The sequence below is a fragment of the Anomaloglossus baeobatrachus genome, chromosome 1 (assembly GCF_048569485.1).
Source record: "Anomaloglossus baeobatrachus isolate aAnoBae1 chromosome 1, aAnoBae1.hap1, whole genome shotgun sequence".
In the NCBI taxonomy this organism is placed as follows: domain Eukaryota; kingdom Metazoa; phylum Chordata; class Amphibia; order Anura; family Aromobatidae; genus Anomaloglossus; species Anomaloglossus baeobatrachus.
The window spans coordinates 530,220,909-530,292,997 of record NC_134353.1 but is presented as its reverse complement, the minus strand read 5'-3'; the positions used below and the strand labels follow the sequence as shown (position 1 = coordinate 530,292,997).

Here is a 72,089-nt window from a genome sequence, read left to right as displayed (position 1 = left end):
AACTCACCTGTGCCCGCTCCCACCCTCCATGGTGCTGATCGCTCCCGCGGTGCAGCATCCGGCTGGCGCTGACTCCCGCAGCAGCTGCTTCCGGGTCGGCTGTGTCGCACATCATGAATATGCGCGACAATAATGAGCCGGCTCAGAAGCAGCAGGCAGCACGGGCTGCAGAGGACATCGCTGGACGCCGGGTGAGTTAAAATGATTTTTATTTTAAAAGCACGTTTTTTTCTGGCACGTGTTTCACGGACCACACCACTGCGTGGTCCATGGAACATCAGTGATGCCAGAAAAAAATGGACATGTCTCCGTGCGGCAATCACGCACACGCGGGTACGCCGCACGGAGACACGTGCAGTGAAAAATCACTGACGTGTGAGCAGACCCATTCATTACAATGGGTCTGCGTATGTCAGTGATCCTGGTACGTTTAAAAAAAAGCACAAATGTACCAGAATCACTGACGTGTGAAAGAGGCCTAAGGCTATGTGGCCATGATCCAGCGACACGGCGTCTAGTACACAGTGTCAGCCTTCCTGCAGAGATGTGAGTGTTGTCCACGGGAGAACGCAGCTGCCCATGCCCACGATTTGGGTTCAGGCTGCTGTGGACTTTAGCTCTATGCTACCTGCAGAGAACACTCTCGTCTCCGCAGCATAAATTGACATGCTGAGGCTCGGGAAGCTGCGCCACCGGTCAGTTTATGCTGCGGAGAAAAGAAGCACAGTGGGCATGGGATCTCCAAAAATCCTTCCACTGTGCTTCTACTGCACAACGCAGCGTTATGGACGCAGGGAAAACACTCAGTGCCCATAACGCTGCAAACCCTGATTGTGGGCACACAACCTAAAAAGCGTCAATGGCTGAATGGATATCAAATATATATAACGTCCCACCCCCGCCTGCATATTCTAAGCTGGCACCTTTAGTACCTTTCATGTGGCACTAAAGGGTGCCTAGCTTAGTATTTATCCAATAAAAAAAAAAAAATGAAAAAAATGGCGTTGGGTCCCCCCTATTTTTGATAGCCAGTCAGGGTAAAGCAGACAGCTGTAGCCTGCAAACCACAGCTGGCAGCTTCATCTTGGCTGGTGATCAATTTGGAGGGCTCCCCAGGCTTTTTTTTAAATTTATAAATAAAGTATTAAAAAAAAAATAACGTGGGGTCCCCCCAAATTAGATCACCAGCCAAGGTGAAGCTGACAGCTGGGGTCTGGTATTCTCAGGGTGGGAAGAGCCATGGTTATTGGACTCTTCCCAGCCTAAAAATAGCAGGCCGCAGCCGCCCCAGAAGTGGCGCATCCATTAGATGCGCCAATCCTGGCGCTTCGCCCCAACTCATCCCGCGCCCTGGTGCGTTGGCAAACGAGGTAATACATGGGGTTGATACCAGATGTGTAATGTCACCTGGCATCAAGCCCAGCAATTAGTGATGTCACGGCGTCTATTAGATACCCGACATAACTAATTGACAGTAAACAAAAGCAAAAAAAATGACAAAAAAATTTTTATTAGAAAAAACACTCCCCAAATCATTCCCTTGTTCTCCAATTTAATAAAAAAATTTGAAAAAAATGGGTCCGCAGAAATCCATATGGACGTCCCACGTCGCCTCTGGACCTTCTAGAATATGGGGGCACGTTCAGGGAACGTATCCCCCATTTTCTAGGAGGGCAGATCCTCCATTTGAGGAGAGTGGGTGCCAAAAATCTGCACCCACTCTCCCCGGGTCACAGCTGCAGAGTGCGAGCAGCCAGCACAGCTCTCTGAACACTGTGCTGTCTGTAAGCTGCTCTGCTCATGTGACCGGCCGGCGTCTGCTGTGAAGGAGGAGGGGGCCGCGGGGGATCAGCGCTGCGACCGGACAGGTGAGGGGGAATACCGGGGGAATAGGGGGTGACCGGGCAGGGCCTGGGGGGCATTTTTCTGTCGCATGTGTTATTGCACATGCGACAGAAATCATAGGAGCAGGGCGGCCGGTGCGCTACTGTGCGCGCGGCCATGTTGGATTTTTGGGAGGGGGGGTCGGGGCGGGCACTTCAGCGACACCGGGGGCTTTCCTGGACTTTGCCAGGAAGTGAGGTCAACAGGAAACCTCTTGACCTCACTTCCAGGTAAATGCCTGCGTTCTGGCGTGCCGACAAAGGCCGCGGACCGCAACAAATAAGCAGCTCACTGCGGTGTAGCTGCGTTCTGACCTCACATCATTGATTCAATGGGGGAGAGAACGCAGCCACACCGCACAAAAGAAGTGACATGCTGCTTTTCTTTCCGCACCGATTTTTGGCATCCAAAACGCTGCGTTTAGAAAAGCAGCGTCTGCACTGATTTTTCGGCTTTCTCATACACTTTGCTGGGAAAGCTGAAAGCATGCAATTTGCCACTGAAACGCTGCGGTTCTAAACGCAGCGTTTCCGCAATAAAAAACGCAACGTGTGCACACAGCCTTAAAATAGAAAAGAAACAAAAAAACAGGGGCCCACATAAAAATATGTGAAGTAAACATGTGTAAGTGTTTTGCAAAACAGAGAATTATGTATATATATATATATATATATATATATATATATATATATACAGTTAGGTCCAGAAATATTTGGACAGTGACACAATTTTCGCGAGTTGGGCTCTGCATGCCACCACATTGGATTTGAAATGAAACCTCTACAACAGAATTCAAGTGCAGATTGTAACGTTTAATTTGAACGTTTGAACAAAAAAATCTGATAGAAATTGTAGGAATTGTACACATTTCTTTACAAACACTCCATATTTTAGGAGGTCAAAAGTAATTGGACAAATAAACCAAACCCAAAAAAAAATGTTTATTTTCAATATTTTGTTGCGAATCCTTTGGAGGCAATCACTGCCTTAAGTCTGGAACCCATGGACATCACCAAACGCTGGGTTTCCTCCTTCTTAATGCTTTGCCAGGCCTTTACAGCCGCAGCCACACTTCAGAATTCATCCGGCTACTCTTGTCTGCTGTTATGTCATCAATAAACACAAGTGACCCAGTGCCATTGAAAGCCATGCATGCCCATGCCATCACGTTGCCTCCACCATGTTTTACAGAGCATGTGGTGTGCCTTGGATCATGTGCCGTTCCCTTTCTTCTCCAAACTTTTTTCTTCCCATCATTCTGGTACAGGTTGATCTTGGTCTCATCTGTCCATAGAATACTTTTCCAGAACTGAGCTGGCTTCATGAGGTGTTTTTCAGCAAATTTAACTCTGGCCTTTCTATTTTTGGAATTGATGAATGGTTTGCATATAGATGTGAACCCTTTGTATTTACTTTCATGGAGTCTTCTCTTTACTGTTGACTTAGAGACAGATACACCTACTTCACTGAGAGTGTTCTGGACTTCAGTTGATGTTGTGAACGGGTTCTTCTTCACCAAAGAAAGTATGCGGCGATCATCCACCACTGTTGTCATCCGTGGACGCCCAGGCCTTTTTGAGTTCCCAAGCTCACCAGTCAATTCCTTTTTTCTCAGAATGTACCCGACTGTTGATTTTGCTACTCCAAGCATGTCTGCTATCTCTCTGATGGATTTTTTCTTTTTTTTCAGCCTCAGGATGTTCTGCTTCACCTCAATTGAGAGTTCCGTAGACCGCATGTTGTCTGGTCACAGCAAGAGCTTCCAAATGCAAAACCACACACCTGTAATCAACCCCAGACCTTTTAACTACTTCATTGATTACAGGTTAACGAGGGAGACGCCTTCAGAGTTAATTGCAGCCCTTAGAGTCCCTTGTCCAATTACTTTTGGTCCCTTGAAAAAGAGGAGGCTATGCATTACAGAGCTATGATTCCTAAACCCTTTCTCCGATTTGGATGTGAAAACTCTCATATTGCAGCTGGGAGTGTGCACTTTCAGCCCATATTATCTATATAATTGTATTTCTGAACATGTTTTTGTAAACAGCTAAAATAACAAAACTTGTGTCACTGTCCAAATATTTATGGACCTAACTGTATAGGTGAATGATAAGATAATAATACATATATACACTATATATGAGGAAGTGCAAAAGCATAAAATGTATTGACAAACAATTCAAAATGTGTAAAGTGCGCTTGGCTGAAAAAAGTGTAAAAATATAAAATATAAAAAATATAAGATAATGTGATACATATTAGTCATATAAGTATATGAAAATATGTATATAAATATATACCATATTTTTCGGACTATAAGACGCACTTTTTCTCCCCCAAATGTTGGGGGAAAGTGGGGGGTGCGTCTTATGGTCTGAATATAGGGCTGCGGGGAATGAGGGTTCTGCGGTGGAGCGGGTCATCGGCGGCACAAGCAGGCTGCAGCAGCTGACCACGTGGGCCCGCTCATTCCATATGCACACCCAGTCTCCCGCCCATCTCTCAGCGCTGAAGCCAGCGCCACAGGTCGGCGGGGTGATGGTCGGGGACGCGCGCATAGTAAACAGCCAGCTCGCGTGATCACCCCTGGCAACTACAGCCTGGAGTGATCATGTGCGGCTGTATTCACTGCTCCCCGTGCATCATCATCAGCGTGGGGTGCAGTGAATCATTGTACTCATCCTGTCTGCCGGCCATGGCTGTGTGGAAACTAGCGGTGCTCACAGCGATGACGTCATCGCTGTGCGCACGTGTCCACACAGTCGTGCCGGCAGACAGGAGGACATCGCGATGCTGCAGGGATTGTGGCCGGCTCAACACAGCTCTGCCGGCAGACAGGAGGAGGAGCGACGCTGCGTGGAGCGAGGAAAGGTAAGTGTAAACGTTTATTTTTTTTGTGTGTCACAGGATGCAGGACATAGCAGGATGACGGGGGTATATGAGCATGATGATGGGGTATATGAGCAGGATGATGGGGGTATATGAGCAGGATGATGGGGGTATATGAGCAGGATGATAGGGGTATATGAGCAGGATGATGGGGGTATATGAGCAGGATGATGGGGCTATTTGAGCTGCATGGGGCCATATAGCAGGATGATGGGAGTATTTGAACAGGATGATGGCATATAGCAGGATGATGTGGGTGTTAAGGATGGGATACAAGTGATCCCTTTCGATCTGACCGTTGTTCCCAATTAAAATGTCGTTTGTGCACAGCGAAAAAGAATAATAATTAATTGGAATCAATTATGACTCTTCCTCTCACGACAGGATCTGAGGCAAAACTGAAATCTTTATTCTTGGACAGCTAGACCACGAAGTAAAAGGAGTGTAAACAAAAGTTTTAGTCCAATCAAGTATCGCAGGGCAGGGCTTCATGACGTAGAGAGATCTACACATCCTCCTTGGATTGGTCAGTCCAGGCTCCAGGAATTTCTTTTGTATATCACCTCGGGTGTAGACAGGAAATGGCAGCCATCTTCAAGCTGTATACATACATATATATATATATATATATATATATATATATACACACACCCACCAGTATATACTGCGTCTTAAGGAAAATTCACTGAATATGCAATATACATATATACATGTTAGTAAGAAACAAAAGCATTCACAAATATGTGTGTTAGTTCACATCTACTGAACTATATAACTGAGTCTATGAAATGGCTGAATTAAGTATTTTTGGATACTCAATTCTTTATCCTCAACAGTCCCCCCTAAAGACTTACTTCTGCCATTTCTAAATTCTAAGGGTACTGTGTTCCCTTAGGAAGAGAGGTAGAAAGGTCTGTTGAACAACCTGCCTAACTGAACGTTGAAACATGGGCGGAAAGGGGAAAAGGGTTTTCTTCACCGGTTTGAGACCAAGGACTCCTAAGCGAGTCCTCACCCTTTGTAGTTGGACTTTCCCATGTCTCAAGGTTCTCTAAGTCCTCTCTTCTAACTGTTCTGGCAATGCTGGTCTAAGACTGTACAGGGTTTTCTGAAAAGGATAAGTATGAGCAGAACGCTCAGTGCAGCTCTGGTTGATCAACCCTTCTGCAATGCGAGGTGTGGATCCATAGATTTTTCTGCGGTTGGATCGGCTCCTCTAGTGTTGACTCATGGCTCTTTCTCGCTTGTCGTTTAGGATCAATCAGTCTCCTGACTGAAGACCATATGCTAATAGCTCTGATTTAAGATCTGGAATTGGAGAATACACCTGATTATCACACTATTCAGTCAATTATATAAAAATTGTACATGCCTGTGTTAAACCAAAAACATCTTACATAAAGACCTGTTTATTACGAAAAGAAAACAAAACATATACATTTTATACACGATTTACTAGTTTCCACTTTTCTAAAAAAAAATATACACTTTTTGTAAACACATTTTTTTTTACATACCACCTTCATGTGCTTCTCAACAATAATGTCGTTTTCTGCACTGGAATGCCTCTGACCAAACCTGGAGAGAAATTTACACAACACGCACAGACTTGCATACAACGTGCTCATGATATACATCTATAATCAGTCTGCAGTCTCTAGAAATGGGTAGAGTAGGTGCAGGGTGTTTCTGCGGATTCTTTACAGTTTTTTTTTTCTCACTTCGTTCTAGGCACATATCTTACAAGACTGTGTGAATCTGCCCACCTGGGTACTGAACCCTAGTGTCATCAAAGCACACACTGACAATTGTCTTTCACAGATGTTACCTGGGCCATCATTAAGAAGAGATCTCATGGCAGAGAAAGCTTACCGCCCTTCATCCACAGACCTTCCTTAGTCAGCTGGCTCCCTGCATGTCACACTCCATTCCTTGTTTTTTTGCTTGTTCCTGTAGGGATTTAAGAACACACCGGTGTCACCGAGGCATGGTCTTTATGCATGGTAAAGGACTCCTCAACTCTAGGTCCGTTCACTGCTTTTTGGTCAGCTGCACCTGTGCGGGGATCTCCATCCAATTCCATCAGCTCAGATCTAGACTTTCTCTTCAGCATACCTAATTCATTTGACTACAGGAAAAAATCTACAACCTACAAACACATCTAAAAACTCTTACCCACTCCTGTTCTACCCATCTTTTGAGGCATTTAATACGTCACTGCCGCCTGTATCGATAGGAGGGGAGGGAGTGGTATGAATTTAGACTTCCTCATGTGGTGTAAACAGCAGCATATCCAGTGCAGAATCGACCAACATCTTGTTCCATCTATAAAAACAAAACTAAAAGAAATATAGATTACATCATTCTTATAACATTAACTCTGGCCACAATACAGTTAGTGGTCATCTATACTTCACATGACTGAGAATACTAAATAAATAAACAAACAAATAAACAAATAAATATATAAGACAAGACTTTCCTATTTCAATTAACAGATATACCTCATAGTAATCTAATAAACATAACCTGTGGGAAAAAGGTCAGCTTCAAAACCTGTCTAATATGCCTGCTGCGCCCTCGAAGAAACTGGAGAATATAATTAATACCTTATTCCCCCCTTGTTTAATTGTTTATTTACCAATATGGCAAAATTCAGAGTTTTTATACTGGTATTCCCTAAAAGAAAAATAATACAGCAGGTAATAAATTAGCTACATACTAAAACCTAAAATGAACAAACACTGAAAATAACGTATATCTTACAACAATATACATTGCTGGGGAATTTTAAAACCCACTGTATCCATAAAGAAAAAAAAAAAAACCTTTGATAGTAGAAATAACTGAGACATGACTGACAGCTGTGACTGGGCAACTAACCTGCAAAAATATATAAATTGTTTAGAAATAATCATAAAAACAGAAAAGGTGATAGAGTCACAAAGTAAAAATATATTGTTCAAATAAATCGCCATTAAAAAAACAAAACAACACAGAAATTAAATCGCACATCCCATGAAATCTAATATTCCCTATTCAGGTATAAACAGTAAACTAAAAATGGGAAATCCTGAACTCTAAGGGTTAAACCAAACTTACATCACTATTGGGGAAAGACACATTCCATTCTTATCTCTGACTATTTATCAATTCAGTAAAAATTTCACTTACTTATCTTTGACTTGCATGTATGGGATAGCTGAGTAAACAAATATACTATTTATACTTATTGAAATGTGTTAGTTATATATACCAGAGAACACCTCCCACCGGGGATGGGTGGAGAGCTTTGAACAAAGAGCCATTGCGAGGGGTGTGGCTTATGAGGTGTACTGCCATCAGTGGGTGTAGCAAGACGGCTGCCACAGGAAGTTCCAGGCACCTGACTTCCGGGTGTAGCATCCATGTTGTGACTCCCTGGGTGTACTGGGAGTGGCTGGAACTACGTAGTAAACCAGGGATACTTTTAGTGCCTGTAAGTTTGCATTACAACATAAAAAGAGAGACTTGATTAATACCAGATATAATAACTTCTAGAGAAGAACAATGAGGCACAGCTAGAGAAAAACATTTAGTAATTCTACAAACAGCAACACACAGTGAATAGGGTCTTTGTCCTCCAGTATACCCTCACTGGAGATTAATCTGAACTTCAATACATGGGTTGCAGCCTGCCATCTAGTGGTAGTCCAACGATTTTACACAACTTTTTACAATCTTTTATATATTTTCCCGCTTTTTATTTATTTTATTTTTTTTGTAACTAGGGCGACAGCATTCTCAGCTCCCACTAAAAACAATCTTGAACAGAGTATACAGTGCTCTAATTGGACCGGCCGGTTCCAACTGAACCCTTTTTCCCTCCTCCCTGTTATGCAATAAGGACACACTTAGACGTCCAACGTAGAATACAAACCGTTCCTTGTACGTTCCTTTTTCCGGCATCTCACATAGCAGTGCATGAGTTAATACTCAGGGAAAATACGCTGATTCAAAACACTTATTTACCACCACCGGAATCCCTCCCCCTCTTTCCCGTGTATAGAGGACGCACATTTCGGCGTCCAACACGTGGATACTAATACCGTTCTCCACGTGTTCCTATTACCGGCTATAAACACAAGAATCGATGTGTTAAAAAAAACACTGGGGGAAACGCCGATTCCCTTATCTCTCTGTTCCAAAAACAAACCAACAATTACAAAATGCTGAAAAACGCATAAACCCGTTAGTTTCTGTTCCAATCCAAACCAAAATAGCACTTGTCTTTCTTTCAAATCATTACAACTCCTTCGTTTGCTTTACTACACAAAGGCTGCATCTACCTCCTGTATGTTAGCCCACTGACCCCTCCTTTCTCCCTTTCAATGCAAAGACCACGGCAGTGGGGGATTGCTAACACACACTGACCCCCCTTCTCCTCCACAGAACAAAGACAGCAGCTGCGTCTGTGTGGGCTCCGTTTCCTCTCCCTTTCTGCTGGGCACATGACCCCCCCTTCTTCCTTGCTTCCTGCTCTCTTCTGTTCTCAGTGAAAGAATGTAGGCTGCGTAATTCGATCTCCGCTCTGTCTCTGTCTCAAGCAGCCGGTGGGCAATGGCCAACACACACTGACCCCCCATAATGCTGCCCTCTCAGCTAAAGAATGTTGCTGCGTGAGCGAGTGACCCCCACCTTTTTCTTGCTTTCCTCTTAGTGGAGAAATGCAGGGACGTAGAATTGCAGTCTGTCCCTGCTCAAGTAGCCAGTGGGGGACTGACCCCCCTCCTTTTTGTGTAAGAGACTGCAGGCACGCTGGGCTTCTCTCCACCATCTCTATAGCTAGCAACAGACAATTAACTCTTTGGAAACTAAGTTAGAGCAAAGAATTTACACTTTTACTATGAAGCCAAAACCTCCGTTCACATCTAGCAATAAAAAAAACAAACGGTCAGATCGTATGACCCACGGACCCTATGACGCTATGGGGTCTGGGTCCGTCCCTTTGTTCTTAAACTACCGGCGAAAGATTCAGGCCCGCTAAGGGTCAATAGCGTCAACCCCTTCCTCAGTTCAGAGATCATACCTCTCGCCACAGATCGCCGAAATCACAGGTAGTACTCATATACATTATATATGACACTTACCTGCGATTTTGAGTGATCAGCTCCTGTTTCGGCGGCCTGTGGGTACTAGGAAATGATCCCCTGGATCCGAGATAGAAGTTCGGCCAATCTTTCTTACGGTGGATCTCAGCAGTGCCTCCAAGTGTTAAGGATGGGATACAAGTGATCCCTTTCGATCTGACCGTTGTTCCCAATTAAAATGTCGTTTGTGCACAGCGAAAAAGAATAATAATTAATTGGAATCAATTATGACTCTTCCTCTCACGACAGGAGCTGAGGCAAAACTGAAATCTTTATTCTTGGACAGCTAGACCACGAAGTAAAAGGGGTGTAAACAAAAGTTTTAGTCCAATCAAGTATCGCAGGGCTTCATGATGTAGAGAGATCTACACATCCTCCTTGGATTGGTCAGTCCAGGCTCCAGGAATTTCTTTTGTATATCACCTCGGGTGTAGACAGGAAACGGCAGCCATCTTCAAGCTGTATATATATATATATATATATATATATATATATATACATATATATATACATATATATATATATACATACACACACACACCAGTATATACTGCGTCTTAAGGAAAAATCACTGAATATGCAATATACATATATACATGTTAGTAAGAAACAAAAGCATTCACAAATATGTGTGTTAGTTCACATCTACTGAACTATATAACTGAGTCTATGAAATGGCTGAATTAAGTATTTTTGCATACTCAATTCTTTATCCTCAACATGGGTATATAGCATGATCATGTGAGTATATGAGCAGGATGATGGGGGTATATGAGCAGGATGATGGGGGTATGTAGCAGGATGATGGGGGTATATGAGCAGGATAATGAGGGTATATGAGCAGGATGATGGGGGTATATGAGCATGATAATGGGGGTATATGAGCAGGATAATGGGGGTATATGAGCAGGATAATGGGGGTATGTGAGCAGGATAATGGGGGTATATGAGCAGGATGATGGGGGTATATGAGCAGGATGATAGCGTATATGAGCAGGATGATGGCGTATATAGTAGGATGATGGCGTATATAGCAGGATGGGAGCACATACCAGGATGGCAGTATATAGCAAGATGGGGCTATACCAGGATAAGGAACATATATATATATATACACAAGGCAGGAGGATCATTACCAGAATGAGATACCTTAGAAGAGAATTTGGGGACATTACCCCCATAATAGTGTCAACAGCAGATACTCGCCCCATAACAACATGTCAAGACCACAATTTTTGCTTAAAATTTTATTTTCCTATTTTCCTTCTCTAAAACCAGGGTGTGTCTTATAGTCCCGAAAAATACGGTATATAAAAAAAATGTAAAAAAATGCAAAGTGAGGTGTGAGGAAAGTTGTGTGTAAAAGACTACATAGAAAAATAGATGAATAAATACATATAAAATTCATATAATATAAAATATAACAATATGGAATGAAAATCATCTCAAGTTTGACATCCAGAGATCCTCGTCCAGGATTTCCCGACAATATCAAGATAGCAAAAACGGCCACAACTATACTCCTTGGTTGGCACCGTGTAATTTTATGTATTCTAATGTCCAAAAAAATTTTGTTCAATAAATTTATTATATTTTTGGCCCTATACTTAGCTGAACAATAAATTTGTCATCACTTTTATGGCAATGGCGGAAAAAAAATGTTCTTGAATTGCTGTTTTTTTATGCTTCTGCCTGACAAAAAGTGGATTAAAAAGCGATAATAAAATATTATGTGGCCCAAAATGGTACTAAAAACTGCATCTCATCCTGCAAAAAAACAAGCCCTCACATGACTCTTTCGGCAGAAAAATATAAAATCTATAGTCTTAAAAATTCAGTGATGCAAAAAACCTTTTTTTTGTGAAAAAGTCTTGACAGGAGTCAAACCTAAAAAACGATATAAACCTGGTATCGCTGTAATCATACTAACCAGAGGAAGAAAGCTTCCTAATCATTTATACTGCATGGTAAACAGCGTAAAAATATATGAATAAAGCCAATTCTTCAACTGCTGTTGATTTGTTTATTCTGTCTCCCAAAGCAGTATGGCATGGCTCATATTCTTCCTGCTCTCTACGTTGAGCACTTATACAAGCGATTACGTGTAAAACTCTGATATTTTCACAAACAAATGCACAAGATATCCTCTTAATTTTAGCACTATCATGAAGTACAATATGTCATGAAAAAACAATGTCAGAATCATCAGGATCCGTTGAAGCGTTCCAGAGTTATAACCTGTCAAAGTGACACTGGTCTTTATTCAAAAGTACAACTCTGCCCCCCAAAAATAAACCCTCATATGGCTATGTTGATTGAAAAATAAAAAAGTTTTGGTTCTTGGAGGAAGGGGAGGAAAAAAATGGAAAATCATGTGGTGTTGAAGGGGTTAAGGACCTAGCCACTTTGTACATTAATGACCAAGGGTAATTTTTAAAATCTGACCAGTGTCACTTTATGAGTTAATTGGATTCAGATGAAGAAATCGGGTTTCTCGCCGCGCTATCACCAAACTAGTCGATGTAGATAAATTATTCCATGTCTTTATTCACTAGACCTGTGCAAATTGAATAAAGACATGGAATAATTTATCGACATCGACTGGTTTGGTGATAGTGCGGCAATACACCTGGTTTCTTATTCTGAATCCATTTAGCTTCCTCAGGGCTGCAGCTGTTCACCTGTGTACTACGCTATTATAGGAGTTGTGACTTTCACAACCCCTCTAGGTGAGTTCTCTACGTCTCACTTGCCTGTTGTTTGCCTGGTAAGACCCTCTTGCGCTATTCTCCACAGCTCTATTCTCCTTGGACCTTAAGAGATAATAACTCTGGAACGCTTCAACCTATCCCAGTGATTCTTTTTTTTTATAACTGATTATTTTATTACATTTTTCAAAGCAAACATAGAATAATATGTAGACATGTCCCACAAGCATGTGAGCAGTAACTTTAAACCATTAATCAGGGCACATATCTTATTTTCCACTGATAGATTAGAAACAGGGGATGTGACAAGACAAACAATACAATACTAGACGGGGAAACATAGGGAGGGAACAGAGTAGGGAGGGTGAGTATATCAGACTTCCATCCAAGCCATGCCGAGCTATTGTTCATTATTGGCCCAATGAGTGTCCCAGAGTGACCAAACACCCTCAAAGTGATCCACCGTGTTATTTGACATGGCTGACAAATACTCCATCCTCCTCACATCTTGGATTCGCGAATTGAGATCATTAAGTGAGGGCGGATGGGCTAACCTCCAATTACGGGCAATTAGACACCTGGCTGCTGTGGTTATATGTAGCAGTAACTGCTTCACTCTCCTCCCCAACTGGACAGGTGGGACATTTAATAAATAGAACTTAGGATCCAGGGGTATCTGGAGATCAGTTACTCTGTAAATAAGAGATTGCACCAACTTCCAGAAGCTCTGGATATTGGGGCACACCCAGAATATGTGCGGTATGTCCCCTCCCGCAGCCCCACATCTCCAACAATTATCGGGTAAGGCTGGATTTAGCTTATGTAGTAGTGATGGGGTGTGATACCAATACATGAGTAATTTGTACTGATTTTCCTTATAAACATAACATGAGGAAGTTTTTGAGGCCGTATCCCAGATGCGTCTCCACACACATAGGGGAATGGTCTCACCAAGAAAGTCTTCCCATTTGCTAATATATGTATGAATCGGCTTGTCTTCTGGGTAGGGGGTAGTTAAGATGCGATATATGTCCGAGATAAGGCCCTTGGTAGAGACCCCAGCTCTGCATAATCTTTCAAAAAGTGTAGGAGAAGAGACTTCCAGGGAGGAAAAGAGGGAGCGCATCAGGTGTCGAACTTGTAGGTACCGATACTGGGATCTGCCAGGGAGGTTAAATCTAGCAGATATGGTGGCGTAGGGAAGAAGGGTCCTGGAGTGCGCGTCCACTATGTCCGCGAAACAAAAGAGCTTCCTGTCAAACCATGTCTTAGTCGCTGTACCCTGCATACCGTCTGGCATCCTGGGGTTAAAAAGAAAGGAAGTCAACGGAGAGTGTTCAGATTTAAGTGGAAACTTTTTTATACAGCAATCCCAGATCCTCTTGGTGAAAGCTATGGGGCCTAAAGTATGTGGATCAGGCTTGTTAGATGAGGTACCCCATAGGTAAGAGTTGGGGTGTATTGGGGCTAGCCATAACTTCTCTATTTCCATCCATCTAGAGAAGGCACTGCGGTTAGACCATGCAGGGATGTGACGTACATGTACTGCCCAGTAGTACTTAGTAATATCAGGGACCCCCAAACCTCCTCTCAGTTTACTGTCTAGCAAAGTCATTTTTTTAATTCTATGTTCCTAATTCCCCAAACGAATTGAAGTATAATGGACTGTATATTGCGTAACTCTCTGTATGGTACACACACCGGAAGGGTCTCAAATAAATAAAGTAGCTTTGGCAAAACAGACATTTTGACCGCAGAGATTCTTCCGAATAAAGACAGTGGGAGCTTGTTCCAATTGAGTAGGAGTCTTTTTAGTTCAGTGAATAAGCTAGGATAGTTATGTTGATATAAGAGCTTATACTGAGATGTTAATTTTATCCCCAGATATGTCAAGGATATATTTTTCCATTTATAATTGTAGTTTTCTTGTAAGGAGGAAACCCGCCCCTGTGGAATATTAAGAGGCAAAGCCTCCGTTTTGCTCTGGTTGACCTTATACCCTGATAACCTTCCAAATTGCAGTAATAGGGTATGCAAGTTCGGGAGAGTGATATGTGGCTGGGACAATATCAATAAGACATCGTCCGCATATAAAGATAGCTTAAACTCTTTGTCTCGCACCATTACTCCATGTATATTAGGGTCAATACGAATAGCAGCAGCCAACGGCTCAATGCACATAACAAAGAGAAGGGGGGACAAAGGGCATCCCTGACGAGTGCCATTATGTATCTGAAAAGGTTGAGATGTGGCATAAGGAAGTTTGACCGAGGCTGAGGGGCATGAATATAGACTTTTCAGGGCAGTAATAAATGCACCCGAAATTCCAAAATGACGTAACGTCTCAAACATGAATGGCCACCCCAGGCGGTCAAACGCCTTCTCCGCATCCAAACTAAGGAGGATTGCCTCCTTCTCCGTCTTATTGACAACCTCCACTAAGTCAATAATCTTCCTGGTATTGTCCCCCCCTGTCTACATGGAACAAAACCCACCTGATCTTTGTGTATAAGGTGAGGGAGTAGGACCGAGAGGCGTAGAGCCAATAACTTAGTAAAAAATGTTAAGTCAGCATTAAGGAGTGCTATAGGCCTGTAATTGGCACAATCCATTGCATCCTTCCCTGGTTTGGGTATAAGCGTAATATATGAATGTAACATACTCGTAGGTATAGGGGAGCCCGTGAGGAAGCCATTAAATAATTTGACCAGATAGGGATTGAGTTGATCTGCGAATGTCTTGTAATAGAAATATGTCAGCCCGTCTGGACCCGGTGACTTCCCATTAGGAAGTAATTTAAGCACCTCTCCAATCTCTTCGCCTGTGATTTCTTTGTTTAGAGTATTTACAGCACTCTTAGTAAGAGTGGGCAGCTTACATTGCTCAAGAAAAGAGTGAATCAGTTCCCTCTGTTTTCCTGGGTCTGTGGGAAGAGAGCTAGGTAAGGAATACAATCTTGACAGATAATCCTGAAAGATCTTTGCAACTTTAGTAGGGTCATAGAAGATACTCCCCCCTGCATCTTTCAAGGCATAAACAGATGAGTTCCCCCTATCCTCTCTAAGTTGGCCAGCTAATAGAGAATGGGATTTATTTCCTTTGTCATAGTATTTATGCCTGCTATAAAGCAGTAATTTTTCTGTTGTATTAACCGCTAGGTCCTTCAGTTGGGTACGGGTCTTTACTATTTCTCTGGGGCTACATATTAATGGGTTAAGGGCCATCTTTTTTTTCTAAGTCTCTGAGACTTCGGAGGAGCTGATCCCTCTGATATTGTCTGTCTTTTTTAATGCGGGAACTTAATGCTATACATTGCCCTCTAAAGACGGCCTTATGGGCTTCCCAAATAGTAGAAAAATTAGACACTGACCCCTCGTTATTCTCGAAGTATTCTATCAGCCCCGCTTCCAATTTATCTCTGTAGGGTGCTCTCTTGAGGAGGGACTCATTGAGCCTCCAGTGGCAGACTCTTGTACGCAAAGTTGTCTGATCAAGGGTGAGAGTCATTGTCGCGTGGTCTGACCATGTTATTGCACCAATATCCACATTGCTCGTCAATCTAAGGGCTTGAATGTTGCCAAAAAAAAAATCAATCCTGGTGTGTGTACCATGAGGGGGAGAGTAGAAAGTAAAGGTTTTTTCTAAGGGATGCTTAATACGCCACAAGTCAAATAAAGCAAACCTGCGAATCAGTTTTCGAAAGGAAACTGTCAATTTACGTTGAGACAGGCCTGACAGTTGATTGTTGATGGTTAGTCTGTCGAGAGAGTCAGAAAAAATGGTGTTAAAATCTCCTCCCACAATCCACGCTGAGGGGGGAAGACGTGTTAGTTTGAGGAATACCCGATTTAAGAAGAAGATTTGGGAGATATTAGGGGCGTAAACATTACACAGAGTGACCGGGATGTCCTTATATGTCCCTTGCAGGATGAGGTATCTACCCTGTGGGTCGGCCAGGGAGGTAGTAATTTGAATGGGGCAAGTCCTTGATATCAAAATCGCCACACCTGCTTTTTTCCTTACTTGGGAGGCTAAAAAAATTGTAGGGTATAGGTGTTTAGCAAAGTTGCAGTTACCATTGAGATTCAGGTGTGTTTCTTTCAAAAAAACCACATCAGCTCGCTGGGTCCGCATCTCAGCAAGCGCCATACGCCTCTTAATGTTTGAGTTTAAACCCTTGACATTTAACGTTAAAATTTTAACCATATTTTAAGTTGAAACAGTATAAAGCGGAAATAGCATTACATACGAAGGTTAACCCAACACCCTCCATCTCGATATTGCTCAAAGGCCCATAATCTGTCTCAGAGTTGCGCAAAGGCCCGTGATGGGTCCAAATGCTTTTCTCACCTCGGCTGGGGCAGACACATGAGGAATGAGGGAAAACAATGACGAAACATATAACATATAAAGCATAACATTTACATGTCTCAAATGGTGCCGGAGAGGAGGGAGGGAGGACACCGGCGAAGACCTTCACCCCCGCCGCCCTCCTCTCCGACCAGGGTCAAAGAAGAAAAACGTTGCATAATATCAAACTTTATCAATATCTTCACCCTAACCTCCTATACCGACTCTTCCGTAGGAGGAACCAGGGTAACTCTAACCCTAACAAGGGGTTGGCAGCTATAGACACTGTGTGGCCACAGCAAGGGTCGAAAACTAACTGCAAGGTAACAAAGAGAGGGGAGTAGGCAATCCCCACCGCCCTAGTAGCAAACCAATATAATTATTAAGAGGTGACATAAACCAGATATGTTAGTAACGAAAATGCGGACAGCTACGTATAGAAAAGAGGGCAAACCAGAGTCCCTGCGATAAACTGGGGAGGACACAGAATGTGCACCCCATTACCCCAAAGGGGTTTCAGCTCAAAACCAGAGTTTCAGACAGAGGGCCCTGGTGCCCAGAGGATAGATGTCTCAGGTTGTAGTCGGTCGTGCCTTAGACCGGGATGAAGGAGATCCTCCCCTGGAGTCCACTTGATGCCAGACCAGACGGGGTGGATTGGATGGTAGCTCTAAGTCCCAATCTACCAGGGAAGGAGGAGAAAGTCCCATATCGGAGCAGAAGGTCGGGAGATCCCGGGCAGAACGCAGCACAGCAGTATGCCCATCTTTTGAAGCTATGAGGGCAAATGGAAACCCCCAGCGGTACCGAATGCCCCGGTCTTTTAGGGAGGCAAGGAGGGGCTGCAGATGTCTCCTTTTCTGTAGGGTAATCCATGACAGGTCAGGGAATGATTGAATCCGAGTCCCTTGATATTCAACTTTCTCCAATGTGCGGGCTTTAGCCATAATGGATTCTTTCAATTGGAAGTCGTAGACACAGCATATGATATCACGAGGTTTATTTTGAGGTCCCCTAGGGCTTAATGCTCTATGTGCTCTGTCCAATTTTATCTTTTGAGTTGCAGGGCATTCCAATACAGTATTGAATATTATTTTAAGCATGGCGTGAACATCTTCATTGCCTGTGGTCTCCGGGACACCTCTCACTCGGATATTATTACGGCGTCCTCTGTTGTCTAGGTCTTCCAGATGTTTATTAGTGTCGCTTAAAGCTTGGGAATAAGAAGACACACTTTTCTGTAGTTTGATAATATATTGTCTGGTGACATCATGATCTCTTTCCACAGAGTCCACTCTATCTGCCAGCAGCTTGACATCCTGGCGAATTGAGTTAATTTCTGCCCTACAGGTTTCTTTCACCTCTGATATCAGTGATTTGAAGTCTTCTTTAGTTGGAAGAAGATCCAGATATTTTTTCAATTTTTTTTGGTTGGAGTAGTGTTCCATATCTCCTGATTCAGCCTCTGATGGGACGTCACGTGACTCCCCCCCGTCCTCCTGTTGAGACACTAGAGCGGATATAGAGGGTGTAGAGTCTAAGTCCATGTCCGCTGGGTCTGCCCACGCAGATTTATTTCTCGCCTGATTGCCTTTATGGGATGACTGTCTTTGTGACTTTGGTGGCATAGGGTCTCCCACAGCACAGTCCCTTTTAGTAAGAAACTTGTCCAGAGGAGTCACAAGTGGCTGTCCCTTTCTCAATCTGTATGACCAGCCTGGTCCTCTTCTCCTCCTTAGCCCAGCCAGAGCGTCACCCAGTCAGTGCAGCGTATTATGTCTCTCTCCAATATTGCTAGTTTATGCGAGACTATTAAAGTCGTAGCTGTCTACTTTATGTCACCTATATGGGCAGTAAGGTGAGCCTCTCCTCTACGCAGCCATTATACAGGGACGCATATCACCTTCACAGCTCTCTCCTGTGCACCCTTTATAGCAGGCTATTATCACAATAACCACAAGGTGGCAGCAAAGTACTATACAGAGAAAGAGGAGTTTTGTATATAATAATGGCGGGCCCTGAGTAATGCTTCAGATGCTATGCCCCGAGGTTTTCCTCCCTCTCTTCTCCACCCCCGTGGTAGGGGGAAGAGAACCGAAGCACCTCCACCTCCTGCCGCCCAAAACAATGTCTGAGCTTCTGGGCTAGACCCACATGTGACAGCGTTATCACTCCTATTCGCCTCGCTCAGGGCTGCTGCTGCTGCACTCAGGGCAATTCGCTCATCCCCCTCCCCAGATGCACTGTACCAGTCTCTGCAGGAGCCCCGATCACCGCAGCCACGCTCCAGTACTGTCTCTCTGCCGCACGTGTGTACCAAGAGACCAGGCCTTCCGGGGGTGAGTGATCTCAGCGTTCTCCCTCTCTCTCCTCAGCAGTTAAAGTTCCCGTTCGGTGTCTCCTGTCAGCAGTAGGTCTTCTAGGTGTTGCTGGTTGCTGTTCTCAGGTCCAGGGATATCGCAGAGGCCACTAAACCGGCGGTATCTGCAGGAGCCGAGCCACCATGCGTCTGCTCCACTTGGCGTCCAGGCCACGCCCCTATCCCAGTGATTCTCATATTCTTTTTCGTGAGAGGGTGTACTTCATGATAGTGGTAAATACTGCTCAATATTATTTGTATATTTTTATGAAAATTTCAAACATTTGGCAAAAAATGTGAAAATCTCACAATTTTCAATCTCTGAATTTGTATGCACTTAAATACTGCACAAAACAGTTAACAAATAACATTTGCCACATGTCTACTTTACATCAGCATGATTATTGAAACATAAACTTTAAACTTCTTTCACTTGCTAACAAAAAAATGAGCAGCAAATTTTCCTTTTTCCAACAAAATTAACAAAAATAATTTCTGGAAAACTACTCTGGCTGCAATAGATAGCAGACGCCATGTTACATTTGAAGAGCCCCTGAAGTGCCTAAAGAGGAATCCCGTGCATGCCCAAATATAACGGACAATGTGAGTGGTGCACACATCCCCTGGCACATGCTGCACATGTGCGCGGGAGCAATTGGATTGTATCCAGCTCTAAGTACTCGCGCATGCGCAGGACTATTGATGCGCACATCCGGGCTGTGCAGCTTGTGGGTTCCGTACAATCCAATCGCTCCCGCGCCCATTCACAGCATGTGTCAGGGGATGTGTGCACCACTCATATTGTCCCTTATCTTTGTGCACGCCCGGAACTCTTCTTTACGGGTACACACTTCCCGGCCGTGCAGTGTTTTGTGGATGCGCTGTGGCATTAAGGCTATACTTTCGGTCGTCGCTGCTTGTGGCCTCTCCAAATTTACCCACATCTGGTATTTATTTCATTATGACTCATTGTATAGACCGCATATAAGACACATGTTTTGCCAACTATCACACACACACACCACCTCCCCTAAGGAAGCCACTATTTTGCGTGGTGATACACGTGGGGGTTTTTTTTCCACCTCCTAGATGACTGTTTACCCAAGTTAGTCTAAAGGCCGCTTTACACGCTGCGATATCGTTACCGATATCGCTAGCATGCGTACCCGCCCCCATCGGTTGTGCGTCACAGGCAAATCGCTGCCCGTGGTGCACAACATCACTCAGACCTGTCACACTACTTACCTGCTTAGCGACGTCGCTGTGACCGGCAAACCACCTCCTTTCTAAGGGGGCGGTTCGTTCGGCATCACAGCGACGTCACTAAGCGGCCGCCCAGTAGAAGCGGAGGGGCGGAGATGAGCGTGACATAACATCCTGCCCACCTTCTTCCTTCCTCATTGCCGGTGGCTGCAGGTACGGTGAGGTTCCTCGTTCCTGCGGTGTTACACATAGCGATGTGTGCTGCCGCAGGAACGACGAACAACATCGTACCTGCAGCAGCAACGATAATTGGGAATAGGGGAACATGTCAACGAGCAACGATATGGTGAGTATTATCGCTCGTTAACAGTTGCTCCTTCGTGTCACACGCAACGACGTCACTAACGAGGCCGGATGTGCGTCACGAATTCCGTGACCCCCAATGACATCTCTTTAGCGATGTCGTTGCGTGTAAAGCAAATTTTTCTACTCATTATTTGCATTTAGTTTATTTTGTTATCTGCACTCTGTGATTTATTGATTGGTCATTATTGTTTTTTTCTCCTGTGTTTCCCATGATAGTGTATGGAATATATTTTTAGCCTATTTGTATAGGACTACTCTTGTATAGCTATCATTTTCCATCTTTTCTCTGGAGGTTAGAATACGGGGGACTGCTTTATTGTATGCAACTCCCCTATACTTTTTACACTTGTTATAGTGTTTTTAAATGTTTTAATCTGTGTGTTTGTGTTTTGTTGTCTTTTATTAATAAATAAAATATGTTGTTCTTTGATACTTTATCGGTGATCCCAAAAAATTATTGCACGCCACTTTTCTTTTTGTTTTGTTGAAATTATGTTTCCAATCTTCCACTGTCCACTTTTCGTACATTTTTTGCAAACTTAAGTCAACGCTTCTTATGATGATATTGAATTTAAAGTTATATCACCTGTTTTTGGGCCACCACTCAAGATTTGTGTGACGTGCACCACACAGTGCCTGCATGGACGTCTGTGATCTCACTATTACAAAGCATTTGAACACTTCCACTGTCGTATTTGTCGCGCCAGAACTGATAGAGCTTGTGATAAGCCAACTTGTTGACTCCGATATTTTGCCTGGACGTCCAACTCTTAGCTTTTGAACGGATGGATGGACTTTATTTCTTATTCAACCAACTGTCATAGCTCCCACATGATGCAGTTTAGTATATTTCTTGGTTGAGAGACCGCTATCGATGAGCTGGATGATGCTGTTCCTCTTTTCTTGGGAAATCTTCATGGCTGCTCCTTGATTCGAACCAGTGACTTTCGCTTGGGAATCAACCTAATAACACACTGAGCTATTAGGAAATGTGAATAACTAATCATATGCTAAATAGTAGAAGTCAAATTTATGTATGAGATAGCCAAGATGATTGTCTATAAAATGAAGGTTGTCACACGCTCAAAGTTGATGGTGAAATATTGAGGCTGAAAGTCAAAAGTTCAAAACATTATTACCCTTTTGCTCTTCACTCTATAAAAGTTCACATTGTCATGGTTATTGGGCTCACATGCATTGGTCAATACATAAGCTAAGTATGTCTTTTTTCAAATATTCCTATAGTAGTAAAGCAAACCCAGAGTCCCTGTATTCAATGTTAACATTTTAGAGTGTAAAGGAGTGAAGTGGACCATTTTGGAAGATTGGTCCACTACCACCTATATGACGGAACATCCCGAGGACACTGTGAGAAAGACCATAACAATGTGCTGCCAGGGAGCAAAGGGCACAGGAAGTGTAAGTAACCGACCTGATGGAAGCTGTTTGGGAGTCTTATTTTAAATACACATAGTACATGCAGAAATTCCACAATGTCTTTACGCAGGGATGCGCACCAGTAATGTGAAATGAGAAGAGCAGTCTTCTTCTGCCCAGCCTGGCCATCCAATTTAAACAAGTGACCCCACTTTAAAACTAGCTTCCTGTTGGCTTCTGCAACGAAGGTATTTCCTGATGGAACCCGAGATAAGCTCTCTGGAGCCACAGTAAATATCTTGGTGGGCTCAATTATGTGTTGAGACAGCTCCTCCTGGTTGATTGACAAAAACAACCTTGAAGTGCTTGTCTGCTGGCCGAAAATGGAGTATGAAGTCAAAGTGGGCAAAGAATAGCGACCACCTAGCCTAGTGCGGATTTAATTTCTATGCATACTGTAAGTAGACCAAATTCTTATGGTCAATGACGACAGGATGGACTGCCTATTCAAGTAGATAACGCCACTCCTCCAAAGCTATTCTGGTTCCCAAATCAAGTAGCTGCGCTCTGGGACAGAGAAGGCCTTGGAAAAGATAATAATAATAATCTTTATTTCTATAGCGCCAACATATTCCGCAGCGCTTTACAATTCAGGAGGCTCATATACATAACATATACATAAACATATACAAACAAGTAACAATTATAGAAGATACAATATTTAAAGGGAAAAAGGCAACCCTGCTCGTGAGAGCTTACAATCTACAATGAGATGGGGGGAGGGGCAAGGTACAAGTGCTTATTTACAATAACAATCCAGCCATCTCAAGGAAATGGGGGGATAGATAATCGCTTCCTGGACCAATAGGCCAGAGCCTTGAGATGCATTTGGGATGCCGCAGGTTACCATTTGTTCGGTAAAAGATATCTGTGTTAGAACCGCATTGGCCCCAAAGAAAGAAACATCCACTTCCAAGAAAAACTGTTTATTGATATCAGGTCTATACAGCACCAGAGCTGATGAGAAGGCTTGCTTCTGGGAGACAAAAGTGCTCTCTGCCTCCAGGATCCACATCTTCGGATTTGCCCCCTTGTGAAACATGGCAGTAATGGGAACAGTTCGGGATGAGAAATGTTGAATAAATTGGCAGTACTAATGGGTGAATCCCATAAACCACTGGATTGCCTTCACACCATCAAGACAAGGCCTCTTTATAACTGCCAACACCTTCTATGGATTGATCTTCAATCCAATGTCAAACATTATGTAACCCATGAATGGAAGGAAGATGTGTTCTGAATAAATCCCCTTGTCAGGTTCTTTTTGAAATACTTAGACATCGCTTGGGTTTTTGCCTGTGACGGGGTAATTCAGCCTCGAGGAGGTGAAGAACCCGGTAATTGGTCTATCGGACAGTCATACTGCCTGTGTGGTGGTAACATCTCCGCCTCTTATCGTAGCCATCAGCATACGACCAATAAGCAAAAGGGAGATCCAGAAGAATTGATGGAGTTTCTGGCAGTCGGGCAGGACAGACAGGAACAAGACATGTCTCCTGGCAGGACTGACCCCATCTAAACACATCACCAGATCTGCAGCCCTAGACAGGCTCATGAATTTGAAGCTACGGCAGACCCAGTAGCAGTGGATATGACAGACCTGGTAGCACTTAGAAGGCGATCCTCTCTGAGTACATCGTTCCCACCTGAAGCTACATGTTACGGGGGGGCTGTCTGATAATAACCTAAAGGAGTATTAGACAGTCAGGGTCCACCGTGCAAAGACTTTGCTGCAGACTATGGCAGAGTGCAATACCTCTGTTAACTCACAGAAGGATATAATAAGTAAGTAAAGCAATTCCTCCCTTACTTGGAGGGTGTGTGGAATGATCTCTGTTAATAATCACAGAGACAAAGGCAATGTGTGCGAAATGGCACCTACCTAGGTCCGCTCTTCTAGTGGTGCAAAAGAGACGAACAGCAGCGTAAGCCGCACAAAGCTCCTACCTGCGTTCGCTCCACTAGTGTGCGAGGACACGAACCACTAGATATGGCACCTGCCTAGGTCCGCTCTTCTAGTGGTGCAAAAGAGACGAACAGCAGCGTAAGCCGCACAAAGCTCCTACCTCTGTTTGCTCCCCTAGTGTGCGAGGATACGAACAACTGCCAGACGCAGTATAAGGAATGTTACCCTAGCGGCAACGTCCACGTACGAGTCGAATCACAAGGCCCAGCCAGACCATGTGCCTCAGGCACCTGCCTATGTCCGCTCCCCTAAGAGGTAAGGATACGGACAGCAGCCGAAGCTGTAAGGTATAAGAATGCTACCCTGCCGGTAGCGCTCACCTAGCATAGACAGAGGAATGCCTAGAGGAACGCGCACAGAGCGTCTACTCTTATGCATGAACCAAGAGGACTGAGCGCCATGCGGCGTGTGTCAGGCTCTTATTTAGACTCTGTGCCTCATCCAAGATGGAGGACACCAGAGCCAATCCGCTGCCAGAACGACAGGAGTGACGTCATGCTGGCCTATCACCGAGCAAGGCGTCACAAGCACATGACCAGCGACCAATCGGCATAGAAGGTGTCAGAGACATGTGACCTCGTGTCAGCGATGATGTCACCCGCACATGTGCAATGGCTCCAAGATAGGACTTAGTCTCCGGCGCTCGCACATGTGCAGTAGCAAGAAATCTGGACTTAGTCTCCGGCGCTCGCACATGTGCAGTAGCAAGAAATCTGGACTTAGTCTCCAGCGCTCGCACATGTGCAGTAGCAAGAAATCTGGACATAGTCTCCAGTGCTCGCAGCAACCGTAACACTACATTTGCTCAGTGATGAAAAGGATGGCCTCAGACAGGGCTTTTCCATTAGTGGGCAACACCACCAGGGAAGCTTGAAGTCGATGGATGGAAACCGACACTGATCACTACGGGCTGTTGCACAAAGTTACCTGCGGAACCGGAGCCCACATAGACCGACTCAGTGAATCGGGTGTTTCCACAGGATAGGGATGCTGACAGAATCAAAGGAAGAGAATAGTTGCTCTTGCCCAGAGTGGCCTCTCCAGCCCGACCCTAGGCTTGAGAGTTTCCCAGCTTCCCGGAAAACGTCGCCCTCCTGGCGACGTTCAGCCAGCTTCACTTGGTCTACTTGCATTGGTTCAGTTGGAACAGTGAAAGATGAAGACGGTAGAATAATTGGCCTCTGGAGTGACGGAGGCAGACACATCGACCTCTTCTCTCAGCTCACCTCTCTAAAATATTCCTGAAACCTGAGGTCGATTTGGATAGACACTTAGAAATCTATTTGTGTAGGTAGAAAATCAAATATAGAACCAGTATACTACCTCAATTTAAATCTTATAAAAACACTATTTATTGAAATTCATTTAAAATTCAAAAAAGTTCCACCTGTGAAAAAAATGACACACAGAACACATATATCAGGACCATGGAATGACTCCAAAATATCTGCCCACAGGAACCAAAAACCAATTAATTCATATGTTGATAATAGTCCTGCCCAAGATCAGATCTAAATGACCCTTACTCTTTCTCTCCTCTACCTGCCAATGGAGGTGTGACATAAAGTCACAATTCACCCTAAAGGTAATGAGGTGCCCCCATTCCTCGGCGGCTTTCCCTTCTACAGGTATCCCTAATCTCCCTCAACTTATAATGTAAGCTAGGGGTACTTAATTTTTTAGAGGGGAAGATGGAGAATTAAACTTATCTGAGAGATGAGTCAAAAATTAGTAGTCCCTCAGCAGTCCATTCTTTTCATAATGTGCAGGCATCCGAGCTTTCCATGGTCCTCAACCCAATAACATAGATACACATAGTCTCAGTCTCAACGCGTTTCTCCCCAAATGATTAGTCAGGGTTCATCAGGAGACAAAATGAAAGATAGCTGGCCCAATCGCCTGTGGAACAAACAAATATCAGAACCCCAAATCTAAACCACACAAAAACAGAGTCCCAGAGGCACATGGAAGACATACCTGATAGCTATTTAGGGGGGCTACTCATTTAGCAGCACACACCTCTCCTTGTGGGTATGTATAATGGCCGCTTTACCATGTGCCTCGCCCTCCTTAAATTGCCTCAAATTAGGGGCTGGCCCGTTCAATCACCGCCCCCAGGAACGCCCCATTAGAGTGGGACCTCCTCGATGTATACATCACATGCAGATAATTAGCTGCCATCCTCCTGGGCAACCACCCCCACAGACATCCCGTCCCCTAGGAAACCGGATGTATGCTACACGTGCAATCACCATTTTTTACAACCGGAAGTGACATATAGTCCCGATCATCGCATATCTCAGCTCACGTTGCCCAGGTGGGCATCGCCCACTATCATCTAAGGGCACGGACCATCCCCAGTCAGGATGACGATTACCTTCCATAAATACCCCGTTGCTCAAGGACCCCGGAGGTATACAGCACGTGCATTCGCCATGTGGACGAAACCGGAGCCCAACCGGAAGTAAACAGACCCACGTGACCCGCCCGAGTCACGTGGCTCCAGGATACCACGTGATCGGATCATCAAATCTTCCTCCCGGCACAGGATGGGGAAACCCGGAAATGACGTACGATCTGAGACGTCACACACCCAAAACCGGATGTGAAAAACCTCACATACGGGTCAAGTGACTAAAAATACCACGTCATCCGGTCTTCACGTCCTCCTCCCAGCACGATATGGGGAAACACGGAAGTGACGTACGATCTCGAAATGTCACACATCCCAGCTCACGCCGCCCAAGTGGGCGTCGCCGCCGATAACCTGACAGCGCGGGCCGTCCCCCATACACTCCCCCCACCTGATTCAAAAACCCTCAAATCCTACACATAGTATTGATCAAATTCAAATCCAGACCCCAACCACAGCCTCTAAGTACTATACAGGGGAAATTGAATATAGACGATAGACAGTTCAATCATCCCAATATATCATCAATTCACATAGAGACCTGAGGTCACACCGATAATATACAGACCCACATGTTCCCTCCTGATAATATAACAGGACAAGCCATGATACCGGGCAATATATATCAAAGGCACATATCGACCCTATGTTCGAGGGGAATTGGAGGTAGGGAAGGGGGGGGGGGGGGAAGGCCAAAGAGACCACCAAAGATAATCACTGCAATGATGTTAACATCCATAAAGTTGTTTCCAATACGTTGGTTCCCATAAATCAGCATCCCACATAGGTTCAGAGAATGGGGTAATATAGATGAATACAGATTAATTGAAAATGGGATGGTGAAAAATAATTCCACTCATCCAAACGTGACTTCTTCCTTTACGGAAGGATATTAGCCTGGCGGGTATAGATAGAAATTTATTCTGATGCAGCCTAGGGTATTTTATCTCTTCAGGACAGACGCCACCTATAAAAAACAACCGAACGTCAGCTGTTCATTCAGACCTTTTGGATGTACACAGTCAAAGCGGTATATCCATTTGGTCTCCTTTTGTAGCAAAAGTTTATTCCAGTTGCCTTTCCTAATTGGTTCCGGGACCACTTCAATGATTTTAAAGCTTATGGAGTTCAGATTTCCCCCGTGCACTTGTCTAACATTTCGTGAGATCGAGGTATCCCTTTCATTTCGTATATCCCCCAGATGTTCCCCGATCCGCTTTCTCAGTTCTCTTTTCGTTTTCCCAATGTAGTCCAAGGGGCAAGTGCATTTGGCCACATAAATAACCCCCTCGGTACTACAATTGGCAAAATCACGAATGTCATATTATATTATATTATTAAATAGTGTTTTTATAAGATTTAAATTGAGGTAGTATACTGGTTCTATAGTCGATTTGGATAGCCAAGGAAGCCAGGTTGCCAAGGAGGTTGTAATATTAAGCTCATCCTTAATTCTCCCAGTCAGACCCTCCCAGAAAGCTGCCACCAACGCCTCATTATTCCAACCAAGTTCTGAAGCCAGGGTGCTGAAACGAACATGCAGAAAGGAGTGGAAAAAACAGCACCTACTCAGGAGATCCAAAAAACCTTCTTTATTGCAAAAACCGTGTATATAAACACATAGTGCAATTTTAAAATGTAGACCACGTATACGCGTTTCAGGCCCCAAAAACTTGGCCCTTAATCATGACAAGATTACATTGAAAACGACAGACATTATATACAAGTAAAATACAATAGGCGGAGTCAGTGAAGAACACACATGTTCAATATCATTAACTCGAAGTTGCTCACAGGCACATCATTAAATCTTCACCACCTGCAATAAAAAAATATAAATAAATAAATAATAGGCACAGATTTCTTTACATTTAATACGTACATTTTTCTTAATATTAGTATGCCAAATCATTCTTATAGTTTAATCCAGCAGGTATGCGACAATTCATCTTAAGTATCCATTTAGCCTTAAGGCCCATTTACACACAACGATATCGCTAACGAGATATCGTCAGGGTCACGGTGTTGGTGATGCACATCCGACTTCGTTAGCGCTGTCGTTGCGTGCGACACCTTTTTGCGATCAGTAACAATCGCAAAAAGGTGTCAAATTGTTCGTCGTGTACACGTCGTTCATTTTTTAAAAATCATTCCTCATTTGGAACGCAGGTTGTTTGTCGTTGATGAACAACATCGTACCTGCGGCCGCCGGCAATGAGGGAGGAAAAAGGTGGGAGGGATGTTCCGGCCGCTCATCTCTGCCCCTCCGCTTCTATTGGGTGGCCGCTTAGTGACGCCGCTGTGATGCCGAACGAACCTCCCCCTTAAGCCCGCTGTACACGCTGCAATATATCTTACAATGTGTCGGCGTGGTCACGTCGTAAGTGACGCACATCCGGCATTGTAAGTTACATTGCAGTGTGTGACAGGTATGTGTGATTGCGATTGAACGTTAAAACGTTCATCGCATGCACATCGTTCATTTCTCTAGAATTGAACGTCAGATTGTTCAACGTTCCCGGGGTAGAGCACATCGCAGTGTGTGACACCCCGGGAACGATGAACAGATCTTACCTGCGTCCTGCGGCTCCCGGCCCACAATACGGGAGGAAGGAGGTGGGCGGGATGTTTACGTTCCGCTCAGCTCCGCCCCTCCGCTTCTATTGGCCGGCTGCCGCGTGACGTCGATGTGAGGCCAAATGTCCCTCCCACTCCAGGAAGTGGACTTTCGCCGCCCACATCGAGGTCGTATGGAAGGTAAGTACGTGTGACGGGGGTTAATCGTTTGTGCGGAACGTTCAACAAATTGAACGTGCTGCACATACGATGGGGGCATTGCAAATCGCATACGATATCGTATGCGAAATTGCAACGTGTAAAGAAGGCTTTAAAGGAGAGCTTTTTCGGCGGCCATAGTGACATTGGCGAACAGGTAATTGCGTGTGACGCTGGCGTAGCAATATTGTTCGCTACGGCAGCGATCACCCCGTGACGCGCCACCGACATGGGCGGGTGCTATCGTTCGCGACATCGCTAGCAATATCGCAGCGTGTAAAGCTCGCTTTACATTTCCTAACCAAATACGTCCAGTCACCCCCTCACAGGGGCAAATTAACCCTCTCAATGCCATGCATAATTAGTGTCTCAACATTACCTCCGTGTACATCATGGAAATATCTAGATAAACCAGACATTGATCTTGATATTGCCTTTATTTTTGGTACCGCATCTCTAATATGTTCCGAAAAACGTACCTTTAACTTAAGGATAGTAGATCCCACATAAATTAGATCCCAAGCTATACATTTAGCAAGATACACTATGTGTGTAGAATTACAATTAATGAGGGTCTTAATCTCATACTTCCTAGATGAATTAGAGATAAAAAAAAAATCTAATATTCACCATATGTGTACACAAACCACATCGATGGTAGCCACATTTATAACTTCCAACTGTGGCTAGCCAAGTTGAAACATTAGTATCATTCTCTATAAAGAGACTTGGAGAAAGTATGTTACCTATACTAGTAGCTTTCCTAGTGGAGAATCGTACACCCTTAGATAAAATATCTGATACAATATGGTCTTGATGCAATACAGGTAAATGTTTCCGAACAATGTTCCGAATAGTGGGAAAATCACTTCTTAAAGTAGTAACAAAGGTAACAGAATCCTTATTCCTATCATTTCTACACTTAGATCAATTGCTATCCCCATAGACTAATTCATGTCGGTCTCTAGTAGCAACGATATCCCGAGCTCTATTAAGCAGCGCATTATTATAGCCCCGATTTTTTTAGTTTATTTGTAATGTTTACACTCTCCTGACCATAATCCATACATTGTGAGCACCCTCTTTTAGCCCTTATATATTCGCTCACTGGGATATTTTTATTACATGTGCAGGATGTAAACTCGCTGCATGTAAAAGGGATTTTCCACTCACTGGTTTTTGATACAATTTGGTATTAATTTTACCTGCATTACCATCCCCTCCAAATGAATGTCAAGGAATGGTGTAGCATTTCCATGTGCAACAGAAACAAAATGAATAACAATAACAGTAACAATCTTGAGCGGAACATCCGACTGGGGTTCAAAAGGGGAGTCTACAAGGGCATCAAGAACAAGATTTAAATCCCAGGGAGGCATATGAGGAGAGGGGACAGGGGCAGTTCTAGCACAGGACCTAATGAACCTGCTAATCCACATATTCTTTGTAAGGTTCTGATTATATAGTGCACCCAGGGCCGAAACTTGTACTTTCAAAGTGCTAGTGGAGAGGCCCAATTCCAACCCCTTTTGAAGGAATTCTAGGATAGCCGGGAAGGGAGGAGGGCCCCCTATTTGCGCTCCTGAAACTTCCTCCAGACCCTGCCATAAATACTGGTGGTTACTGGCTTCCTACTCTTATACAGAATCTCTACTAGGTTCCCCGAGAATCCCTGAGCTAAGAGCAGCTGCCTTTCAAATGCCACGCTGTTAAGTGTAGGGCTGGATCCCTGGGGTGACACACTGGTCCCTGGACTAGGAGATCTGTCTCGTCTGGAAGTATCCAGGGGTCTGATGTTGACAGCTTCTAAAGCCAATAAAACCAGGCCCTCTTCGGCCAGATGGGAGCGATGAGGATGATGTGGGTGTTACGCTCACCGAGGAGCGGCGGGCGTCCGGAGCTGGACCCACTGGACCGTGCACCGGACTCCCCTGAGAAGGCGACCAGCAGCGAACCCCTATACAGGGACTGTGAGGCGCCTCCCCAGGAGGCCTAAATGCACGGCAGCCAGGAAACGGTAGTAGGAGTCTCTGTAGGGCCAGGTGTAGCAAGGTTGTGACGTCCACAGCCGGCAGGACACGGAAACCGCACCGGAAATGTTCACAGCAGGTGACGTCCACCGCAGGTACGGCACGGATAATGTCCACGGCAGGTAGGGCACGGTGACGTCCACTGTCGGTATGAGCGGTGACGTCCACAGCAGGTACGGCACAGATAATGTCCACGGTAGGTAGGGCACGGTGACGTCCTCTGTCAGTATGAGCGGTGACGTCCCCAGCCGGAATGGTACGGATGGCACTACGGTGAGACAAGGGATTAGAACCAGGTATCAAAGCACAGAAAACAGATAACAGCACAAGGGGTCTGGACACTGGCAAGGCTCTAATGGAAGCGTTGCTCGGGCGCCTGCTGCTGGGGGAGGTGAACCTAAATACCCATTAGGTAACAGGTGACCTCTGAGGTCACTTCCAGAAAACGGGGCATACCGCTTTAAGAAAGGGGGCGTGGCCTCGCGCACAGCCTAGAGTCACTTACTGCAGCTCTGTGTAAGGAAGGGAGACAGGAAGAGGCTGCAGCATGCCTGGGAGCAGGAGCAAAGTCTGCAGAGCCATGGGACCGGTAAGAGGAAGGCCGTCGCTGCCTGGGGCTATGACTGGGAGTGCTAGTGGGAGCAATGCTGGGACTGGGCACATGTGAGGGAGCGCGCCCCCCACGGGGTCTGGTGGGACCAGGCCCTACAGTGGGCTTTGTCTTCCCGAATCTTACGGAGCACAGCAGAGATGAGGATTAAAGGCGGAAAGGCATACAGAAGACCCTGGTACCAGGGAATCTGCATGGAATCTATTGCCAGGGGACAGTCTCTGGGATTGAGGGAACAGAACTTCTCCACCTTCCTGTTCGCCCTGGTTGCAAACAAGTCCAATACTGGAGTTCCTCATAGTTTCGTGATGAGACGGAACACCCAGGGGCTCAGAGCCCATTCCCCTTAATGTAGATGATGTCTGCTGAAGAAATCGTCTTCCTCGTTGTCTTTTCCTCTGATGTGAAGCGCACTCAGGAAGAGAAGATGAGACTCTACTAATTGAAAAATCTCCATTGTGAGAGAGAGAAGTGTTGGGGATCTGGTTCCCCCTTGGTGAGTTAGGTAAGCCACCATTACCTTGTTGTCGGAGAGAATACATGCTGACCAGTCAGATAAGGTAGAAAGCCTCTGAGTGCCATCTTCACTGCTGTCAGCTCCCTGAAACTGGAGGACTGACTTCACAGATGGCCGTCCCATAATCCTTGTAAAAGGTGATGTCGCAGATGACCTCCCCAACCTAAATGACTGGCGTCCGATGTGATGGTATCCGTGAGTCGGGTTTCCCACAATACCCCTGTGGATAAATGAGTCAAGTCCTGCCACCAGGTTAGGGAATGCAACGTGTCTGGGTGTAAATGGATCTTGTGATCCAAAGAGCCGTCCAACTGCCGCTGCCAGGCTACGACGTCTATCTGACAGGATCGCACATGTAGTTGTGCCCAGAGAACAGCGGGGATGCAGGCTATAAGAGACCCCACTAGTGACATGGCTTGTCTGAGGGTCATGACCGGTTTTCATATTGCCGAGGTGACCAGATCTTTTACCCTGTTCTTTTTCTCCTGTGGGAGAGAAGACAATTGTCTGACCGAATCCAGTATCAGGCCTAGGGAGGATTGACACTGCAGGGGTTGAAGTCTGGACTTCTCCTGATTGATGATCCACCCCAAGTCTTCCAATATGGACAACACCTTTCTGATATGCTGTCTGCAGTGATCCTCTGACCGACTCACCACCAACAGGTTGTCCAGGTAAGGGAAAATAAGGATCTGATGGACCCTGATATGTGCCATCATCTCTGCCATAAGTTTCGTAAAGATCCTGGGTGCCATGGAGAGACCGAATGGTAAGGCCCTGAATTGGTAATGCTGCAGGGTGTCTCCCTTCTGAAGAGGGAATCTCAGGAACTCTTGATACGCCTTGTGGATGGGGACATGGTAATAGGCGTCCTTTAAATCGATTACCGCCGTGAAACACCCTGGATACAACAATCTCACTGTGGATTTGATTGTCTCCATCTTGAAGGGGCGCTGCGCTAGGTGACGATTGAGACTTTTTAGGTTGATAATCGTCCTGAACGAAAAGTCTGGTTTCCTTTTGAGGAATAGTGGGGATTAGAACCCCTGACCTGCGTCGTCCCCTGGGACCTCCTGTATCATTCTCTTTGAAAGGAGGGAGTCGATCTCTGACTCCAACGCTCTCCTTTTCTCTTCCAGGCACATGGATGTTACAATAAAATACCCCTGAGGGAGCGAGTCCAGATGTAATTTCAGACCGTCCGAGATGATCTGTAAAATCCATGGGCTGGAGGAAATCTTTTCCCAGGAGGGAAGGAAGAGAGAGAGTCTTCCCCCTACCAGGATGATGGCGTTCTTGGGGACCCTTTGGCTTGGTAGAAGAGGATGCCCTAAACATAAACCCTGAAGACTTCCTTCTATCCTTGCATGAATCCTGGTTTTTGGGAGGCTTCTTATGAAAAAATTGTCTTTTCCGAAAATGTCGGTTACGAGGGAATTGAGGTTGGATAGCCAGAAATCCTTGTTTCTTATCTGCTGCATTAGACAGATCATCCAGCTGTGAGCCGAATAAGTAGTTTCCCTCACAAGGCATCCCACACAACATGCTCTTGGATTACACATCTCCCTTCCAGGTCTTCAGCCAGAGGACTCTTTTAGCTGAATTAGAAAGAGCTGCTGACCATGCCGACATTTTCAATGTATCTATGGACAGGGCTGTATTTTGCCTTCGTGCTGCCCTAGGCACTTTAAGTGGTCGCGCCCCTTAGTGACAACGTAACACTATGAGTTTTCGCACACGACATCTGTTTAAGGCTACTTTCACACTTGCGTTGTGTTAAATCCGCTTGTTCCGTTGCTGCGTTTTTTTAACGGATCCGTTTTTTTTGAGATGTCAATTGAAGCAACGGATCCGTTATTCCACTGGAATCCGTTAGCGGATTCCAGTGAAATAACGGATCCGTTGCTGCCGTTAAGTCCGTTGTGCGTCCGTTAAACGGAATCCGTCGGATCCGTTTTTTTTTTTTTTTTTTTTTTTTTTTTTTTTTTTTTTTTTGGTTTTTTTTTTTTTTCTCTTGGGACAGCCCAATGGGAGTGCATTTTTGAGACATATATATATAGATGTGTTCCGACCAGCCATCTGTAGAGGCTGTCAAAGAGAAGAGAGATGGATGTTATTAATGGGAGAATCGTCCAAGCGTACCTTGATTATTCTTATCAAGCAAATGTTTTGGCATTTTACATTGCTGAAAAGGAGCGGCAACGTAGGAAGCGTCGTCGACGCCGCTTCTGGGTCCACCCCATCAACGATGTCCGTCTTGCCCATGGAGTTTTTACAACCCTTTATTTAGAGCTAAGGAGCCATCCAGACCATTTTTTCCGATACGTTCGAATGTCAGCGGCAATGTTTGACACCTTGGTGGAGCGTGTGGAGCCTCTCATTTGTCGCCACGACACCTTTTGCCGGCTGGCAATAACTCCTGCAGAGCGTCTCATGATCACTCTCAGGTAAGGCCAAAAAATGTATTGTACTACCTGTCATGTGATGTTAAGCCCATAAAACGTATTGTGCTACCCGTCATGTGATGTTAAGGCCAAAAAATGTATTATGCTACCCGTCATGTGATGGGTAGCACAACATTCATTTTTTGTGCTTTACATCATCTGATGTAATGGTTGTTTTTTTGTGACTGTTAACTAATGTTTTTTTTTTCTAATTTTTCAGATTTTTGGCTACTGGGGAGTCTTACTCTTCACTGCATTATCAGTTCCGGGTAGGAATCTCTACTATTAGCGGCATCGTAAGCAGCACTTGCAGTGCATTATGGAATTCATTAAATGCAGAATACATTCCTCAACCTACGCAAGAACTCTGGATGTCCACAGCAGCACATTTTTATGAAATATGTGACTTCCCCAATTGCTGCGGAGCGGTGGACGGCAAGCATGTGCGGATAGTGAAGCCAGCAAACACTGGATCCGAACACTTTAATTATAAAAAATACTTTTCCGTAGTCCTGATGGCTATTGCCAATGCAAGTTATAAATTCCTGGCAGTGGACATAGGAGCCTATGGAAGAAGCAATGACTCACAGATTTTTAAAACCTCTATCATGGGCCGTAATCTTTATGGAGACAGATTCAGCTTCCCACCACCAAGCCCACTTCCCCAAACGTCTGGTCCACCACTGCCTTTTGTCATCCTTGCTGACGAGGCATTCCAACTGCACACACACCTACTCAAACCTTATTCAAGTCGTGGGTTGACATACGAACAAAAAATATTTAATTATCGTTTGAGTCGCGCACGGCGTATGGTTGAGTGCGCGTTTGGCATCCTTACCGCAAAGTGGAGAGTTCTAACCACTGCCATCAATGTAAAAGTTGACACCGTGGATGACATCATTAAAGCATGCATTGTCTTGCATAACTATCTTTTAAGCAATGGAGTTACCCCTGTAGAAGAGGAACTGTCAGATTGTAATCTGCAAGACTTCAGCAACATTACCTTCCGCAGCGGTAGGGAAGTCCTAGCAATCCGCGACCAATTTGCTGCATATTTTGTTACTGACGCAGGTCGACTGGAGTGGCAGGACCGAATGATTTGATTTTTTTTTTGTCCCTGTTTAATGTGTATACTTAACAGAGATTTTATTATTGCAATATTGTATTTTGTAACCCTTTTTTTTTGCTTCAGTTATGTAATGCAAACCACCTGTTGTGTTTATTAATTGTATCAAAATGTCTTATTTTATTAAAAACCAACAGACAATATATAAGTTAAATAAAAACAGATTTTTATTGAATACACATTCCATTTTTTTTTTTATTTCTTAAAGTAGAAAAATTTGTAAAGTTATAAATTTAAGTATTTATGTGGGGTGGAGATATCGCTGGTGTTGCTCGCAGGACTGACCCCTTCAACATGCGGTGTATTTAGAGAGGATGGGGAGGGAGAAGGTTGGACATTTGAAGAAGGTGAGGGTGTTGAAAAAGAAATGGAAGTTGGTGGAAAAAATTGTGTAGCAACAGGAGATGGCTGAGGGCTGGGAGATTGCTGTGGGCTGGGAGATGGGTGATGTATGGAAGGTGTATAGGTGGGCATTGCAAAAGATGGCTGAGGGCTTGGAGATGACTGAGGGCTGGGAGATGGGTGATGTATGGAAGGTGTATAGGTGGGCATTGCAAAAGATGGGTGAGGGCTTGGAGATGACTGAGGGCTGGGAGATGGGTGTTGTGCGGAAGGTGTATCGGTGGGAATTGAAAAAGATGGATGGGTTTGGATTAAGAGTGGTGAAGAATGAGAATGATGGTATGGGGAATGGAGTGTAGTTGTAGAAGACAGTGATGAAGGACATGGACTTGTGACAGGCATGACATGTGGAGACAGGGAATGAAGGGATGTTTGTACAGGGTAATTATGCTGGGAAGTGATTGTGTGCTGGGTGGGTAGTGAAGAGTGGTAATAATGTTGAGGGGGCTGGTAATGGGCAGGGTGCTGGTAATGGGCAGGGGGCTGCGGAGGGGCAGGGGGCTGCGGAGGGGCAGGGGGCTGCATTGGGGCAGGGGGCTGCATTGGGGCAGGGGGCTGCATTGGGGCAGGGGGCTGCGGAGGGGCAGGGGGCTGAGGAGGGGCAGGGGGCTGAGGAGGGGCAGGGGGCTGAGGAGGGGCAGGGTGCTGAGGAGGGGCAGTGGTGTTAGGGGGTAGTGGATTCAGTAGCATAATAGCATTCTGGAAAGCCCTCATTACATGTATTTGCTGTTCAGACGGTAGGTTTTCCAGCTGACCAATTACTGAATGAAAATAATGCTGGCTAGGTGTTTGTCTTACAGCTGAAAGCACCTGATCCATCTTGCTGGTCAACTCCTGTAAACTATGGTTTATCAGGTTGAAGCCAGCAAGAATTTGGTCAGATAATACTTTAATAAAACTATGGATGGATGCATTCAGATGTAAGAATTCGGCGCTGCCCCGATCCTGTCCCCTCTGTCGCTGTCGCCCAGAACCTAACACGGTTCTAGTGTCGGGAGCGTCAGAGGGGTGGGATAAGGGAACACCTACTCGCTGACCAGCCTCATGTAATGAGGTCTGCCAGTATGCTGATGGGCAGGGTGGGTAAGATGGGAAAGATGGGAGGGTAGATTGTGAGGGATCAGAGGAAGAGGTGGACGGGACGGAGGGATCAGAGGTAGAGGTGGACGGGACGGAGGGAGCAGAGGTAGAGGTGGAAGGGAGGGAGAGAGCAGAAGAGGTATCACCAGACATGTTGGAGGGGGTCACCGGTAACGGTCACTTGTGGGATCGCTCCAGGAGGGTGTTGGCCGGATGCAGGCTCCAATGTGTTCGTGAATGTTCTGTGTGAATGAAAACAAAAAGGAAAAAAACAATTAAAATTTGTTCATGAAATTTTCAATAACATGCTGTTTGAGAAAAAATTATAGACAATTAAAAACATTCCAAAAAACAAATCGTTTCCTTACCGTCTTGGCAGCATAGTGCTTCTAAGGAACGCAAGGGCTCTGGCATATCGGTACTGGGAGCCCTTGCGTCCTGCCGATCCACTTGGAGCCTCCATTTCCAAGTTGTAGTCCCTCCTGAAGCGATCACGTAGTGACCGCCACCGTATTATCAGACGACGCACTGAAAATAAAATAGAAGCACAAGGTTAGCCTTTGAATAGGGAATTTGAGAACATTGATTTTTGAAGTAGATTACTTACCTGTTTTTGATTTTGCCCTTTCATTGAGATTCTCCCATCCATCTTCGACTTCGGAGGCAACCTCTTCCCAGAGCCGTCGGGTGATGACAGAATCAGCATGGCGGTGGTCTTGCATGTCCCACAACGGCTGCCGTTCATGGACGAGGTTGATGAGGAGTTCCACGTCTATACCGCGCCCCCCCCCATCAGATTCCTCGTCCTGCTGCCGTTGTGAAACCTGTGGCAAGGAAAAAAAAAAAAAAAAAAAAATTAAAAATCTGTATTTTAGGTATAATGCATTTGAAAAATTTAATGGAACCAAATATGTTCTAGAAAAAATACTTACATGCCGTCGACCACCGCCGCGCCCTCGACGACCCCGGGAGCCCCTGGGAGGAACTCTATGACGGACAGGCAGTGCAACCTGAAAAAATGAAAAAATACATTACTGATATGTGTAGTTCTACTTTTAAATATGTGGCATGATATGGTAATGATAGCAACTTTTAAGTTTTGTTGTGTAAATTGGTCCTGCGTGTCTGGTGTAATGGTCATGATGTCATTGTTGTGGATACACTTACATCCTGCGAGCCTTCTCCACTATTTTCTCCACCCTGTCCTGCTTCTGGCGCCCCCGCTTCGGCTGCAGCTTCCTCCTATATCCAACATAAAAAACTGTTAGTACTAGTTGATTAATTCAACATATTCCTAAATAAAAAAAAAATAATTTACTTGAACATTTCACCTCCATTCGCTGATGTCTCTCTGGGGGGCTGTCCTCAGAAGACATTCTTGCTGCTGCCTGGCTTGCTGCCGCTGCGAGGTACTGGCTTGCTGCCGCTGCGAGGTGCTGGCTTGCTGCCGCTGCGAGGTGCTGGCTTGCTGCCGCTGCGAGGTGCTGGCTTGCTGCCGCTGGTAGTCAGATCTATTGGAGAAAAAAAAATACACATTAAAAAATTAAACAGCTTTGGAACACTCACCTGTTCAGTTGGGATGAACATATACTTACATAAGTAATGAAGTTGGGCGTCTGCCTGGCTTGCTGCCGCTGCGAGGTGCTGGCTTGCTGCCGCTGCGAGGTGCTGGCTTGCTGCCGCTGCGAGGTGCTGGCTTGCTGCCGCTGCGAGGTGCTGGCTTGCTGCCGCTGCGAGGTGCTGGCTTGCTGCCGCTGCGAGGTGCTGGCTTGCTGCCGCTGGTAGTCAGATCTATTGGAGAAAAAAAAATACACATTAAAAAATTAAACAGCTTTGGAACACTCACCTGTTCAGTTGGGATGAACATATACTTACATAAGTAATGAAGTTGGGCGTCTGCCTGGCTTGCTGCCGCTGCGAGGTACTGGCTTGCTGCCGCTGCGAGGTGCTGGCTTGCTGCCGCTGCGAGGTGCTGGCTTGCTGCCGCTGCGAGGTGCTGGCTTGCTGCCGCTGGTAGTCAGATCTATTGGAGAAAAAAAAATACACATTAAAAAATTAAACAGCTTTGGAACACTCACCTGTTCAGTTGGGATGAACATATACTTACATAAGTAATGAAGTTGGGCGTCTGCCTGGCTTGCTGCCGCTGCGAGGTGCTGGCTTGCTGCCGCTGCGAGGTGCTGGCTTGCTGCCGCTGCGAGGTGCTGGCTTGCTGCCGCTGCGAGGTGCTGGCTTGCTGCCTCTGCGAGGTGCTGGCTTGCTGCCGCTGGTAGTCAGATCTATTGGAGAAAAAAAAATACACATTAAAAAATTAAACAGCTTTGGAACACTCACCTGTTCAGTTGGGATGAACATATACTTACATAAGTAATGAAGTTGGGCGTCTGCCTGGCTTGCTGCCGCTGCGAGGTACTGGCTTGCTGCCGCTGCGAGGTGCTGGCTTGCTGCCGCTGCGAGGTGCTGGCTTGCTGCCGCTGCGAGGTGCTGGCTTGCTGCCGCTGGTAGTCAGATCTATTGGAGAAAAAAAAATACACATTAAAAAATTAAACAGCTTTGGAACACTCACCTGTTCAGTTGGGATGAACATATACTTACATAAGTAATGAAGTTGGGCGTCTGCCTGGCTTGCTGCCGCTGCGAGGTGCTGGCTTGCTGCCGCTGCGAGGTGCTGGCTTGCTGCCGCTGGTAGTCAGATCTATTGGAGAAAAAAAAATACACATTAAAAAATTAAACAGCTTTGGAACACTCACCTGTTCAGTTGGGATGAACATATACTTACATAAGTAATGAAGTTGGGCGTCTGCCTGGCTTGCTGCCGCTGCGAGGTGCTGGCTTGCTGCCGCTGCGAGGTGCTGGCTTGCTGCCGCTGCGAGGTGCTGGCTTGCTGCTGGGAGTTAGATCTATTGGAGAAAAAAAAAAAATTACTACCACACCTTACCCCACCTCCCATGACCAAACAGGCCCCACCCTCCCCCACCTCCCATGACCAAACAGCAACCATGAACAAACAGCCCCCAACCTAACCCACCTCCCATTGCCAAATAATAGCCCCCACCTCCCATAACCAAACAATAGCCCCCACCTCCCACAACCAAACAATAGCCCTCACCTCCCATGACCAAACACCACCCACCCTACAAAACACAACAAATTGAACCAACCATTTCTTACCAAATTATAAAAATAAAAATTATTAGCTAAAGGCGCAAAATAAAACAAGAAAACCAAATTGAAGTACATTTTTATTACATATTTTTTTGGTTTCGATTTTTTGGAAATTATAAATCATAAAAAGGAGCATTATAGCTCTTTATTTAAGATTTAAAAATAGAAAAAGGAAAAAAAAAAAAAAAAAAAAAAAAAAAAATATGGGCACAATGGGGCGATGAGACTCACCAAGGAATTTCCTCCAAGATTCTCCAGCTCCAGCTTCTTGGTTCTTTCTTCAGCTTCTATCTTCTTCTTTTCAGGGATTCAAGGCTTGTCAGCAGGTCAGAAGGCATTGTTTGCTGCTTTAAATTACAGCATTTATATACCTTTGGAGATAAGGGGCATGGACAACAAGATTTGTTGCATTCTGGGCATGCGCAGTTAAAAATAGCGGAATCCTGCAGCGGATTCCGTTGTAAAGCAATTTACAACGGAATCCGCTAACATAGGGACCCATTCTAATTTATAGCGGATCCAACGGAATCCGCTGCTCGGCGTCATTTTGACGCAAGCAATTAACGTGACAATCAGCGTTGCTTCCGCTCGGCGGAAGCAACGGAGCTTCGCCCAGCGGAAGCAACGCAGGTACTTTTGGCACCATCCGTCATCCATTGAAGTCTATGGGAAACAGCGGAATCCGTTAACGGATTCCGCTGTTTTCCAAAAGGGCGGATGGCGCCAAAAGAGAAACAACGCAAGTGTGAAAGTACCCTAAGGCAGATCTACTCTGTAAAACACTTGAAAAAGTATCCATGAGAAATGAAGGGCACTAACCCCCCCCCAATGGGGATCACCACGGGCACATCAAAACATAGCATGAGTGTAAAATATTCCCACCGTCCCCACTTATATACTGTGACTGTGACACTGCCCCTAATAAACTACACACTGCCCTCCCTTATAAATTATACCCACCACACCTTCCTCAATTATGAAATATGATCTGCACATTGACCTCACATCATGCTGCCCCCTCCTCACAGTGTCCCATGCATGCTGTTCCCTCCTCACAATGTCCCATGCATGCTGCCTCCTCCTCACAATGTCCCATGCTTGCTGCCCCCTCCTCACAATGTCCCATGCATGCTTCCCCCTCCTCACAATGTCCCATGCATGCTGCTCCCTCCTCACAATGTCCCATGCATGCTGCCCCCTCCTCACAATGTCCCATGCATGCTGCCCCCTCCTCACAATGTCCCATGCATGCTTCCCCCTCCTCAGTGTCCCATGCATGCTTCCTCCTCCTCACAATGTCCCATGCATGGTGCCCCCTCCTCACAATGTCCCATGTATGCTGCCTCCTCCTCACAATGTCCCATGCATGCTGCCCCGTCCTCACAATGTCCCATGCATGCTTCCCACTCCTCACAATGTCCCATGCATGCTTCCCCCTCCTCAGTGTCCCATGCATGCTGCCCCCTCCTCAGTGTCCCATGCATGCTTCCCCCTCCTCACAATGTCCCATGCATGCTGCCCCGTCCTCACAATGTCCCATGCATACTTCCCCCTCCTCAGTGTCCCATGCATGCTGCCCCCTCCTCACAATGTCCCATGCATGCTGCCCCCTCCTCACAATGTCCCATGCATGCTGCCCCCTCCTCACAATGTCCCATGCATGCTGCCCCCTCCTCACAATGTCCCATGCATGCTTCCCCCTCCTCACAATGTCCCATGCATGCTTCCCCCTCCTCAGTGTCCCATGCATGCTGCCCCCTCCTCAGTGTCCCATGCATGCTGCCCCCTCCTCACAATGTCCCATGCATGCTGCCCCTCTCCATGAGCTCCTAATGCTTCCTTCCTCTTTTCCATAATGACACCTCCATGCTGCCCCACTCATCATACTAAGTCCACCACACTAGCGCTTATGCTGAGACCCACACACACACACACACACACACACTACCCCACTCTTGATATTGACTCCCCTACATTGTTCCACTCCATACTGAGCCCACACATGCTGCCCCTTCTCCATAATGAGCTCCCAATGCTTCCCCCCTCTTATTCTGAGTCCTTACACTCCCCCCCATCGATATTGTCATTGCTCTATCCCTCAACCCTTGTCCTCTGTCTCTAGCATTGGCACCTCTCTTCCATTCCCCCAGCAGCAGCCTCTCTCCCCCCGCCTCCAGCAGCAGCCTCTCCCCCAGCATCAGCCTCTCTCCCCCCAGCCTCCCCCAGCATCAGCCTCTCTCCCCCCAGCCTCCCTCAGCATCAGCCTCCCTGCTCCCAGCTTACCCCAGCATCAGCCTCTCTCCTCCCATCCTCCCCCAGCATGAGCCTCCTCCAGCAACAGCCTTCTCCCAGCCTCCCCCAGCATGAGCCTCCTCCAGCATCAGCCTCTCTCCTCCCAGCCTCCCCCAGCATCAGCCTCCCTGCTCCCAGCTTCCCCCCAGCATCAGCCTCCCTCTTCCCAGCCTCCCCCAGCACCAGCCTCCCTCCTCCCAGCCTCCCCCAGCATCAGCCTCCCTCCTCCCAGCCTCCCCCAGCATCAGCCTCCCTCCTCCCAGCCCCCCTCCACCAAGCCTCCCCCAGCATCAGCCTCCCAGAGCATCAGCCTCCCTCCTCCCCCTCCCAGCCTCCCCCAGCATCAGCCTCTCTCCTCCCAGCCTCCCCCAGCATCAGCCTCCCTCAGCATCAGCCTCCCACAGCATCAGCCTCCCTCCTCCCAGCCTCCCTCAGCATCAGTCTCCCTCCTCCCAGCCTCCCCAGCATCAGCCTCCCTCCTCCCAGCATCAGCCGCCCTCCTCCCTCAGCCTCCCTCCTCCCTCAGCCTCCCTCAGCATCAGCCTCTGTCCCCCCAGCCTCCCTCAGCATCAGCCTCCCTCAGCATCAGCCTCCCCCAGAATCAGTCTCTCTCCTCCCAGCCTCCCCCAGCATCTGCCTCTCTCCTCCCCAGCCTCAGCCTCTCTCTCTCTCCCCAGCCTCCCCCCCAGCCTCAGCCTCTCTCTCCCCCCAGCCTCCCCCCCAGCCTCAGCCTCTCTCTCCCCCCAGCCTCAGCCTTTCTCTCCCCCCAGCCTCTCCCCCAGCCTCAGCCTCTCTCTCCCCCCAGCCTCCCCCCCAGCCTCCCTCTTCCCCCAGCCTCCCCCAGCATCAGCCTCTCTCCTCTCAGCCTCTCTCTCCCCCCAGCCTCCCCCCCAGCTTCAGCCTCTCTCTCCCCTCAGCCTCAGCCTCTCTCCCCCCAGCCTCTCTCTCCCCCCAGCCTCCCCCCCAGCCTTAGCCTCTCTCTCCCCCCAGCCTCCCCCCCCAGCCTCAGCCTCTCTCCCCCCAGCCTCAGCCTCTCTCTCCCCCCAGCCTCAGCATCTCTTTCCCCCCAGCCTCCCTCTTCCCCAGCCTCAGCCTCTCTCCCCCCAGCCTCAGCCTCTCTTCCCAGCCTCCCCCCAGCCTAAGCCTCTCTCTCTTCCCAGCCTCCCCCCAGCCTAAGCCTCTCTCTCTTCCCAGCCTCAGCCTCTCTCTCTCTTCCCAGCCTCCCCCCAGCCTCAGCCTCTTTCTCTGCCCAGCCTCTCTCTCTTCCCAGCCTCCCCCAGCCTCAGCCTCTTTCCCCCCAGCCTCCCCTTGCATGATTATAGTGGACAAAAAGAGGCATCGCAACGATCATCAACTAACCTGTAAGGAGCCCATACATTCTAGGCTCTGCCTCTGCCTTACCTGCTCCGGTGCCCGCCGCCCTGCTCTGGCTGGCTCCTCTTCTGGCTGGCTCCAGCTTCAGACGCATCCTCCTCCGCGGCGTGTGTCATCTGCAGCATTGGACGCAGCAGCACGGGGCAGTGAGCTGATTGTCGCGCCCGCGCGCCTCTGACCCCGGAAGTGCAGGCGATGGAACTTCCGGGGTTAATCAGCTCACCATGCCTGGCGCCCGCCATGTATTTAAATAGACAGAAGTGCGCCTCTCCTCCCTCTCAATCCCCCCCCCCGAACACAGCCGAGTGTAACGGAGGGAGGGACGGGGGGCGGGGATGTAAAAAAAAAATAAATTTATATATATATTTTTTTTGCTGCCAGAAAGTGCCGCCCCCCGCAACGTGCCGACCTAGGCATGGGACCACGGGTGCCTAGTGGCAAATACGGCCCTGTCTATGGATGCATCCGCAGTATCTCTCTGACTTTTTAATACAGCAGGCCTGGGAAAATGTTTCATTTTCTAGCACATCCAAGCCTAAAATATTTTTTCCTATGTTGGACAATTCTTTCAAGATTGTACTAAAATGTTGCCATGCATTTTTATGCAGAATTTAGTTTTTAAACCCTCATCTACATGTATTGCAGTTTAGGCCTGGGCCACGCTTTTTATATTGCTGATAGAGTTGAGCGGGATGCCAATAATCCGGGGCCGGCGGATCATTAACAGACTTAAAAATATGTCCAATCCGCTCCGGAATCCGGTGCCCATATAAGTCAATGGGGACCGGAATCCGGAGGTTAAAAACATTTGTGGAAGGGCTAGGGGGCTAGGAGCGAGCGTGGCATACTCATCAAGGCGCTGTCATGGCGGCACACTCCTTCCGGGTCACGCTGTTACCTTCCGGAGCCGACAATTCAATATTCATTGTTTTCCCCGCCCACCGGCGCATGTTGATTGCAGCTAGACACGCCCCCATCCTGAGTGTCAGCGTGTCAGCTAACTGCAACTAATCACAGGCACCAGGACGGCCGGTGGGCGGGGAAAGCAGTGCACTGTCGGTCAGTTCAGTTCACGGTGGTAAACACTCGGCAGCACAGTTATAGCGCGTGGCTGCAGCCCCAGCCGTCGCGCTGTATCTGTGCTGTGTATACAGTGCCCAGAGTCACACGTGCGAAGCTTTGCCGGGTGCTGCCATGGCAGACTCGCGTGAGGCCCTCGCATGTGTGATTCCGGTGAAAGTAAAAAAAAACAAAACAAAAAACGACGTGCGGCCCCCCCTAATCTTCATCCCCAGCCGAGATAACGCCAGCTGAGGGCTGGTATATCCTCAGCCCGCAGCCGCCCGGTACTGCCGCATCTGTTAGATGTGACCATACTGGTGTGCGCTACTGGCTCTTCCCGCTGGCGTGATGCGGTGCCAGTTGGGGTAATAGCAGGATTAGCAGCGGCGCATGGCTGCTGCTAAACCCACGGTTAGTGTGATGGTACAGCCGTCTATCAGATACCTGCATCACATAAACCTGTAAGTGACAGTAAATAAACACAGACACAGAGAACAATCCTTTATTTTGAATCAAGTACAAAACACGCCCTGCTTCACCTCTTTATTAACCCCAAACACCCTGCAGCTCCGACGTTATTTTTCCGAGGTTTCTTGCCAGGAGGTGCACATTTGGTGCTGAAATCGCCTGCACCAGCTTTCAGCACAAAATTTCCACCTGTGGCAGAATTTTTTTTTTATTTTTGGGGGCCAAGGGATGCAAATTTTATGCTGTGATTTTTACACCATATTCCTGCATCCAATCTATACCTCCTGGCAAAAAAAACGCATTTTTTATGCAGCGGTTTTTGCCCGGTTTTTACCGTGGTTATTTTTCCGTGATTTTTGCCGTGGTTTCTTGCCAGGAGGTGCACATTTGGTGCTGAAATCGCCTGCACCAGCTTTCAACAACAATTTTCCACCTGTGGCAGTATTTTTTTAATTTTTTTTTACTTTTGGGGGCCAAGGGATGCAATTTTCGTGCGGGTCTGACATCACCCGGCACAGCCTGCTGCTGTCTGAACATGAGCGTGCATGTACCTAGAAACACATGCACGCTCCTGTCAGAAATGTGCAGCAGTGCCGGTGATGCGCTGTTAGACTCGTTCGGGTCTCACATCACCCGGCACAACCTGCTGCTGTCTGAACACGAGCGTGCATGTACCTAGAAACACATGCACGCTCTTGTCTGAAGTGTGCAGCAGTGGCGGTGATGCGCTGTCAGACTCGTGCGGGTCTGACATCACCCGGCACAGCCTGCTGCTGTCATGTCAGAGCGAGCAGCTATAGAGAAGACTGTCCGCTCTGAGTGCAGCCTATTACTGAGCCGCGATAAGCGATGACTGCGGCAGAGACTGTCACAGGCTGGGGGGCGCGTCAGCCTGCAACCAATCACCGCTGAGAGGACGGCCGGTTGGCGGGGAAAACACGAAAGCTGTGTGATTGCGTGCATAGCACAGGATGTGAAAGCGCAACCCGGAAGCAGTGTGCCGCCATGACAGAGTCTCGGTAAGTATGAAACGCTAATTTATTTATTGTTTTTTTTTCATTTTTTTTAATTGCCGATTCCGTATTGTGCAGCCGGAATCCCGCGCCCGGGTCGGGCCCGGAAATAGTGCTGAAACCGCGTGAATCCGGACATTTACAGTCCGGGCCCACTCAGCACTAATTGCTAACTGATTTTAACTAAATGGCAGCTGTATTCCAACCAAATGCATACAACTCAATGTATTACTTTGGATGGCAGCCATAGCTAAAGTCGAACCAGTAGGATTACAAAAGTCACTGTAGCTCAGGCCTCATTATTGTCAAAAAACAAACATGATTAGCTATACCAATTCAAGGCCAGGCTACATGCAACATTATTTGCCAAGATGCATGTCAAAACCCTATTTGTTATCCCCTTTCAACATTAATATGTAAATTACCATCCTGGTAAGGGGTCTGCATGTGTGGAGGGCACCCAGGTTCTGAGCTCTGTGTGTGACTGATGCAGGCTATTAGTCAACCCCTAAACCTTGATGCGATCATGGGAACCAATGGGTTATGACAGTTTGACGTCTACTGTTGAACCCTGACACTTATCTCAGTACTCTTTGGAGCTCATCTGTAGTCTGAGCTCCATGGGAGACAGATTTTCACTTTATACTGCAACAGTGGTATTGCAGTATCTATATATATAATTGCCTTATTCTGTCTGTCTGTCTGTCTGTCATGCTCCGAAATTGTGTCCTTACGGTGACACAAAGCTGATTGGCCGCTGGGCTCGCCATGGCCCCGCCCCCCCACACGGATTGGCCTCTCGCCCCGGCTCTCTGCAGGCCCCGCCCCCCTCACGCAATGCACGCTCGCTCTGGCCCAACTGACACGGAGCTCCGATTCCCAGGTGAGTACACACACATCACATCACACTCACTCTCACACACACCTCACACATCACATCCACACACTCACAACATGCTGGGATATCGCTTGCTTCTACACCGGCTCCGTCACGATCCCAGCAGCGCCAGACATAACCTTGCGATGCTGGGATATTCACGGAGGCCGTGAACGCTGGTAACCATTATACACATCGGGTAACTAAGGTCCCTTAGTTACCCGATGTGTATCATAGTTACCAGTGTACACCGGCTCACACTCACTCTCACACACACATCACACACACATCACATCGCATCCACACATCAAGGTCCTGCAGCTGCGGAACATACACACACATAACAGCACACACACACACACACATACACACACAAATCAGATCACTCTCACACACACCTCACACATCACATCGCATCCAAATACTCACAACATCCTGGGATATCGCTTGCTTCTCGGCGGCGATACTGTGCTGTTGTGAGCTTCCAGGACCTGCCGGGGGATCACATGGCCAGAAGCATGTGATATCCCCGGATGTTGTGAGTATCAGCGCGTATGTGCAATATCGTCAGTGTGTGTGTCTTTGTGTGTGAGTGTATGCGATCGGGTGTGTGTGAGTGTATGCGATCGGGTGTGTGTGAGTGTATGCGATCGGGTGGGTGTGAGTGTATGCGATCGGGTGGGGGTGTGTGTGAGTGTATGCGATCGGGTGGGGGTGTGTGTGAGTGTATGCGATCGGGTGTGTGTGAGTGTATGCGATCGGGTGTGTGTGAGTGTATGCGATCGGGTGGGTGTGTGTGGGTGTGTGTGAGTGTATGCGATCGGATCTGTGAGTGTCGGCAGAGGAGCACAGCATGCTGGAGGAGGCTGAGAGGAAAGAGGCTGAACCTGGGGAAGGCTGGGATGGGGAGGCTGATGCTGGAGACGGAGAGGCTGATGCTGGCGCAGCATGGCGGATGGAGCACGTTTGGGAGTGCGCAGAATGGCTGATGGAGCACGTTTGGGAGTGCGCAGCACGGCGGATGGAGCACGTTTGGGAGTGCGCAGCATGGCGGATGGAGCACGTTTGGGAGTGCGCAGCATGGCGGATGGAGCACGTTTGGGAGTGCGCAGCATGGCAGATGGAGCACGTTTGGGAGTGCGCAGCATGGCGGATGGAGCACGTTTGGGAGTGCGCAGCATGGCGGATGGATCACGTTTGCGAGTGCGCAGCATGGCGGATGGAGCACGTTTGGGAGTGCGCAGCATGGGGGATGCAGCACGATGGGGAGTGCGCTGCATGGCGGATGGAGCATGTTTGGGAGTGTGCAGCATGGCGGATGGACCACGTTTGGGAGTGCGCAGCATGGCGGATGGAGCACGTTTGGGAGTGCGCAGCATGGGAGATGGAGCACGATGGGGGGTGCGCAGCATAGGGGATGGAGCATGATGGGGAGTGCGCTGCATGGGGGATGGAGCACGATGGGGAGTGCGGAGTATGGCGGATGGAGCACGTTTGGGAGTGCGCAGCATGGCGGATGGAGCACGTTTGGGAGTGCGCAGCATGGCGGATGGAGCACGATGGGGAGTGCGCAGCATGGCGGATGGAGCACGTTTGGGAGTGCGCAGCATGGCGGATGGAGCACGATGGGGAGTGCGCAGCATGGCGGATGGAGCACGTTTGGGAGTGCGCAGCATGGCGGATGGAGCACGTTTGGGAGTGCGCAGGATGGGAGATGGAGCACGATGGGGGGTGCGCAGCATAGGGGATGGAGCACGTTTGGGAGTGCACAGCATGGCGGATGGAGCACGTTTGGGAGTGCGCAGCATGGCGGATGGAGCACGTTTGGGAGTGCGCAGCATGGGGGATGGAGCACGATGGGGAGTGCGCAGCATGGCGGATGGAGCACGTTTGGGAGTGCGCAGCATAGCGGATGGAGCACGTTTGGGAGTGCGCAGCATGGGGGATACAGCACGATGGGGAGTGCGGAGTATGGCGGATGGAGCACGTTTGGGAGTGCGCAGCATGGCGGATGGAGCACGTTTGGGAGTGCGCAGGATGGGAGATGGAGCACGATGGGGGGTGCGCAGCATAGGGGATGGAGCACGATGGGGAGTGCGGAGTATGGCGGATGGAGCACGATGGGAAGTGCACACCTCCCCCCAACACACACACACACACACACGCGCGCACTGCACAACACACCACACACACACTGGGAACCACAAACAACTGCCCTACACAGACACCCACACACAGACAATGCTGCACACACAAATATACGCACATACCGCACACCACACACATTGCACAAAACATACCTCCCCCCAAAACACACCACACACACACAAACCGCGCAACACACACACACACAACGCTACAGACACACAGCGCTCCACAAACAACGCAACACACAAACAACACCGCTCTCACCCCCCGCCACACCCAAACAACACCCAGAACATGTACAGCGCCCTACACAAACACTTGGTAACTACACACAACAACATCTATATATATATATATATAACAAAAATCATACATTAACTACACAATACGTAAATTCTAGAATACCCGATGCGTAGAATCGGGCCACCTTCTAGTCTATATATATAAGTGCAAACGAACAAGGAAAAAATGAGCCCTGCACCACTTGTATGCTTCTATTACCGTTTGGAAACACACTTGTATGCACATATATCACCAGCAGAGTATATAATCTGGGAGCAACGTGCTGGTCACAAAAGTAAGTGTCCCATTCAATATGTAGCAGAAGAAATTGACCGCAATTACCGTTGTTGTGTCCGAAGTTCTTTATTTCAAAATTTCAGTGCAGGATAAAATCATTAGCGGGAGGAGACCTGCATGCCGGCTCCTCACAGGGGACGACGGCCGTTTCGCCTGTAATTAGGCTTCCACGGGTCCACATGTGAGTGCAGTGTAGCTCTCCTTAAATAGGAGCCAGCATCCATATAACATCACCACACAAACAGAAATATGGAATGTTTTACAAAAACAATTAAAAACAACACAATGTGTATGTGCTGCACACAATATAATACTAAAATCCAAATGGATAAACCAGAGATAACATTTCAGAGGTAAGAGGAACAATTAATGTAATATAAACTGTTATACAGTAAAAAATACAGTAAAAAATACAGTGAGAAGTACGGTTATTTTACAATCATATGATGCAAGATGTTTGGTCAAATCCTTATATATAATCTAATATTTTTATAACCCCTATAAATGGGCATTCTTACTGTTACTGCAAAAAAAAAAATCATACAGGCAATACTATTTTCATTCATAAAAAGACTGTCATGTCGTTGCGGTCATTCAGACCCAAGTTGCCCTGCGCTCCATATTTAATTATTAATTTCGCTTCAGCCTGCAATAACAATTTATGGAGCTCTCCTTGTGATGGTAATGATATTCTTACTAATCCAGCAAAGCGCAGGACCTCAAGTCGACTTCCATGGGCTTCACGTACATGATCTATCAACCTGGATGGAGAACAATGTCCAGGCTGGCTGTGTGATGTGGCATCGGTGTCCCTTTCGAACGGATTAGGAGATCGGTGACCGAGGTCACTTGGTGCCGATATCAGTCTGTGTGGACGAAATGGGAAGAATTGGAACGAGAGGGTTTAATGGGGCCTGGTTACAATGGATGGGTGTTGGGGGTTTTGACGTTTGTTAGCTGAGAATTTTTGGCGGGCCAATCAGTGTCGGTGATGGGACACAGGTTGGCGGCACTAGCGTTTTTGTCTAAATTGCACGTGGTTACAGATGCTACAAAAGATTTTCTGGTGCGGCAAGCCATGGAAGGTTTTAGGAAAGGGCCGAGGGCTCGGGACACAAGAAGACCAATTACTATTCACTTGTTGGCACTTATGGTGTGTTGTTTGGGCGAGGTGTGTTCATCACAGTTCACAGTATGAGCAGGCATTTTTTGCGGTGGCGTTTGTTTTGTCGTTTTTTGGTGCTTTTCGCATTAGTGAATTGATTAGTCCTGCAAAGCAGGTGGCAGGAGGCCTTTTAATAGATAGGGGATGTGGGGCTGGGGGACGGTCAAGTTGAATGTACTTTGCACCATTCTAAAACGGATCAGATGGGTCGTGGACATTTGACGGTGTTGTATGGCATTCCAGGACACCACTGGTGTCCGGTTGCACAGGTGGCAGGTTATAAGGATGCGCGGGGGTTACCCTGGCTCCTTCCTGAGGCATGAGGACGGGTCATCGTTGTTCAAATTTCAATTTGTAGCAATACTGAAGTCTTGTTGGCATGGGTGGGAGCAGTGCCAAGGAATCGAGTGAGGGCGATCGATTCAGTTTGGAGGTTAATAGGGGATGTTTAATGGCTGTGCGGCATGTGGTTTTTTTCTGTTCTTAATGGTGTTTATAAGCTTATAGGTGTGTGTCTTGTTTGTGTACTCGGGCACTCCTACGTGTACTGGGGGGCGTTGTGGGCGGACGTGCATACGGACGGTCGACAACTCGGAATGGCAAGAGAGGAGGCGCAAGTAAAATGGATTGGGATTCGTGGTTTGATGTGGGGGAGAGTATGCGCGGAGGTGGCATATTATGCTAGGGTTGACCAGGATCCCAATGTTTTAATTTACATGCGGGAGGAAATGATTTGGGAGTGCGGGCAGCCAGAGATTTGAAGCGGAAAATTAAGTTTGACCTTTGGCTAGTGTGGTGAGAGTTTCCGGGTATCGTTATCGTCTGGTCAGATATCGTGGCCCGGATGAGTTGGCGTTTTGTCAGGTCAGTCTAGCGGATGAACAGGGCACGTAGCAAGTTGAACATTGCGAGTGGCCAGTTTGTGGCGTGGAATGGAGGCTTTGTCGTGCGGCACAGGGACTTAGAGGAGTCGTCGGATCAATATTTGCGGCAGGATGGAGTTCATCTCACTGATATTGGTTTGGATCTGTGGATGCTCGGTTTGCGGGAAGGTTTGGAGCACGCAGTGGGGGTGTGGAGGGCCCGGGCCATGTAAGGGGTCACGTGGCCGGTCGGTGGCGGGGGGATAGGTCCGTTGTCAGAGGCTGGGAGTACCGATACTCGGTTGGTGGTACGAAGTCACTCAGGGGTAGTGGCTTCGTAAGAAATTGGGAACTTGTGGGCGTAGGTCCTGCAGGTTCGGGGGAGGGGTATTTAACGATGGAACGTTAATACCTCTCACACCTCGGGTCGGTTTTGGTCACGGCCGAGGTGGTCCCTTGGGCTGGTTTTAGGATACGGCCAGGGGATAGGAAGAATTGGTTGCTTCTGGGACGGACCTATCGGTGTTTGGTTTGTGGTGTTTGGAATGTATATATATATATCAGTTATGGTTTTAATTAAAGGGGCGGCATGTTGAGCCGCGGGAAAGATATATATATATACTTGTTAAATAAAGCTGTGGCCATTCGTCCAATGGAAGTTGTCTTGTCATTATTTATAGATATAGTAATTAAGTGGGTATAATTTATGAAGACAGAAGTACCCTTCATAGAGATGTCATGTGTATATGAAATTGGTATTAACTCATTACCATTATCCGTCAGACATGTACAGCACAAGTCGGTAGCGGGTGTATGGAGAGTGCTCATGGTGAGCTTGCCCCATACCCGGCAGATGATGGCTATGAGTTACAGCCAAGTCCTGCCTCTAACAATTGAGGGTGGAGCAAAATGCTGCCTACGATTGTTAACCTGTTAAATGCTGCTGTCAAAATCTGATTGCAGCATTAACAGCACATAGACACAGTGGTGCATCATTCCACACGCCCATCGACGTGTCCCTGTGGAAAGGCTTCAAAGGAGGCAGTGATTCTTACTATACAGCTCTGACAAAAATTAAGAGACCACTTCCAAATTGTCAGTTTTTCTGATTTTTCTCTTTATAGGTATATTTTTGAGTAACATGTAAATTGTTCTTTTATTCTATGAACTACTGACAACATGTCTCCGAATTTCCAAGCAAAAAATTTTGTATTTATTTTCTGAAAATGTGAAAAGTGTCAAAATAACAAAAAAATGCATTGCTTTCAGACCTCAAATAATGCAAAGAAAACAAGTTCATAATCATTTAGAAACAACAATACTAATGTTTTAACTCAGGAAGAGATCAGAAATCAATATTTTGTGGAATAACCATGATTTTTTAATCACAGCTTTCATGTGTCTTGGCATGCTTTCTACCAGTCTTTCACACTGCTTTTGGGTGACCTTATGCCACTCCTGGTGCAAAAATGTAAGCAGTTCTTCTTTGTTTGATGGCTTGTGACTATTCATCTTCCTCTTGATTTCATTTCAGAGGTTTTCAATGGGGTTGAAGTCTGGAGATTGGGCTGGCCATGACAGGGTTTTGATGTGGTGGTCCTTCATCCACACATTGCTTGACCTAGCTGTTTGGCATGGCGCATTGTCCTGCTGGAAAAAACAGTCCTCAGAGTTGGGGAACATTGCCTGAGCAGAAGCAAGCACCTGTTTTTCCGGGATAACCTTGTATGCGGCTTGATTCATACATCCTTCGCAAAGTTTAAGCTGCCCAATTCCAGCCTTGCTGAAGCATTCCCAGATCTTCACTGATCCTCCACCACATTTCACAGTGGGTGCAAAACACTGTGGCTTGTACGCATATCCAGGTCTCCGTTTAACCATTAGATGACCAGGTGTTGGGCAAAGCTGAAAATTAGGTAAAGAAAATTCAACAAACATTTTTGCGAAGGACGTATGAATCAAGCTGCATACAAGGTTATCTTGAAACAGTTACTTCCTTCTGGTCAGGCAATGTTCCCCAACTCTGAGGACTGTTTTTTCCAGCAGGACAATGCGCCATGCCACACAGCTAGGTCAATGTGTGGCTGAAGGACCACCACATCAAAACCCTGTCATGGCCAGCCCAATCTTCAGACCTCAATGCCATTGAAAACCTCTGGAATGTAATCAAGTGGAAGATGGATAGTCACAAGCCACCAAACAAAGAAAAACTGCTTACATTTTTGCGCGAGGAGTGGCATAAGGTCACCCAAAAGTAATGTGAAAGACTGGTGGAAAGTATGCCAAGAAAGCTGTGATTAAAAATCATGGTTATTCCACAAAATATTGACTTCTGAACTCTTCCTGAGTTAAAACATTTTTAGTATTGTTGTTTCTAAATGATTATGAACTTGTTTTCATTGCATTATTTGAGGTCTGAAAGCAATGCATTTTTTGTTATTTTGACCATTTCTCATTTTCAGAAAATAAATAGAAATTTGTTTGCTTGGAAATTTGGAGACATGTTGTAAATTGTTCTTTTATTCTATAAACTACTGACATTTTACTCAAATGTATACCTATAGAGAGAAAAATCATAAAAACTGAAAATTTGGAAGTGGTCTCTTAATTTTTGCCAGAGCTGTATATAGCAACGCTATGGCATTGCTGTATATAGCACATGCGAACACACGATTGCAAATTATAGTCCCCTAAGAGGGATCTACAGTTACATTTAAAAAAAAAAAGGTATATGAAAAGGAAATCATCAAGCTCTAATCACCTACTTTCCCTTCCCCCGTTAACAAAACAAAAATGAAAATTAAAAATTAGAAAAATAAAATAATTCTATATAGATATATATATATATATATATATTATAATAGATTTGGTATCGCCATGTTCGGAAAAGTCCGATGAACATGTAAAAAAATTCTAGAACACCAAGATTCTATTGTTTTTTTAGGGTCGCTGCAATACCACAAAAAACATTGCTTCAGGTGATCAAAATGTCAGATCTATCCCAAAATGGTATGAATAAAAACTGTGTCTCACAAAAAATAAACCCTCACACAAACAAAAAATGTTACTGGTCTCGGAAAATGGCTTTTTTTTCCTCAGCTTCCCAAAGCCATAATGGGTCTCCAGCAGCTTCTTCCTGCCCACTGACAGTGACTGAAAAGTCAATGCCTATATGCTGTCAGTCACTGTCAGCGGGTGGGGAGAAGCCGCCGGCGACCCGCCTGTATGTTTAGACAATAGGGCGGCTCGATTCCAGGCAGCTATTCAAAGTATGTTTTTCTCTGAAACGACGCAGTGTTTAAGAGTTAAACATACATGGCTGTGATCATATAGCCAGTGGCTGATCCATGCTGCGCAAGCTTTGGGCAGCATTTTTCAGCTGACAGGTTTCCTTTTTTTAAAAAAAAAAAAAGGGGGGGGAGGGGAGAATGGATTTAAGGAAATGTTAGTTCGCCGGGCAAAACACAAGACCTCACTTTGACCCATCAAAAAAAAAAATATGCTATGGGTCACAGAAAATGCTAAGAAAATAAATTGCCAATATTGAATTTTTGTTGAAGTTACTGCATGTTTACTCAGTATTACATCCCAATCGTAATTACCTGTAGTTTATCCTCTTTTTGTTGCTATTTTTATATTTAGTGTAGGGACCTACAAGCATGAGGTCCCGTGACGAGGGTTGTAGGCTTACGTTTTATGCACATAAATACCAACAAAAACCTCATATTTTTTTGTTTGTACGGGATACAGCCAGGTCCCTTTCTGTTGGGCCTTGCATTGTAGAGTGTCTGTCCGTTCGTGATACACAGGTGGGGTACGGCTTGCCAGCCCGCCTGATCTAATAGTATGGGCATCACCTAATAGGCTGCGGGTTTGTGACTGTGGTATCTGCATGTGTGTACAGCGCTCTATGCAAGCCACTAGTGTGCAGTTTTATCGTCTAGCATTCTCCCCCCTCCATTTCATGAAGGTGTGTGTGTGATTTGCTTCTCCTGCACCTGTGATGCTTCCACTTTAGTGGGGGTTTAGCTGTATCCTGGTAGAGCACTAGTTTTTGGCCTGGGCGATGTACACACTACAGCCCAACTTGCTGTGAGTAATAGTAACTTTTGGAGGATATTATCCTCTTTTTGTTACTATTTTTATATTTACAGAAAAAAAAGGGGCGGCACCTCTCCCCGCATCAGTTGATTACCGAGCATGACAGGACCTCCGAAAAAAGGAACATCATTACGACATACCCCGCCACCGTAACTGCCCAGTGGAGAGGAGCGAAAAAGGAAGTAAACTATCAACACCTAAGTGCAGGGAGGGAATGTAAGGGTGCCGTCATGGGTTCAGAAAAAACACATTACCGGTAAGTAATTACTTATTTTTCCAGTACCCATGACGGCACCACGAGAGAATTACATAGAGGAAGACTTAGGGAGGGACAACAGTCTGCAGAACGCGTCTCCCAAAGGTGATGTCGGTGAATGGCAAATCAAGGCAATAGGCAATAGTGATTAAAAAAGGAGAAGACCAGGTTGCTGCCTTACATATTTGCTCGATGGAGACCTTTGATCTCTCAGCCCAGGAAGATGCCATCGCTCGTGTGGAGTGCGCATTCAGACCAGGAGGTACGGCTTCACCCCTGACTGTGTAAGCAATGGAGATGGCATCCCTGATCCACCTGGCCAAGATAGACTTGGAAGCCTTAAGCCCCTTCCTACAACCCTGGAAGACCACAAACAGAGACTTATTCTTCCTCCATTCTGAAGTGACCAACAGATAATGCTGAAGACAACGCCTAACATCCAGGCAGTGCCATCCTATCTCCTCCGGAGTAGAAGGGTTGTCATAAAAATAAGGGAGCATTATCTCTTGGGACCTATGGAAGTGAGAATGCACCTTCGGCAAATAGGCGGGGTCAGTTCTTAAAACCACTCTATCGTCAAAAAACTGGGTATACGGAGGAGAAATGGATAAGGCCTGAAGGTCACTAACCCTACGGGCTGAAGTGAGGGCGACCAGGAGAATCGTTTTTTGGGACATATGTTTGAGGGAGATGAAATCTAAGGGCTCAAACGGGGGCTGTGTTAAGGCCGAGAGGACTAAGTTAAGGTATCAGGATGGTAGGGGTATGCTGCACCGAGGTTTAGACCTAGCACAGGCTCCAATGAACCTAGACACCCAGGGATCTCCAGCCAGGGCATGGTTATACAAGGCACTCAACGCGGAAACTTGCACTTTAAGGCCCCTTTCACACGTCAGTGATTCTGGGACGTTTGTGCTTTTTTTAAAACGTACCAGAATCACTGACATACGCAGACCCATTATAATGAATGGGTCTGCTCACACGTCAGTGATTTATCACTGCACGTGTCTCCGTGCAGCGTACCCGCGTGTGCGTGATTGCCGCACGGAGACATGTCCATTTTTTTCTGGCATCACTGATGTCCCACGGACCACGCAGTGGTGTGGTCCGTGAAACACGTGCCAGAAAAAAACGTGCTTTTAAAATAAAAAACATTTTAACTCACCCGGCATCCAGCGATGTCCTCTGCAGCCCGTTCTCCCTGCTGCTTCTGAGCCGGCTCATTATTGTCACGCATATTCATTATGCGCGACACAGCCGACCCGGAAGCAGCTGCTGCGGGGGTCAGCGCCGGCCGGATGCTGCACCGCGGGAGCAATCAGCACCATGGACAGCGGGAGCGCGCACAGGTGAGTTGTTTTCTAAGTGCAATCACGGGCCACGGAGAACAGAGCACGGATTGCACTTAGACAACCCACATGTGCCGTGAATCACGGCACACGCAGGGACATGTGCGTGTTTTACACGCCAGTGAAAAACATCACTGTTTTTCACTGACGTGTGAAATGGGCCTTAGGGTACTAACCGACAGACCCAGTTCCCAACCCCTTTGGAGGAGTTCTAAGATAACTGAGACAGGGGCCAGCTTAGCAGGATCTGCACCCGTGGAGGCCAAGAATCTGTTCCAAATGTGCCCATAGATATATGGGCACATTTGGCACATGACAGGCTTCCGACACTGCATCAAGGTGATTAAACCCGGAGAAAACACCTTGCTGCCTAACAATGACCTCTCAAGCACCACGCCGTCAGATATAATCTGGTGTTCTGTGGGTGGAAGGCTGGACCCTGGGACAGGAGATCCGGTAGGTCCGGAAGAACCCATGGATCGGTTATGGACAGGTTGGTCAGCCAATAAAACCAAGGTCTCTTTGGCCAAAAGGGGGCTATGAGAATCACTGCTGCTTGATCCTCCCGTATCTTCCTGAGTACCGCAGGAAGGAGGGCGATCGGAGGGAAGGCATATGCGAGGTGGAAGTCCCATCTGAGCAATAGGGCATCTACTGAGTGGGGACGATTTGTGACGGGGTGTACAGCAGAGCAAGGAGAGACAACAGGCCGAGGAATGATCCAACAGGTTTATTCACAAGAACACTGGAACAGCACACGATAAGTCCACGTAAAACAGATTCGGGGGCCCTTCCCGACAATCCTCGGACCGGATTACAAAGCAATCGTCCTTACAGTAGTCCAAAGAGTTCCACACAATCCCACGGGCCGCCACACAGGCCTAGCTCCGTCTGTGTCCACAGCCACACAGGCTGGAGCTCCTGCTCCCTTCAAGTTTCAGCTCACTCTGACTGAATCTCCCAGGTAAGCAGAGTTTACACTAGTGGACTCTAGGCCCACCTCCCCCTACTCCCAGGGATGGAAGTGCCTCAAGAGGATATAACCTTGCATTTTAGGGGGTGATTACCTACAACAATAGAAATGTACACAGAAGTAGTTCAAATAAGACAATGAACCCAGCTTGAAATAGGAATCTGTACAGCATATACAGTGAGAGGGTAAATTACATCTTCACAATCCCTCCCCCTCCCAACTTGTGTACGTACTAGGGACCTCTACAGGTCACTGGTTAAGTACACACAGGCAGAGCGTTACTTACATGTGGCTTCATGCAGCCACGAATTGGCATCGTAGCTCTCCCACATCATTGCCCAGGAGAACAGCTGCAGGCAGACCACCCATCACCCCAACCACACATCGCCTGACCCCAAAACCAAAGCTCAGATCCACAGTGGCTGTGGGAATAGTCCTCCATTGTCCACCAGCCAGTTCAATGACAATCCCAGGTCCTCTATGGATTGCCTCAGGCCGAACCACTCGGGGATCAGCCAGTGTGAGGAAAGCACCCGAGTCACAAAATCCAACAAGTCTCTGTCCATCCAGCACAACCTCCTGCAAGTGCTTACCTCGATGAGCAGAAGTCGTCATAACTGCAGGTCGCACCCCGTAAACTCCTGGTGGTGCAACATGGGGGGCTGAGTCACTAGGCCAGTCCTCACATAGCGGTGCCACATCTTCCTCCATGGCGCTGGGCTGTAAATAATTAACAATCCGATTAGGCGCAGGATCAGTCCTCATTTGAACAGCTGGGCAGGAGACTTGCCGATGCCCTGGCTGTCCACATTGATAGCATCTGAGCTGGGTCTCCCTCCATCCAAGGCGTCCTCTTGGGTAAGGGGTAGGGGAACTTGGAGGCCGACTCCCACCTGAAGGTGCTGTAGGGGTTTGAGGATGATTCCTCCATGGGCTGGCTGGGCATGAGGCCTGCAAATGCCCGGGATGCCTACAAACATAACACCTGCGCTCTGTTACTTCCTCTCCCCGGCGTATTCCAGAAAGTGCAGTAGAAGCAACTGAAGGCACATTAACACGGGTATCAACATGTGGTGGCTTAGAGGAACGGGGAACAATGGGGGCAGAATAGCTGGGGGCATCCGGTGTTGTGGAGCTGTTAGGCGTCTCTCCATCCTCCAACAAAACCCTCCACTGAGGCTTGATAGTGAGCACCTCATCAGCGAGAGCAGCAGCTTCCTCCACTGTCGCTGGTTTTCTCTCACGCACCCATTCCCGGATCTCAGCGGGGCACTGGGCAAAGAATTGTTCTTTTAAGATGACCTGGAGGAAGGTCTGCCAAGTTAAGGCTCCCTCTCCCTCCAGCCAGCGATGGCACACTTGTTTCAGTCTGTGGGCAAACATCTTGAAAGACACTTCTCCATCACAGGCTAATGTACGGAACTTAGTCCTATAAGTATCTGGGGTCACGGCATAATGTTCCAGAATGGTCTGTTTTATCTCCCCATACTCACAATTCCACTGAGGGTCCATAGCTCTATAGGCGTCGGCAGCTCCACCCTCCAAGAGGCCCACCAGGTGTCTGACTCGCTCTCTTTCTGGGACTTCCATTAATCGGCACTGATGCTCAAAGTCCTGAAAGAAGCCCTCAATGTCACCTGCAGCTTCATTAAATGGCTTAAAGTCCTTGCGGGACACTCTGGAGAATTCCCTCATAGTTGGTGCTGTGGTTAAAGTTTGTCTGGAGCCTCTAGCTGCTTCCACAGCAAATCTCCTCTCCAGCAATGCCCTCTCTTGAGCTCTGCGAATAGCATCCATCTTATATTCAATGGTGACCTCATCTCCAAGCAGTGCCATCTCCTCTTCATACCACACAATCCATTGACTTTTTTGGGTATTTACCTCCAGCTCCCGTCTTTCCTCCCTTTGCTGTGAGGATCCTTCCTCCACGTCATTTTGCGAACAGACTCCTTCTAGCGCCTCAATCAGCTGCTCCTTGGAGAGTCCTTTGAAACGAACTCCTACTTCACGGGCCTTTGATTGCAGGCTCCCCAAAGTCCAGGTCTTGTACTCTGCAGTGCTGGTTCCTGATGTTGAGCCATTGTCCTCCATTCCTTCTGCTCTGATCCCAGCGCTGCCAACCAGTTTGTGACGGGGTGTACAGCAGAGCAAGGAGAGACAACAGGCCGAGGAACGATCCAACAGGTTTATTCACAAGAACACTGGAACAGCACACGATAAGTCCACGTAAAACAGATTCGGGGGCCCTTCCCGACAATCCTCGGACCGGATTACAAAGCAATCGTCCTTACAGTAGTCCAAAGAGTTCCACACAATCCCACGGGCCGCCACACAGGCCTAGCTCCGTCTGTGTCCACAGCCACACAGGCTGGAGCTCCTGCTCCCTTCAAGTTTCAGCTCACTCTGACTGAATCTCCCAGGTAAGCAGAGTTTACACTAGTGGACTCTAGGCCCACCTCCCCCTACTCCCAGGGATGGAAGTGCCTCAAGAGGATATAACCTTGCATTTTAGGGGGTGATTACCTACAACAATAGAAATGTACACAGAAGTAGTTCAAATAAGACAATGAACCCAGCTTGAAATAGGAATCTGTACAGCATATACAGTGAGAGGGTAAATTACATCTTCACAGACGATCCCTCACATCCAGGGAACAGAATTTGGGAACCTTCCTGTTGGTTCTGGTCCCAAATAGATCTATCTCGGGTACCCCCCACATCTCCGGGGCGTCACATTATCCTGGTGAAAGCGGACTGATTTAAAGATTATTCGCCTTGGTGAAACCAGTTGTGACTGAGAAAATCCGCCATAATGTTCTCCTTCCCTCGGATGTGCACTGCCGATAGGGAGTCTAGGTGAGCCTCTGCCAGAGACATGATTCTGCTTGTGATGGACATAAGATGCCTGGAGCGAGTACCCCCCTGGTGGTTGAGATACGCCACTGTCGCCTGGTTGTCTATCAAGATTTTCACAGGGCGACCCATCAATGATGGCAGGAAACGACCTAACACCTTTTCCACCGCCAGCAATTCCCTTGTATTCAAGGAACTTTGAGCTTCTCCTCCAGACCATCGCCCCTGAATGAACTGAGTGTCCAAATGTGCACCCCAACCGTAGAGGCTGGCATCGGTGGTCACCACACCACTGGCTCTCGTACCAGCCAAGGCACCCCCCTTTCCAAGTTGACAGGATCCAGCCACCAATAGAGGGACTGGAGCGTGTGAGGCCGAGAACTATGAGACTGTCCAGATGATCCCCATGAGTGGTCTGATGCTGCAAGACGTTCCACTGCCGGACCCGGGTGTGTGACTGAGCCCATCGGACAGCCGGGATGGCCGAAGTGAGGGAGCCCAGAAGGGACATCGCACCCCTGAGAGACATGCACTTGCACCGCAGAGTCCGGTCTATCTGGGACTGGAGGGCTTCACCTTGGAATGTGGTAGATGACACATCTGAGTGTTTGAGTCTCAAGTGAGTCCCAGAAACAGCTGAACCTTGGATGGGATTAACCTGGACTTTTCTGTGTTGATCAACCAGCCCAACTCCCGCAGGGAGGCTTGCACCTGCCGCAGAAGAGCTGCACAATGGCGGGCTGAGGTGCCCACAATCAAGAAGTCGTCCAGATAAGGAATTAGAAGGACTTCCCTCTGACGCAGATATGCGGATACTTCCGATATTAGCTTTGTAAATATTCTTGGGGCGATGACCAGACCGAAGGGGAGAGCTTTGTATTGAAAATGGCAGACCCGACTGCCCATGTGTATGGCTACTCTGAGGAAGCATTGGAAGAGAGAGTGGATCGGGACATGATAGTATGCATCGCTTAAGTCTATGACTGCCATGTGACATTGGGGATACAGATATTTCACAATGGACCTCACGGACTCCATCTTGAAGCTGTCGATGTGAAGGAACTGGTTAAGGGTTTTCAGGTTTATGATGGTGCGATAGGACCCGTCAGGCTTTCTCACCAGAAAGAGGGTGGAGTGGAATCCGTCCCCTTGTTCTTGTGTGGGAACTTGCATCAGAACCTCCTTGAAGAGGAGGTGTTGGATCTCTGCTTCCAAAGCCAGCTGTTCCGCAGGAGAACGACGTAGAGGGGTAACCAGGAATCGTTGAGGAGGAGGGTGATGGAAGGGGAGCCGGAGGCCTGATTTTATTAGGCCCAGGATCCATGAACTGGATGAAATCCTTTCCCAAGCCGGAAGGAACTGAGAGAGTCTCCCTCCGACCTGGAAAAGCGAGTCACTTGGATGACTTATGCTGATCTTTTGAGGGCCCCTTGAACATGAACCCCTTTCCCGGTTTCTTTCTATCGGACCAGGTATTCCGATCCCTTGGCTGGGTATTACGGCGAACTGGCTTCTTCCGAAAGGACCGCCTTGATGACGGAAAGGGAAAGCCACTTTTCTTGTCGCTAACCTTCTCCAGGATGTCATCCAGGACCGGCCCAAACAGATACTCCCCCTCACAAGGGATATTGCAAAGTTTAGACTTAGGGCGGCTTTGCACACTACGACATCGCAGGTGCGATGTCGGTGGGGTCAAATTGAAAGTAACGCACATCCGGCATCGCATGCGATATCGTAGTGTGTAAAGCCTGGATGATACGATTAACGAACGCAAAATCGTCGTAATCGTATCATCGCTGCAGCCTCCGACATTTCCATAATGCCGGTGCAGCGACAGGTGCGATGTTGTTCCTCGCTCCTGCGGCAGCACACATCGCTGTGTGTGAAGCCGCAGGAGCGAGGAACATCTCCTACCGGCGTCACTGCGGCTTCCGTAGGATATGCGGAAGGAAGGAGCTGGGCAGGATGTTTACATCCTGCTCATCTCCGCCCCTCCGCTCCTATTGGCCGCCTGCCGTGTGACGTCGCTGTGACGCCGCACGACCCGCCCCCTTAGGAATGAGGCGGGTCGCCGGCCAGAGCGACGGTCGCAGGGCAGGTGAGCGCGTGTGAAGCTGGCGTAGCGATAGTTTTCGCTACGCCAGCTATCACACGATATCGTACCTGCGACGGGGGCGGGCACTATCGCGTGCGACATCGCAGCATCGCAGCATTTCAACCAAAGAGCTCTTCTAGCCGCATTGGAGAGGGACGCCGACTTAGTGGAGCCCGCCGAGGCGTCCGCAAGGAAGGCCGCCGCTCCTCGTAATTTGGAGAGAGAGGAAGCAATCTCTTCCTTAGGTGCCCTTGATCTAAACTGGTCTTCCAGTTCATCTATCCATATAGCCAGGGATCTAGCCGTACACGTAGCAGCAATGGCGGGTCTCAGTCCTCCAGCAAAAGCTTCCCAGGTATTCTTCAGGAAGTGATCCGCCTTTTTATCCAAAGGGTCTTTCAATGAACCCATGTCCTCAAATGGTAAGGCAAATTTTCTAGACGCCTTAGCGACCGCAACATCCAATTTTGGAGCCTTATCCCAGGTGGAGCAGGAGTCCTCCTCAAACGGATATTTCCTTTTAAAGGCGCCTGGAAGGGAACGCTTATCAGGCTTCTTCCATTCCCTGGTAATTAAAGCTTGTACTCTATCCACCACTGGGAAGGAGCGCCGTTTTTTCTGCTCCATGCCCCCGAACATCCGATCCTGTATAGATTTTTCAGGTTTCTCATCTGGGATGCCCATAGTGGTTTGTACCGCCTTTACCAATTTCTTCATATTTTCGATCGGGAAGCACTGTTGACCTCCTGAGTCGCTATCTGAAGAGGAGCGGGAAGTAGAGCCAGGGGAAATCACATTCCCCATCAGAATCCTCGTGGGTAAGCGAAGGGGGTTTAGAAGCCCCAGAGCTCTGTGCCCCAGACAGGGATTTGAGGGAATCCCTGACCTCTTCCCGTATGATGGAATGGAGATCGGAGGTAAATCCCGGCTGTTCCTCTGACAGTCTGCTGAATGCAGCCCCTGCACAGCCTCTTAGTCCAGGAACCGGCTAATTCCTTACTGCACAAGGCACGTTCATTATGCCTAGACTTGGATTGACATTTCTTAGGTCTATCAGGATCCTAGGAAAAACACAGAGAAGACAACTGTCGTTTAGAAGCGGTAATCAGGAGCCATCACTCACCCACAGATGCTATACTGGGTCAGCAGGAACATCTGACTTCCCTCCTTTAGAGGGTCTTTTTCTGTCAGGGGTGCCAGGGTCCTTCCGCTTGCAGGACCGATCCTCAGTCATCCCACACTTGGCTCCAGAGCCGGTGACACTGCCATCCCGGCTACCTCTCTACTGCCGCTTCTGGGAGGCAGTATCTGGATCAGAGGTAGGCTTTGGAGAGGAGGGAGGCAAAGGAGACACAGCCGACCGCTTGTCAGTATGGTACTGAGCATAGACACCATTGAGAAAGATTGCCGCTCTTTTTTTAACCAAAAAAAAACTGGCAACCCCTCCCTTCTATTTCCGGGATATGACGTCCTACCTCGTGTCCAACGCACTGCATATGCGCACTGCCTGGACACCCCAGCCTGCCCCACACAACATGGCGCTCTGAAAGCCGGAAGCGCCAGTGCCTGCAGCCGTGAGGATGTCACCGCAGGGAAGCGCAGCAGCAGCCACCTCCATCCTGACCCCTGGCGCTACATGGTAAGGAGTGAGTGTGAGAGACGACGGACCCCCGCGCAGACAGAACCCCCATGGGTTTGCTGCGGCGGGAGAGCACTGCGGTCGACTGGCCTTTACCTGGTCCTCGCAGGCTCCACACCATGTCCCCACACCTGGAATCCGTCCTGGTGTCACCGGAGTATGGTGTGCCGCACGCAGGCCTGACCCCCGTGGGTTCACTGCGGCAGCTCCACAGCACCTCGGCCGATCACAGCAGGACACGTGCCGCTGCTAGAGACGGCCGGGCGCTGGACTTCAATCTTCGGTCCATCAAGACCATCCTGGATCTAGTGAATCCCTGTTTAAGGCCAGGAAACCAACTGATGCGAGGATAGGTGCCGCCCCTTTTTATTCTGGAAGTTTCTTGTCCTTGAAGGGTGGATCCCCTCTCTCGTGGTGCCATCATGGGTGCTGGAAAAATAAAATCTTTAGAAATCCTATGCTAATGAGCAAGGGCACTAGTCCCCTGGAAGTTAGTTCCCATGGCTTATCTGCTCCATTAGCATGTTAGTTCGACCCTGAATGTCCAGTGTCACAGCATGATCTCACTCACCTCTCTGCCGCTGCATGCGCATGAGCCCGGAGTTCCAGTCATGCGCACTATGAAGCCAGGTGTACGTGTCCTGGCTTCAAACTGAAGTAATGCGCATGACCCAAACTCCAGGGTCCAGTGACAATGGCAACAGAGGTGAGTGAAATCATCCTCTGACACTGCACATTCATTAGCATTATGCTTATGGGTGCATATTGCACCTGACAGGTTCTCTTTAAATTTAAGAGATGCAGTATATGAAAGGACTGCACAATTCACTTTTGGTAAAGTATTAATATTTATGAAAAGATATTTACACTTATGGCTTTGCATGCAAGCTAGGATGTCATTTGGAAGACATGCTATAAACTTACTCTCTACGAGTATGGACAAAGGGGAGATCTTCCCTTATAACCAGGCAAATGTTAAAAGGGAACATCATTTTGTTACCTGATCTGAGATCAGCATAATGTAGGGGCAGCGATCCTGATTCCAGTGGTTTAGGACTTACTGGACTGCTGAGTAGTTTGGATAACATTGATCAGCAGTATAGCATTAGATTACTATTTGGCATGCTGCCTTGTATTCCAGTATATTTATGAGCTCTGTACAACTGCAGCAGAGAAAACAGATTTTAATCAAAATAAACAGCTCAGTAAGTGACATGTTAGTATTTGGGTCTCTATTATGCTGCTCTCAGATGAGGTAGCAAACACCCACTGACAGATTCCCTTTAAGTGAACAATGACAGTTCATCACCTGTTATGCTTGCTGAGTATCAGTGGAGTCTGTCCTTATACACCTATCACCAGTGGTGAAACAGCAGGTTACAGGCTCAATGCAGAGTCTTTACAGATCCAGAGAAGGACCTGTAGACTTGAGCCTGCTGAGCTCTGCTTGCACAGCCCATGCTGGAGCTACAGACTTCTGAGTAGTATCATGCATGCCATGTGTGGGGGTTGGGTCTCAGGAACCAAGCCTCCCTCAGTCATTAAAACTATAGCTACAATCTCACTGGCTAAAGTAGCATGTCATGAGTAACATTACACACTGCTAATTCAAATAAAGACATTGTATTTCTAAGTCTCTTGCAAGTGTAAAGGGTGCAAAGTTTATTTTTTTTGGTATTTTACAAAATTTGATCCCCTGGTTGCTTCAGATGTAAGCTTTTAGAGTCTGAAATGGAGATCTCCAAGCTCCTGTATGAAGATTTCCCATTCCTCCCACCATGTTTAGATCTCTAGTCATTCGCTAGGTTTTATTACCCACAGATTGCTATAGGAGCACCATTTTAGGGAGTCAAGTCACAATGAGTGCAAGTTAAAACCAGATCTTACATTTGAGCAACTAATGTTTGTACACGACAGACAAGTCAATGCAGCATTTTATTAATACAAAAGTAGACAATATAAAGTTAGTGTACATAGTGTAACATTGATACCATATTTGTGAAGATACAAAAAACATCCAAGAGTAAGACAAAAGTCCTATGTTAGAGACAACTCCTTTCACATTTGACAATCTGAGGACCAGTAACTGGCATAGACCAAGGTGGAAGATGCAAACTAAGGCAAGTAATTTAGTGGTATTTGCCCATTAGGCACTTCATTTTTAGTCCTCTTTAACTGAATCTCCCCCATCTTCTTGCTCCCCATGTTGGCTACTTGCCAGTTTGGGATAAAATGGACCTACCAGCCAATTTAGTGGAGTGTTGTTTATGAAGTAGTCCATAACATCATCCATGCCATCCTTTATTTTAGTGAACATGTCCTTAGTGGCGGTTAAGAGGCTGTCCGATATTTCTCTGAAGGAAGAAGCAGAGTGGAAGTTTTGATAGATATCTGCAGCCATGGCACTAATACTCTGAGCCTTGCTCTGAATATTTTGTGGAAGTCCTTGGACACTGGAGACCAGAGACAGACATGTGCTTTGCAGGTGATGAGTGAGACTACGGGCAATAGTCAGTGTGCGGGATTCCATTTGCTGTAATGAGAAGACGACATGTTATATTTCCAGTATACAGATGATGCCTAGCATAAGACTCAAGGGAGTGTCATTACCTCTGCACCCTCAGTTTCCCCACCAGCATCTTCTCCAGTTCCTTTCGTCCACTCCACCCACTTGCTGAACATCTTCTCTTGAGCATCATGGATCTTCTGATTTGCACCATTCATGTTTTTTCTTGCATATTCAATCTGAAAAGAAAGTTATTTATGTTCATGGAAGACAGGTGTGATTATATGCACTACATCTGGTTTTACACCAGTATGCATTTTCCCCCTCAGGAAGTACATGTGGGTGTAAAGCCCTATTAGTACTTCATGTCAACAATAAGGGAGCTTTGCCTATGACAGGCTTTTTGTACATGCCTACAGAAAGTAGGAGAGTCCCAATTTGATGCTTTATACCTGGAGATAAGGTTTAAGCATTGTAGGCTTTACAGTCCTTTATTTCTAGAACCCGCTACTCCTGTACATGGTGGTGGCCTCTAAAATTCAAATTAGGGGCTGATCTGCAATACAACCTGTAGAAATGGTGTCTTCTGGTGGCAGGGAAAAGATTTTCTGAACATATGAATGAGTGAATCTAGGCTTGTATTGCAATGCTTCGTCCTAAATACTGCAAGATATCTAATCTGCAATGTATAGCTTTTTGGCTCAATTAAAGTTTGTCACTCCACGAAAGTTAGTGACGATGTTTACAAGTACATGTACTAACCAGGTCAAGTGTGTTCTGGAGCTGAGCAATGGCTTCCTGACTCCTGCATTTGGCATCCTTCATCCTAGTCAGGGCCTGTTGGTAGACACGCTTGCGGGCCTTTGTAGAGAGGGATCCCAAGCGCACATAGTAGCCAGGCTTATCTTGGGACACAAAGCCTTCTGTTTCAGTTGCTTCCTTGGCTATAATAAGAGAACTTTGTTATGCTCATATTTAACAGCTTGGATACACTTTGTGGAGTCAGCAATATAAACCTTGTGGTTTACTACTTGTCAGGACACCCTTAGCTTCTTCAGCAGAGTTGAACTATAATGCAGTTGCTTAAAGTAAGCCAGGTGAGCTAGTATTTTGGCTACGCCAGCAAATGCGGCTTATTCTGTGCATACAAGTTAAGCAGTTTGGCTTACCAAGTTCTTCATCTGTTGGTGGCAGGAATTGTTCCAGAAGACATTCAGACCTAGTTAGTGCAGAGTCCACACGGTCGCTCATGATCTTCACTACACAGCTTCCAAGAACAGTATTAATGCCGCCATTTACAACAGCCTTAGTCATCTCCACACTGTCCTGCACAGCTCCCTTGGTTTTATCCACTACTCCTGTGATACTATGGATAACAGCATCTCTGGCACCAACAACTGCTTCTGAGGCATTAGCCACAACCTAAAAATATACAAGATGGGACCTCTGTAATCTGACAGTAGGTGAAGGGAAATTTAAGGCTCTGCATGATTTTATCTGCTTACCTTTTCAGGAGGCTGATACAGAATAGGCAACCTTTCCTCAATCTTGTCCAGTCCAATACAGCCAATGTTGTTTGCCAGAGCAACTGAGGAAATTAGATTTAATACAACAGTCATTGTATATAAAAGCTAGCAAAGCTCTTGTGGGAAATACTAGGTATATGGTGATATTTGGCCTACTTGCCACACTAGGAGAAAATTACTGACATGTCTAGAATGGCACACCTCTATGCACTAATGCCACCTAGTTATACACATCTCCTGATATTACTACAAAATACCTGGGATTGTATTGTCCCATGTCATCCCTCTGAAACTCAACCACAACTCCCATGATTGCTGTTTTGGCAGGGGGGTGGTGGTCTATATTGCAACCATCCTTACTATATTTCCAATCATGTTTACCTGCATCTTAAACATTAATAAATCCATATGGTATAGATTTTAGTCCCAAATACTGTATATACATTAGGGGTTTACCCAATCCCACCAAGTAAAAAACCACCATCAAGACGCTAAACCTACTTTGAGGCTCAAGTTTCTGCAGGATTGGCATGGCGCTGGTGATGGCCACCGAAGTGATGCTCTTCACACTTTTCTCTGCGATGTCACATACAGATTTCAGGTAGTGATGGTTGTCTTTAGTGGTCACATAGGTGGAGGACACCATGTCATATGTAGAGCTCACAAATGGGAGGTTTATCAGCCTTACCACCACATTCTAGGGATGGAACATGGGAGAATAAAAGAAAAACACAAACAGACTGGTCATGTAAAACAAACATTTACTAGCAATTGTACTTTGAGAAATTCAGAATTGCTCATTTTCAACCTTTGCCACAACACAAAATGGTTCATGGCAGAAAAGAATATAAAAAAAATGTTCCTGTGCTGAGAGCCTTACAAATGTATGCCTGCCATGTACTGTGTAAGACCCTGTGCGCACTAGAAAATGGACCTTCATCCTCTGAAAGATTACTGCACCTGTGGCAAAAAACTGCAGCAAGCCGCACCCGAAAACTGCATGTTGTTTTACCCGGAATGTCCCTGCATTATTTTGATAGCACGGGGAGATGCTCACCTGACCCTGCTCTGTCCGTGGTGCTGAAGTCTCCAGCGATGCTTGTCCCATGTGGCTGTCTTTGGCGCTCTGCTACTTATGACCCGACCCAGCTGAGCATAACTGTATAGACATGAGCCAGTCTGGAAGCAGGAGACCAGCATCCAGAGGCAGCCTCGCTTGAGAAGGAGAGTACAAGATCAGCAGTGACTTCAGTCAGCTGATGTGCAGTGACAGCTGGAGTCCTGCACCTGTCAGCGCAAAGCGCATGAGTGAAGTGTCGCGGGCGGGGAGGAGGGTGTCAGCACACCGCGCTCACCCCTTCTGCTCGGGTCCGGCAGTTGCTCCTGGTGGCTCGAGCCGTGGGCCGGATCCCGGGGTGTCTCGAGCGACACTCCTCGCCCGTGAGTGAAAGGGGGTGTTTGTTGGGTGTGGGGATTGTTATAGTTCGTGACGCCACCCACGGTTGTGGTGATTGCACCACCGCTGCTCAGTGTGGGGGTCCCGGGGATGGTGATGCGGAGCAGCCAGGTGTTGTGTTGCCCCTCCGTGGGTAGGGGTTGGTGATCCCGGGGCCCGGTGATGAGATGTGAAGTGTAGGGCCTGGAGGGCGCAGGGGCGCGGGGGCAGCGCTGTGCCTTGCGGCACTATGGTACTCACTCAGCCTGACACACGGACACAGTTTGTACGGTAAACCAACGGCTGGTAGGACGGTCCCACAGACGGCTGCACCTGCACTCCCGGTAGGTAACGGTGACGTTTCTCTTCCTTGCACCTATGTTGTCTGATGGTAGCGGTGGATTCCCTCCGGTTACCCGCTCCCCGACTGCAATCTGGGCCGGAGGAGCTCTACACTTTGCCCGCAGGCGCTGGCCCTGGGGAAACTTGTGCCTTGGCGGTGGCGGTGTCTCCCCGGTAATGGTCGGGCTGTTGCCGTCAATCGGGACTTGGTTGCTGGGGGATCTGCGTCCCCGTCACTGACGGATTTGGCAAATTTGGCGACTCCTAGCCTTGCCGGGGTCCGAGAGGCCCCTGCCCTGGTGCTGACTGTCCTTCGGAAC

General features: G+C 47.2%; 2 protein-coding genes across 3 annotated transcripts in view; both read right to left on the bottom strand.

Annotated features, from left to right (window-relative positions):
• Window positions 1–37,830: 37,830 nt before the first annotated feature.
• On the bottom strand, window positions 37,831–39,064 carry LOC142311282 (uncharacterized). The gene is made up of 6 exons (XM_075349590.1): window positions 39,020–39,064; window positions 38,856–38,930; window positions 38,621–38,698; window positions 38,296–38,512; window positions 38,057–38,216; window positions 37,831–37,930 (listed from the first exon to the last, which is right to left on the bottom strand). The coding sequence occupies exons 1-6, from the start codon at window positions 39,062–39,064 to the stop codon at window positions 37,831–37,833; spliced, it is 675 nt and encodes a 224-aa protein (XP_075205705.1).
• Window positions 39,065–67,882: 28,818 nt separating this feature from the next.
• LOC142296004 (perilipin-2-like) overlaps window positions 67,883–72,089 on the bottom strand; it is a 14,071-nt gene continuing 9,864 nt past the window's right edge. For both annotated transcript variants that reach the window (XM_075339188.1, XM_075339180.1), the window contains 6 exons: window positions 70,494–70,689; window positions 69,972–70,054; window positions 69,636–69,888; window positions 69,229–69,410; window positions 68,571–68,705; window positions 67,883–68,493 (listed from right to left, as the gene is read on the bottom strand). In XM_075339188.1, the coding sequence (XP_075195303.1) occupies window positions 68,122–68,493; window positions 68,571–68,705; window positions 69,229–69,410; window positions 69,636–69,888; window positions 69,972–70,054; window positions 70,494–70,689 (1,221 nt within the window). In that variant the 3' untranslated portion in view covers window positions 67,883–68,121. The remainder of the gene's footprint in view (window positions 68,494–68,570; window positions 68,706–69,228; window positions 69,411–69,635; window positions 69,889–69,971; window positions 70,055–70,493; window positions 70,690–72,089) is intronic.

Bases quoted from the DNA above. Each gene is read 5' to 3' on its own strand.
- LOC142311282 (XM_075349590.1), bottom strand. From the start codon at position 39,064: ATGTCTTCTGAGGACAGCCCCCCAGAGAGACATCAGCGAATGGAG. The intron at 38,217-38,295 runs GTAAGTAATCTA...TTTTATTTTCAG, and splicing joins AAGGGCAAAATCAAAAACAG to TGCGTCGTCTGATAATACGG. The intron at 37,931-38,056 runs GTAAGGAAACGA...TCATTCACACAG, and splicing joins AGCACTATGCTGCCAAGACG to AACATTCACGAACACATTGG.